General features: G+C 33.9%; 1 pseudogene across 1 annotated transcript; it reads left to right on the top strand.

Annotated features, from left to right (window-relative positions):
• The first annotated feature begins 14,895 nt into the window (after nucleotides 1–14,895).
• On the top strand, nucleotides 14,896–65,356 carry LOC309963288 (3-ketoacyl-CoA thiolase, mitochondrial-like; annotated as a pseudogene). Its single transcript has 2 exons — nucleotides 14,896–15,056; nucleotides 64,346–65,356. The product of its transcript is annotated as a 3-ketoacyl-CoA thiolase, mitochondrial-like (transcript).
• Nucleotides 65,357–72,089: the final 6,733 nt, after the last annotated feature.

The following is a 72,089-nucleotide window of genomic DNA, read 5'->3' as shown; positions in this document are numbered from 1 at the left end:
AAACTATATTACAAAGATATCATAATTAAAACCATATGGTATAGGCATAAAGACAGGCACATAGATCAATGGAACAGAATAAATAGCCCAGAAATAAACCTACAGTTATATGGTCAATTAATTTATGACAGAGGAGCCAAGAATATACAGTGGAGAAAGGACTCTATAAAACTCTTAGAGGAAAACATAGGAAGAACACTCTTCAGTAAATGGTGTTGGGATAACTGGATATCCACATGGAAAAAAAAAAGTAACTCTACCACCATCTTACACCATACAGAAGAATTAACTCAAAATGAATTAAGACTTGAGTGTAACATCTGAAACTGTAAAACTCCTAGAAGAAAACATAAACAGTAAGCTCCTTGGCATAGGTCTTGGCAATGATTTTTTTTAATCCAACACCAAAAGCCAAAAGCAAAAACAACAAAAGCAAAAAGAAAGAAGAAGGACTACATCATACTAAAAGCTCCTGCACAGCAAAGGAAACCATCAACAAGTGAAAATACAACCTTCTGAATGGGAGAAATATATGCAAATCATAAATCTGATAAGGGACTATCCAAAATATGTAAAAAACTCATACAACTATGAAATAGAACACAAAAACCAAAACTAAAATAATCCAGTTAAAAATGGGCAGCAGATCTGAATAGATGTCTTTCCAAAGAAGATATACAGATGGGCAAAAGTACACTAAAAGATGCTGGTCATCACTAATCATCAAGGAAAAGTAAATCAAAACCACAATAAGATATCATCTCACAACTGTTAGAATATCTATTATCAAAGGGACAAGAAATAAGTGTTGGTGAGAATGTGGAGAAAAAGGAACCCTAGTACACTATTGGTGGAAATTTAAATTGATGCATCCACTATTAAAAACAGTATGGAAATTCCTGAAAAAATTAAAAATAAAACTACCATATAATCCAGAAATTCCAATTCTGGGTATTTACCTATAGAAAACAAAAACACAAAAACAGTAACTAGAAAAGATATATACACTCCTATGTTCGTTGCAGCATTATTTACAATAGCCAAAATATGGAAACAGCTTAAGTGTTGACTGATGAATGTATGGATAAAGAAGCTCTGGTTGTGTGTGTGTGTGTGTGTGTGTGTGTGTGTGTGTGTGTATGTGTGTGTGTGTGTATATATATATATATATATATATATATATACACATAAAGGAATATTATTCATCCATAAAAAATGAAATCTTGTCATTTGTAACAACATAGATGGACCTTGAGGACATTATGCTAAATGAAATAAGTTAGACAGAGAAAGACAAATAGTGTATGATCTCTTTATCTCCCTTATAGATGGAACCTTAAAATAGAAAGAGAAAAAGAAAAAAAAGCTCATCGATACTGAGAGTAGATTGGTGGTTGCCAGAGGCAGGGTTTGTGGGGGTGGGAGAAATGAGTGAAGGGAGTCAAAGGCTAAAAAGAAAAATAAATATGTAAATAATAAAATGTAATTACCATTAGTCTTAAGATGATAACACAATGAAGAATTCACTTTTATGATACTTTCTGTCTTAATCAGTAGGTTAACTCTTCAAGAGGTTTCTTAAATGAAAATAAATAAATAACCAGTTAAGAGTTGGAAAATGTGTAAAACTGAATATAATCATTTATTTATTGCTTAAAAAAATGCTTTTCTCTAAAATTTCTGTTTCTTGCTCTTCTGATTAAGGAGGCTTCCTATAACAAATCTTTAACATCCTTAAGCTATCAACAATGTCTTTTCAAATTAAATCACTTAATTTTCAAAAGGTTTATATATCATTTTCTCTTTTAAAATTACTTAATTCATAACTGTTTTTAATTGCACCATTTCCACCCACTTACTTTTTGCTACATTTTGCTATAAAATATGATTTTAATCATTGTGTAGACAGCTCTATTTAAACCTCTTTTAGAAAGATATAGTAATAACCATCTTTGCAAATATTAGTAGTATTATACCTCAGATTGCATTTATCATACAGCATTCTTAGAAGAATTAAAATTAGCGTGATATAAACTGAATTATTTGTAGGGCTTGATTGAGGTTTTCTCTGTGTTTTTCTGCTAATGGTTGTAAATAACCTTTTTAGATATGCTTTGTAGAGTGAAAAATAGATAAAATAAAAACTCAAAAGTATTTTGTATTAAGCAAAAATTTTATGTTAAACATGATAATATAAAATACTTAAACTATTTAAATACTGTCACAAATACCAATATCTATACTTATGAATTTATAGAACTCAATATTTGATTAGGATTTTAGTTTGTATTGAATATTTAGTGAAAACAATTTTAGAAAAGAAGTACAGATTATAAAAGAAAGACTAGAGAGTTGGGAAATGTTGGAACTTATTTTTATGTCCATTTAGTCAGATACTTCCTTACCATGTCTTTCACAAAGTTCATTTAAAATGTATTATGAGAAGAGAGAGCATCAGAATCCTTGCAAAGCTCTTTAGTAGGCTGAAGATGGTCAAGGAAGATATTGTAATTTAATTGTTATCCCTGTTTCAATTGGAAAAATGGACTTCCTATTTGTGGGCCCAAGAACAAAATGAAAATGTTCAAAAGGCGAGAGAATGCCTTTAACAGTACTAAAATATACAACATTCTCTTTTCTGTCACAATCTGTCTCAGCTTGTCATTGCTATTTAATGTCACTCTAGATTTAAAAAATAAATTATTAGCAAATGGATTTTAATCTTTATCTTTATATGTGCAATGACAGTTTTAAATGAAAGTATGAGAGCATTGAACTCAGAATTACAAAAAGTACACAATTTGTTTTTCATAGCTTGCACATATGTATTTTGTTCTAACCAGAAGTGTGGAAATGCTGTGCAAAACAAATTTAACTGGTTTTATTTCACTTCTTGATACGTGCACATTCTATCAAAACTCTCTACTTTTAGCTTACTGACTAGTAAGGAAGGACTGAAAAAAAAAAAAACAGAACTATAGTTGCCTTTTCTTTCTCCCTCTATGTGATCATTTCCAGCATAAATGGATGGCTAATACATGGATATAACACAAATTAGAAAGAATATGACAGGGTTTCTTGGTCTTTCATGTTTCTTATAGCTCCACTGCTTTCTTTCTGCTTTTGAAGCAAGTTCTGGTTCAATGACGATCATGGCAAGTTGTCAGTGTTCCCACTTGCTCAGTTGTAGACACAGCAAGATGACCTTGAATTTGCTTTGAGTTTCACTGAACTCTCACACATAATAGAGCCACAAGAACTCTGTGCTTATGGGGTATTGCAAATACTGTATGCAAATAAAGAGACAAGAAACAGTGGTGAACATGCATTTTGAACATATTTCCTCTACTCACAGGCATACTCCAATGTCCCATCAGACTTCACATATACAAGTTCAAAGTTAAAATTATTAAGATTTAAAGAAAGCAAAAGCAGAACATTAGGTGTGGAACCCTGCCTTATCATCTTATGCTCCTCGCGCCACTGACCTTTCCTGAGGAAATAGGTTTACTCTACTGGCCAAGGTAGCGAATCCCAGTTGTTGTCGCACAGTAACTACACGGCATTTTCCCCCCAGCTTTATTGAGATATAATTGACATATAACAATGTGTTAGTTTAAGATATACAACATGACAAATTGATATATATTGCAAAATAATTACCACCGTAGGTAACACCTCCATCACCTCACATAATTATCTTTTTCTGTATGTGTATGTTGAGAACATTTAAGATCTATTTTCTTAGCAACTTTCAAGAACATAATACGATGTTGTTAATTATAATCACCACACTGTACATTAGATACCCAGAACTTATTTGTCTTATAACTGGAGGTTTTTACATTTTGACCAACATCTCCCCATTCTCCCCCACCCCACCCCAGCCCCTGGCAATCACCATTCTACTCTTTGTTTCTATGAGTTTGGTTTTATTAGATGCCACATATAAGTGATGTCAAGAATCCAAGGTAGGGCTTCCCTGGTGGCGCAGTGCTTGAGAGTCCGCCTGCCGATGCAGGGGACACAGGTTTGTGCCCCGGTCCGGGAAGATCCCACGTGCCGCGGGGCGGCTGAGCCCATGAGCCATGGCCGCTGGGCCTGCGCGTCCAGAGCCTGTGCTCTGCAACGGGAGAGGCCACAACAGGGAGAGGCCCGTGTACCGCAAAAAAAAAAAAAAAAAAAAAAAGAATCCTATTACCTCTGAGTGTCTGTAATTACTTCCTCCCCTTGTCTGCTCAGCTATAGGGGTAGTAAGTTTTCCAGCTCTTGTTGACCCTTGGCCACACCTTTGAAAATAGTCCCTTCATTAAATTATCAGTTACTTTGAGTGTGGCATGGACTTCATGACAAAATCCCAATTGATTTTCAATATAACTGAATTCAAAGGTAAATAAATATATGATGTTTTGCTTCTTTAAAAAGCAATAATATGAAAAAGTAGGTTACATATAACAACCATTTAAAGCTAGAATATATTTAAATCTTAAAACATTTTTTCTTAAAAAAGAGTGATATTTCTAGCAGAATTCCAAGGATAAAAATTACACACTCTATTATTATTTTATGTCACATACTGAAACTATGATTAAGGTTTGTCTCCTATGTTTTATTCTTTAAAACTATCTTAATAGCATTAAGAACCATGAAATAACTTTTACAATATAGATAATATTTTAGTGAATTTTATTCTATTTCCTCTTTTTAAAAAATTTTTATTTATTTTTATTTTTGGCTGCATTGGGTCTTCATTGCTGCATGTGGGCTTTCTCTAGTTGTGGCGAGCAGGGGCTACTCTTTGTTGTGGTGCGCGGGCTTCTCACTGCGGTGGCTTCTCTTGTTGCGGAGCACAGGCTTCAGTAGTCGTGGCTTGCGGGCTCTAGAGCGCAGCCTCAGTAGCTGTGGCGCACGGGCTTAGTTGCTCCGCGGCATGTGGGATCTTCCCGGACCAGGGCTCAAACCCGTGTCCCCTGCAATGGTAGGCGGATTCTTAACCACTGTGCCACCAGGGAAGCCCTATTTCCTTTTGGTAAATAGACCATATTTAGAATATTTCTTACTCTGAAGAAAATTATAATAACTTGTTTCTCAAACTTTTTTCCTTTCAGTTTCAAATAAAATATATGTATACACAAGAATGTGGCCATTTGAAAAGTAACAAGTTGTTAACCATAAAATTGTACAGTGATTTTCAAAGCATCTATTTTGTAATTATTATTTAAAATTTGAATTCATATTTTTAAAAGCATTTTGATTGTAGAGACACAGCCTGATACCCTTGCTGCTACTTCCTTTTGAGAAATAGTTATAACAATTACCCTGTTACCTTTGTAATGATATACATTGAAAACTCCTGAAGAGCCAGTAGTAGGGTGATCACACACCCTGTTTGCCTGGCACTGACACAGGCCACACATATTCTCCGATGTAATGTTTAATAGTGCACTTTCAAAATGATCAGTTTAGATGATAAATTATACAGTTGCTCAAGGCGGTTCTATTTGCAGCAAGTTTTAGTTGCCAGTCTTTGTTCTCCATCATCCATATTAAAGGGTTTACTTTTTATACCTATTAGCTTATCAATGCTTTCTTTAAAATCTATTTAACATTTAGAGGAAAATCAAATAAAAGTTCTTGCAATCACCAGTGACTCACTGTTTTTCTCTGACTTTCAAGGGAATTAGCCCTTATAATTCTCTGCTTATGAACACCTGAGGAATCAGTATGAAGCGTTAATTGGGTAAAGCTTAATGGTAAACACACCCTGAAAGGAAATATAGAGAAAAACAAGAGGTCATTATTTTTTAGCAGGTTTTCAAAGAATGTGGTCTAAAAAATCCAATTCATATCTGTGTGGACTAGACAAGTACTGAGCTGCAGTACCTTTAAATAATAATAATTAATAAAATAAAGGCATGTGGATGAATTTTTAATAATGTAAAATATGATCTGAAAGAAAATTATACCTTCAGGATATGAAAAAATGACCAAGGAAAATAAAGCAAACTAAGCAATATATCTTTACCCGTATTTTTCTTCCCACATGTATTCTCAAGCATATGTTTAGTACCAATCCAAGTCTGAAATGTGTGTTTACATTTAATTTATCTATGTTTCCCTTTGGGAAGATACATATTTAAATAATTTTCATATATGTATAATATCACTGTATTCAACACTCTCATTATATTCTTTAAATTATAATTTTCTTATCTTTAATTATATTCAATAAGTATTAGACGAATACCTACTATATGACTAATTTCTCAGAACATTGAGAAAATAAATATTAATTTGACCAAATTAAAACACACAGAGGCACCAGACTAGTGCTTATATAAACTCATTTGATATATCATTTTGTAACCAAAATGTCAAAAATAATACTTCAGTTGGTGTCATGAAATGAATAGTGTATCAATTTTCTCTTATGTCAGTGAGACAAACAAGAAGCAATGATGAAAACTTTTGGCTTTCATCAGCTCAGTTCTTTCCTACAACAGAGGGAATACTTTATCTAATGCAAAATTCATTGTTTATCAGCATCTGACTTATCTTTAGTAGTTTCTTATTCCCAACTCTCAATGCTCCTGTTTTTGAAGACTAATCAGTAAAGAGTATGAATTTACTAATCACATTTCATAATTTAGTAGTCAGATTTGTCAATCACAGCCTACAATACTGATGACAGTTTAAATCAGAGACACTTAGTCTTTTAAGACATACCATTATGAATTAGATTCAGTAATTTTTATTGTTCAGTTGCTAGGTAATGTCTTAAAACTTTCAGCAGTGTTAGGTTCATATATGGAAAGTGAACATATTAATAACTTCTAGGCACTAATTACACATGAATATTAATACACATGAATCCTAATTATATATGAATACTATTATAGAATTGTTTATTAAAATGAAGTTTACATTTTTCAGTTAGTAATTATTTAGTTTAATGTAACATTATTGAACCCATGTGCAAAACATGATACATTATGTATCGTAAGACAGAAGGGTTAAAACCATCAAATTTTTAAAAGTGGACACTTTTATTCAGTATACTGCACAATGCAACATTTCATAATGAAAAGTAAAATGTAATAAAAATCTATGTATCTACTTAGGATCTCAAGTATGTTTTACAGTTAAAATATAGCTGAAGGCATTCCAGTATGGAAAAAATCCGAAGTATTCATGGAGAGTCAAAATACACTTTTGAAAACTGTGTGTGTGTGCTTGTGTGTGTGTGTGTGTGTGTGTGTGTGTGAGGGTGTGTGTGTGTGTTGGTTAGAGAGGGAAAGAGTATATTTAAAGCAAATCCCAGTCATCATATAACCTTACGATTTTTGCATATATTTCAAAATGCATCTATGAATCTGATAATGCCTTCAGTAAGTAATAATTACCAGCAGGTCATTCACATCTAACCAGATTAACAAAATTGTCTTATAATCATTCTATATTTAAATTATCCCATTTGTCTCAAAAAATCACTTTACAGTTGGTTTCTTTCAATCCAGATTTAACAAAGTACACACATAGCATTTGATAGTTATTTATGATGTTAGTTTTATTCTATAATGATCCTCCTTCCATTTTATATACAACTGACTTTTTTTTAAAAAGAGAACAGGCCAATTTCCTGTATAATATTGCTCATTCTGGGCTTGACTGATTGCTTTCTTGTTATGCTGTAGACTTGTTCTTCTACTCCAAGTGTTTCCTGTAAACTAATATTTAGATTCAGATGTTTACATAAAGAATCAATTTCAGTATGTGGAAATAATGCATACATGGTACCGTGTATGCCCTATTGTGCTAAGACATGAGGCATGGTTCATGGTTATCCTGTTTTCAGCAATGCTGAAATTGATCAGTTCATTCATTAGATGTCAATCATTGTTTTCTTTTATTAAATTAACATACAGTTTTAGTATTTATTAATGAGTATTGCATAGATATATTATTTCATGAGGGCTTATAGAGTGATGACTTTATCATTCCTTTTGTACCTATTGACTGGACTTATTTTGTAAAGAGCTTTTCTTCTCAACTATTTGATCATATTGGAATTGACAAAGGAAGGGCATGATACTTTTTTCATTCTTTACCTTTATTTTTCAGTTTACTGAAATCTGCCTGTATCCTAACATTGTCAGGAAAGAAAAGAACAAGAATGATTTCAGTGCTTTGGCTTAGTTTCAGACTGGGTCTTTGTCCCTCAAAAAACTAATGCTGCCAGTTATCTAATTAACATTTTTAAGATTAACGTTAAAAACAAAATAACGGTGTTATAGAAAACAGCAAAGTAAGAGAAAGAAAATCTTATAATTTTGTTACTGTAATATAAATTCTATAGATTAGGACCTTTTAAAATTTATTGTTGATATGTTAAAAGCATCTGCCTAGTTTTAGTAATTGCTCAATAAATATTTGCTAAGTAAGCAAGACTTCATATAATTACCCTTAAAATGATCTGATAGTGAAGGCAACCATGGAGTTTTATTTACACACAAAGAAGGCATTTCACCATAATGGACTAAACCCAAGATTAATTGCATGGTCTCCTTCTTACCCCAGAATTACTTAATTGCAAAGAAATATGTGGATAATATAATGTCTTATATGTTAAGATAGGCTCATTACCTGGATATTCAGAAACATCACAATGATTTAATGAATTTTCATTTCTCTTTCAGTAGTTGGCATTATTCTAACAAATGTTATATTGAGATTATTGTTTTCCTTTAATTGCAGAAGAAACTTAAAAAATTTTATTCATGCCCAATTTTAAATGACATTTAGTTCATAATGTGTACTGTCAATTTGCTGACCTTTGATATTTAGTAGGAAATCCCTAAGCTTAAAAATGCATGTACCTAACATTAACATTCTCTAACCATTGATTCTCAATTTCACATTTCTGAAGTAGTTAAATGTTTTACATTTCTTTATGTAGGAAAGATGGCTACATTTAGGAGGTATAGATTTATCCTGCATATGTAGAGATATGGCATTCTTTTTATTTTTTATATAGCATAGGTTTTACTATTATTTTTATTGTTGGTGAAGTTCTTGTATGTTTTGTTTTGTTTAAACCAAAGACAACATTTTACTCTTAGAGAAAACATCCAGTGAATTAAAAAACTGAGGAGAAAATCTTTGGCAAACCCTAGCATATATTTATTTAGGGTTTATTACTAGAATTAAAAATGTATAGGCACAAATATATGTGTTTTAAGACTTCTTTAGCAAAGCACACTCATGACATAAATATGACAAACTATGCTTCTAATGTGTATATTTGGAGATTCTCTGAATGCTTAAGTTAGTAAATGCTCCACACATTTACACAGGTCAGTTACAGTGCAGGTATTCAGTAATAGAGAATGCATTAAATGCTGTTCCACATATTGGCATTGAGATGGCCAGATTTATATTTCAAAAAAAGCATTTTTAAATACTATGAGCAAAATAATTATTGTCTTAGAAGTTCCCTAAGGAGTTTAATAGTAACAATACTTATTGTACACTAATGTGCTGAGCATTTTATCAGCACTCCATATATGTTGTTTGTGTCAATCCTCAAAACAATTGTATTAAATAGTAGCTTTTATCCCCATTTTACAGGTCAAATGTCTAAGGCTAAGTGAAATTAAATTATATTCTTAATATCCTAGAGATTTTAAGATTCAAAGTGGTAAAACTGGGCTCTGCACTTCTGTAAGCACTGTGGATTTCTCAACAGTGATCTTTTTATTTTATTTTTATTATTTTGGCCACTCTGCACAGCCTTATGGGATCTTAGTTCCGCGAACAGAGATTGAACCCGGGCCACGGCAGTGAAGGTGCTGAGCCTTAACCACTGGATCGCCAGGGAATTCCCTCAACAGTGATTTTTGTATGTTTGAAAAACTATTCATCAGAACCATGATGAGGTATATACAGGTGTATACCTCACACCTGTCAGGATGGCTAATATCAAAAAAACAGCTGACAAGTGTTGGTGAGGATGGAGAGAAATTGAAACCTTTGCACACTGTTTATGGGAATTTGAAATGGTGTAGCCACTATGGAAAACAGTATAGAGGTTCCCCCCCAAAATTAAAAATGGAACTACAATATAATCCAGTAATCTCATTTCTGGGTATTTATCAAAAAGAATTGGAATCATGATCACAAAGAGGTATTAGCACTGCTATGTTCATTGAAACAGTATTCACTAAAACTAAAATGTGGAAACAACTGAAATATTCATCATTAGATGAATGGATAAAGAAAATGTGCTATATACATATCATGGAATACTACTCAGCCTAAAAGAGAAAGAAATTCTGCAATATGTGACAACGTGGATGAACCTGGAGGACATTATGCCAAGTGAAAAAAGCCAGTCACAAAGACAAATACTGCAGGATTTCCCTTGTATAAGGTATCCCAAGCAGTCAGATTCATAGAATCAAAAAGTAGAGCGGTGGTTGCCAGGGGCTAGGGGGAGGAGGAGAGGGGAGCTAGTAATCCCTGGGTATAAAGTTTCAGTTAAGCAAGATGAATAAATTCTAGCAATTTTTATACAACATTGTACTATAGTCAACAATAATGAACTGCACACTTAAAAATTTAAGAGAGTACATCTCATGTTCTTATCACACAAAAATAGACTATTTAGAGATTCACTTTTTTCAGTATTAAGTTGTAAATTATTAAAATTATAGCAAAAACATTTTAAGCCTTTAAGTTAAGCATACAGATTTTATTTTGTTTATACGTTTAGAAAGTATTAATAATTACTTTTTGTAAGCTTTGAGCAATGTCTCATCCCATTTACAAACTTAATTAAATATCTTCAATTTTTTTTTTTAAAGAAGATGCTGGGGGTAGGAATTTATTAATAATTTATTTATTTTTGCTGTGTTGGGTCTTCGTTTCTGTGTGAGGGCTTTCTCTAGTTGTGGCAAGCGGGGGCCACTCTTCATCGCGGTGCGTGGGCCTCTCACTATTGCAGCCTCTCTTGTTGTGGAGCACAGGCTCCAGATGCGCAGGGTCAGTAGTTGTGTCTCACGGGACTAGTTGCTCCGTGGCATGTGGGATCCTCCCAGACCAGGGCTCGAACCCGTGTCCCCTGCATTAGCATGCAGATTCTCAACCACTGCACCACCAGGGAAGCCCCAAATATTTTAACTGCATTTTAAAATGGAATATATTTGATTCCCTTCATAAGTACTTCAATTGTCTCACTTATCAAACAAAAGTTTTCTGAATAATAAAGTCTTTAATGTTTTATAACTTAAATATGTAAATATGAGAGAATTAAAATTCTCAAATGCTCTAATACTGTACAAACTTTGTAGTATTTCAATTTGAAATTAAAAGCATGAATTGCTTGATTACACTCTTTAAACTGAAGCTATAAGGTTGTCACTCCAATAGACAAAATTCATTGCACACACATAAAAAACCACTAATTGCTTCTTAAGTAAAATATTAATGTTATGTTATTGATTTTTTAAAACTAAACTCTACACTGAATTATGAATTTTCCTCAGTGAAAAAATGTTTAGTTTACCATCTTTATTATCTAAGGTTCCTGAAGACTAGATATTTTGGGCCTTGCATGAAACTTGAACCTGCAGACATCCAGAGCAACTTCTCTTACTGTCAATCAAGAAAGCTGTTATACCTGCCTGAGTAATTATGGGAGTGACTTTTTCAGTATGCTTGAAGTTAATACAGACCAGGGATGTTGACTGGGATGCTTACCAGAATTGTGTTGGTGACATCATTTTATTTTATAAATAAAATCTTATTTATAGAGTTCCTTGTTAATTAATCCATAGCACAGAAGAGAGATTCACGTAGTTTAACTCCTGATATTCAGAATATACACATTACTTGATCCTTTTTTACCTGTAGAATCAGCTACTCCTACCAAATTTGATTATTAAACTGGAATTTGAAATTCTCTGGCTAAGATATATACATACTTTTTCTTTTTTGCCTTCATATTCAAAAAGCATTTGAACTGGATGGTATCTTAATAAATGTAAGAATATTTTCTGTCCAATGATAAAGACTTTGAAATTTATATATTCTTGCATTCTTTCCTGTTCATTAGATACAACTATTACAGATATTTAAAAAGTAATCAGTTTGAGTTTTGGCTATCTTACATAGCTTTGTCAAACAGTGGTTCAATTTATAAAGATAATGCTACTAACACATGAGGCATTATTTCTACAGATTATGAGAAAATTTTAAGTTTCCATTGAATCTCAGAATATTGTTTGTTGTGAAAACATTGTCCTTGTATTTTGTATTTGAGCAGTGCCTATCTCTAGGCAATATTTTCAACAGTTTACTTTGAGGTCAAATGCATTCTCTTAAGTTTGTAACAATAACTTACACTTTGGGATATTTTTTTGCGTTGCACTGATTTGATGCCAAATATGTGCTCCTCAATTGAATTTTTGTACTACAGTAATTCTCTAACTGCAAGAACTTTTGTATAAAATATCTTGAGATAAATCATGGAAACTTAGAATGAGAAGAAAGGGCTAGAGGAGAAAAGCGGAAAGTTGAAGGAATAGATATTTTTAAATAATATCTCCTGTATGGCATGCACTAAACTAGATTCTTAGTAAATTTATCTCATTTAATTTTCATAGCAGTGCTTCATGGAGGTTATGATGATATGGATGATTCACATGAAAAAAACAAACAAACAACTTTAGCTAAGTTTGTCTCCAAGGAAAAGTGCTCCCCTACTGGAGCCAAACTTTTGCAGCACCACTTTAGAGATGATCTATAGTCCCAACTCTTTTTTTTTTAATAGAGAATTGAACTTAGTCCCACAGAAGTAAACTGTCTTGTGCAGATTCATTTTCTATCAGGAGCACACCCCAGTGTTCTGGGAATCATGTGACACTTTTTGCTTTCTATCACATTGGCCCTTTCACCCCCTCAGTAAGTTTTTTTGGGTTTTTTTTAGTATTAAATTTAAAAAAGATTCACATAATGGGAGTCCCTGCCTTGATACATAGTTCAGCAAGTATTTAAACCTTTTCTTAAACAAGAACTCACTAAGCAAGAAAACCTGTAATTGAACAATAGTAGCTTCTCCCACAATCTGAAACAAATAACTCCTAAAATTGTTTTAATTTGGAGTAGGGATAGGTATACTTACTAGATTAAATATCAGCTATCCTTAATGAATATCCCAGGGAACTGAAGGGGAGTTAAAAACCTCTGATAACAGAGTCCTCTACAGTAAATAAACTCTGCAATGAGGACAGTGAATGAAGGTTTATCTTAGCATTCTTTTAGGTGTGATATCTTGGCATTTATGTTGTTGTTGTTTTCTGTAAAAAACATGGAGCAGAAATGTTATCACTTGATTGTTTTAAAAGTCATCTATATTTTATTAAATACTTCTTAGTGAAGTTTGCCCAAAAGTTTGAGCTGCCATTAAACAAAATTAAATGTATTTAAAATTAGTAACTTTTAATAAAATGAACATAGTGTTAAACTATGGTTTAGTCTGGTCAGTACTTTAGAATTCTGAGCATTTGAATTTTTAATAGTACATTTAATGAAATTGTGGTTGCTCATATAACATTCTTAAAAATTAGAAGTACCGTAGTTCCTGAAACTCGGGAGGGAGCGTAAATTTTTTGAAGCTGGCTTTGGGTAAATATTAAGTCATTAGACATCATCTATTAGAAACCCCTGAAATGGAGCACCATGGCATGCTGTTTCATAGCATACTGATAAATTTTATTAGCATCACACTAAAAACAACCCCCAGAAAAGCATTTCCTTAAGTCTCTAAGATAGTTATTTGCCTTTGACTTTTTTGTTTGTTTTGATATGAGAAAGGTTCAGCAACCATAATATTACAGATCACATTCTTAGGATTAACTTTTTTTTAGGAGGGTAATTTGTTTTGAGCATTTTACATAGTTGTGAAAAAAATACTGCTGTTCTCTGCATTCAAAACTCCAGCTGATGACAATGAAACTACTCATGTACATTGAGGACAGTATGTTGGATTGAGTATCTAAATTCTTTATATCCCTTATAAATTTGTTTTACTTATGAGTAACTGAAAAGTTACTGGAAAACCATTCACCATTGCTGAGCTGTCACTTGATTATCCTGAACTTAGTAATATTGTAAAAGAAGCATAAAATAGCAAGATGGGAGGGGGAAAGAGGTTAAAAAAAGAACAGTAGTAAAAACTGCAGTTCAGGGTATTAATCGTGTTGAATTGTGTGTTTCTGACAGCTAATAAACCAATAATAAATGTGCTCTCTAAAATTGCATGTGTATCATGATCTGAACCCTCAGTCTAATTCAGGGTCATTGGATTTTACAATCTCATAAGCTTCCAGGACTTTGCCTAGCACATCAAAACAATTGCTTAATGTGTAATATATTCTACAGCTAGCCATCTGCTTACCCTCTTGACCTTTCAAATTTTATAAAAATCCAAGCCCATAATTTCTCACTTCGTGAACCACCAGATTTTTGGAATATGTTATATTCCAGGGTTACTTTATCTTTTTATGAAGCCAAAGAGACTTAATATATTGGATAATATTTGGCAGCAACATGCCTTTTCCATTGAAATGGTTATGAGAGCAATCACTAGAGTTAATAAGATTTAGGCTATTTCTATGCACTATGTAGTGAGAGATGCTCATTTAAACAAGGGTCCTAACTGCAGGATTCTTAAACTAAACAGTAGTACAGACTACAGTAATGATGCTAAAAATAGTTGAGAAACAAGAAAAAATGATTCCAAAATATTTATTTGCATTGATAATATGACTTTATATTTACATGAAGAGAATATTATTTTTATATTTGTGGTTTAGTCCGTGAACAATTTACTTAATCATGTGGTCCTCGTCGCCCCGCACCGCCGCACAGCAGGAGGTGAGCAGCAGCGAGCAGTTTCATCTGCCGCTCCCCATGCCCCCGTCGCTGGCATTACCACCTGAACCATCCCCCACCACCCCTGTCCGTGGAGAAATTATCTTCCAGGAAACCAGTCCCTGGTGCCAGAAAGGTTGGGGACCGTTGATTTAACTCACTTACATGAGTGACAGAGCTGGGGGAGATCCCAGAGCTTCTAATTCCTTGTTCAAAACTCCTAGTGTGTACTGACCATGACCTAGCTCTTAGTCTTGAGAAGACAGTGGGGAGGGGGCAGACAAATGTCTAATTAACAGAAATCTAGGTGTTAAGGGATCTTTAATCTTTAGTGATTTCCCCAAGAATCCTCTTTCATCACTTATGACAGTCATATATTTTGATAGAAGATTTGGGGGTCCAAGAAGGATCAAGAAATAACGAGGACTTGCTCACTTCCCTGCCCAGCTTCTTTCTCTCCTCTCTCTCATCTTCTTTTCCCAGAAGAGCCATGGCACTTCTCCCATTACATTAAACAATGTAGTTCTCTCACATTCTGGTCCCCTCCAAATTTAATTTTTTCTTTATGTAAGCTTATAAGGAATTTCTTCTGACCAAATATAATATTTAGCTTCAAGGAAATGCCAGGAAGTGATCAAATCTGAGGGATCTGAAATCAGATAGCTTAGGTTCAAATCCCAGTTTCACCACTTGCTTGCTGTGTAATAAAAGAATACCTATATGGTAGCTTGCCCCTGCCCTCTGTGAAATACTGATAATAGTAGTATATAACCTTATATTATAAATCTTAAAATTTCATATTTTCCTGCTACCTCAACATCCCCACAAACAAGTTGTGAGCGCCCCACCCAGGTGACAGGTACACCAGAATGATAAGGCTGGCCCCTGTCACAAGTTACCCTTCTTGCCCTCATCTGACTGTGACCTAGTGTCATTCAAATGCACCAATGAAATCTCCTCACATCTTTTGCTTGTGTTCTCCAACCTGACCTCTATTAAGGAACTTGCCCACAGGTTCTGAAGCCCACTCTTTGGTGTTCCCAGGGGGTCATGGGTGACTCTGTCTCTCTAGAATCTGTGAGCATAATAAACATTGTTTCCCTATGCTTCTCATGTGGCCCTTCTTGTGGCCACACTTAGCTGATCATTTCATGAAAGAATACTGAACACACTTCATAGGGACTTTGCAAAGATTATCTCTCTCTCTCTCTCTCTTACTCTCTCTCCATATATATATATATATATATATATATATATGGTGTAAAAACTGTCTTTACTTCATTATGAAACTGGTGACTTAACTCAAAGAATGTCAGATAAATAAAATGGATAGAAACCATTTATTGAATGACTACTAAGTATTTTATATGATAGTTTATGTGAATTATTTCACAACTGTTAAAATATTGTTCTTCTGACATTTTCCAAGTATGGATGCATTGTCACCAATGAATTATATATATCAAAGAATAGGTCAACTTATGTAACATCTGTATATTATTTTATTATCTGGCTTTGGAAATCAAATATAGAGACTGAGGTTGATAATTAGAGAGAGACTTCAAATTGGTCTAGGTTGATGCATGAAGGGCAGGTAAGACATATCCCATCAATTTTCCACTTATTACTCTATGATCTATCTGTATTCTGGATTGAAAAGTCTCCACTGAGATTTGCAAAGACATGATCATGACTCTGCCCATTCCAAAATTGAGAATTATAAGATGTGGTCTTCTTTACTTCCTTTCTTCCTTCCTCTTTCATTCTCTCCTTTACTCTTTCCCTCTTTACATTAATCCAAATTGCTTTTCTCAAGAAAAGCATTGAACAAATTTTGGGAGGTTGAGAAATAACATAAAATTCTTTCTCAAGCAATTCCAATTCTGTCAACCATTACACTATTTCAATCATTTAAAAGAAAATTCTTTAAACACTTAGTAAGCATAAAAGTGAACAACCTCCAGGGAACTTCAAATATTCAATCTGTTATCATGATAGTCTCATAGAATTATAAGATCTGATACCTATTCTGAATTGACATGGTGTATTATTTATCCTTTTTTAAAAAAGTGTCTTCTTTACAAAGCTATCTGTCAATTGCAGTTGGCTCTGGCCTCTAAAGTATGAAAAATTCTATAATTGCAAAGCACTTACAAAGATTTAGAATGATTTCTCACAGCAAAGGGAAGCAGCATTTAATTGAAGCAGTGGAGCAAAACTGAGAAAATCATTCATATTTCAGCAACTGAAAAACAGGATTAAAATAGTGCTTATTACCATTTCTAACTAGCATTTTCTAACTCACACATATACACACACATGCGCGCACACACTCATACAGGGAATACGTGGAGACATGTAGACCTAGCACTGCTTTCTGTTTTTGTTAAACTCATATTCCAAAGAATAAAGAACTGGATATTACTTGTCAATGTGCTTGGAGGAATACTGTACATCATATTACTGCTCTCCTGTTTTAGTATTTTTTTTCATTTGTTTAAAGATTCCCACTACTTCCATGTATTGTATTGATACAAGGCTAAGAGAACTACAAACCCAATTATTCTTGACAGGATTTGTAGTGACCAGGAAATACATCCACTGTGTACTTGCCAGATGTCAAGTTGCAACTCAGAAAATACAACATCTTCTGAGAAAAGGGAGTCCTGAGCTGAGGTACAGCATCCAGTTGTGTTCAGAGAGATGCATAAGCCATCACTGAAAATAGCCTTCCTTCATCCTCATGTAAATGAACATGTTCTACTTCTGATTACCTTAATATTCCACAATTACAGTGAAGCCATGGAGAGAAGGCACAGCATTGATCTTCAGCCAGGCATAAAATTATTCATTTTCTAATCAAGCTATACAAGACAGGAAAGTAAAAGGAGATAAACACATATTCTTCTATTGTTTTTTTTGTGTATCAGTGAGGAATAAAATATAAGATAAACCCATTTTCAAATAAATAACCCACATTTACTCATAACATCTCTCAAATGCCATAATGAAACCTAAACATCATAAAGAGGAATTACTTTCCTCTAATATGCCATCATATAAATAAGCCTTACATGATGTCACCAGATGGTAAAACAGTAAGATTTATAAATAATTCCCCTTTGCAAGACAAACGTATCCAAATGTTTGAACGCAATACTATATATAGTGTATTAGAATTCGGTGCACTACACTTTCATTTTGCCATTTTACATCTTTCTAAATCATGCTTTTAAAAAGTATATATTTGCTTTTTGCCTTCCTAATGCCAGAAATATTTGAGGGAGTTGATGCCTGTTAGTTTCATTCATTCATCTATTCATTCATTTAAATTTCCACATTATGCGCAAGGAAGAGCAAGAACTATTTCAAACAATTTCAATGTAATTATACATTATTTTTGTCTTTCTATTGTTTTGAATAGCCTCATCGGAGCTCTTCTAAAATCCCTAATAATCATAGTCTAGTAGTTTTCCTCAACTTTAAAGTTTAAATGAGAATATAATGAACAAAGCGAAGAAAAGAAAATGTTTTACGTGGAACACTATGCTATGTGTTTTAATATGTCATTTCATATAAACATGCCAACAAACTCACTAATTAAGAGTTTTTATTTTTAAATAAAAAAACTGAACCACCAAAAAATAAAGTAATTTGCACAAATTTACTATTACTATTTCAGGTACTGTTGTTTGTCCACCACTAAGTTCCAAAATGTAGTGGTTCAGGAGGGTTTTTGGACATACTGTTCCTTCAGATTAGAACAGTCTTTCTCCAGATCGTCCTAAGGTTGATGCTCTCATTTCTTTTTTAAAAAATTTTATTAAAATATAGTTGATATACAATGTTGTATTGGTTTCAAGTTTACAGCAGAATGATTCAGTTATACATATACATATATATATATTCTTTTTTAGATTCTGTTCCATTATAGGTTATTACAGGATGTTGAGTATAGTTCTCTGTGCTATATAGTAGGTCCTTGTTTTTTATCTATTTTATATACAGTAGTGTATATATTTTAATCCAAAATTCCTAATTTTTCCCTCCCCACCTTTCCCATTTGGTTACCATAAGTTTGTTTTCTATGTCTGTGAGTCAATTTCTGTTTTGTAAATAAGTTCATTTGTATCATTTTTTTCTAGATTCCACATATAAGCCATACCATATGAGATTTATTTTTCTCTGTCTGACTTACTTCACTTAGTGCGATAATCTCCAGGTCTATCCATGTTGCTGCAAATGGCATTATTTCATTCTTTTTTATGGCTGAGTAATATTCCATTGTGTACATATACCACATCTTCTTTCTCCATTCATCTGTTGATGGGCACTTAGGTTGCTTCCATGCCTTGGCATAATAGTGCTGCTATGAACATTGGGGTGCATGTATCTTTTTTTTTTTTTTTCTTTTTGCGGTATGCAGGCCTCTCACTGTTGTGGTCTCTCCTGTTGTGGAGCACAGGCTCCAGACGCGCAGACTCAGCGGCCATGGCTCACGGGCCCAGCTGCTCTGTGGCATGTGGGATCTTCCCGGACCGGGGCACGAACCCGTGTCTCCTGCATTGGCAGGCGGACTCTCAACCACTGCGCCACCAGGGAAGCCCTACATGTATCTTTTTGAATTAGAGTTTTCTCCAGATATATGCCCAGGAGTGGGATCCCTGGATCATACGGTAACTCTGATTTTAGTTTTTTAAGGAACCTTTGTACTATTCTCCATAATGGCTGCACCAATTTACATTCCCACCAACAGTGTAGGAGGGTTCCCTTTTCTTCACATTCTCTCAAGCATTTATTATTTGTAGACTTTTTGATGATGGCCATTCTGACCAGTGTGAGGTAATACCTCACTGTAGTTTTGATTTGCATTTCTCTAATAATTAGCCATGTTGAGCACCTTTTCATGGACTTCTTGGCTATCTGTATGTCTTCTTTGGAGAAGTGTCTATTTAGATCTTCTTCCCATTTTTGTATTGGGTTGTTTGTGTTTTTAACATTGAGCTGTATGAGCTGTTTGTATATTTTGGAAATTAATCCGCTGTCAGTTGCATCCTTTGCAAATATTTTCTCCCAGTCTGTAGGTTTTCTTTACATTTTATTTATGGCTTCCTTTGCTGTGCAAAAGCTTTTAAGTTTAATTAGATCCCATTTGTTTAGTTTTGCTTTTATTTCTGTTACTCTAGGGGATGGATCCTAAAAGATATTGCTGCAATTTATGTCAAAATGTGTTCTGCCTAAGTTTTCTTCTAGGAGTTTTATAGTATCGCATCTTACATTTAAGTCTTTAATCCATTTTGAGTTTATTTTTGTGTATATTGTTGAGAATGTTGTAATTTCATTCTTTTACATGTAGCTGTCCAGTTTTACCAGTACCACTTGTTGAAGAGACTGTCTTTTCTCCATTTTATATTCTTGCCTCCTTTGTCATAGATTAATTGACCATCAGTGTGTGGTTTTATTTCTGGGCTTTCTATCCTGTTACATTGATCTATATTTCTGTTTTTGTGCCAGTACCATATTGTTTTCATTATTGTAGTTTTGTAGTATAGTCTGAAGTCAGGGACTCTGATTCCTCCAGCTCAATTTTTCTTTTTCAAGATTGCTTTGGCTCTTCAGAGTCATTTGTGTCTCCATACAAATTAAAAAAATTTTTTGTTCTAGTTCTGTGAAAAATGCCATTGGTAATTTGAAGGGTATTGCATTGAATCTGTAGATTGTCTTGGATAGTATAAGTCATTTTGAGAATATTGATTCTTCCAATCCAAGAATATTGTATATTTTCCAACTGTTTGTGTCATCTTCAATTTCTTTCATCAGCATCTTATAGTTTTCAGAGTACAGGTCTTTTGCCTCCTTAGGTAGGTTTATTCTGAAATATTTTATTATTTTTGATGCTATGGTAAATGGGATTGTTTCTCTAATTTCTCTTTCTGCTATTTCATTGTTAGTGTATAGAAATGCAACAGATCTCTGTATATTAATTTTTTTTTTTTTTTTTTTTTGGTGGTACACGGGCCTGTCACTGTTGTGGCCTCTCCCTTTGCGGAGCACAGGCTCTGGACGCGCAGGCTCAGCGGCCATGGCTCATGGGCCCAGCCGCTCCGCGGCGTGTGGGATCTTCCCGGACCGGGGCACGAACCCGTGTCCCCTGCATCGGCAGGCGGACTCCCAACCAGTGCGCCACCAGGGAAGCCCCTGTATATTAATTTTTTATACTGCAACTTTACCAAATTCATTGATGAGGTCTAGTCATTTTTTGGTGGCCTCTTTAGGATTTTCTATGTATAGTATCATGTCATCTGCAAAAAGTGACAGTTTTACTACTTCTTTTTCAAATTGGATTCCTTTTATTTCTTTTTTTCTTCTCTGATTGCTGTGGCTAGGGACTTCCAAAACTATGTTGAATAAAAGTGGCGAGAGTTGGCATCCTTGTCTTGTATCTGATCTTAGAGGAAATCCTTTCAGCTTTTCACTGTTGAGTATGATGCTAGCTGTGGGTTTGTCATTTATGGCCTTTATTATGTTGAGGTGTATTCCCTCTATGCCCACTTTCTGGAGAGTTTTTATCATAAATGGATGTTGAATTTTATCAAAAGCTTTTTTTGCATCTGTTGAAATGACCATGTGGTTTTTATTCTTCTGTTTGTTAATGTGGTGTATCACATTGATTGATTTATGGATATTGGAAAGTCCTCACATCCCTGGGATAAATCCCTCTTGATCATGGTGTATGATTGTTTTAATGTATTGTTGGATTGGGTTTGATAGTATTTTTTGAGGATTTTTGCATCTATGTTCATCAGTGATGTTGGCCTGTTGTTTTCTTTTTTTGTGATTTTTGTTTAGTTTTGGTATCAGGTTGATGGTGACCTCATAGAATGAATTTGGGAGCATTCCTTCATCTGAAATTTTTTGGAATAGTTTCAGAAGGATAGGTGTTAACTCTTCTCTAAATGTTTGGTAGAATTCACCTGTGGAGCAATCTGGTCCTGGACTTTTGTTTGTTGGGAGTTTTTAAATTACTGATTCAATTTCAGTACTGGTAACTGGTATGTTCATATTCTCTGTTTCTTCCTGGTTCAGTCTTGGGAGATTGTACTTTTCTAAGAATTTGTCCATTTCTTCTAAGTTGTCCATTTTACTGGCATATAGTTGTTCGTAGCAATCTCTCATAATCCTTTGTATTTCTGTGGTGTCAGTTGTAACTTCTCCTTTTTCATTTCTGCTGTTATTGATTTGGGCCCCCTCATTTTTTTCTTGGTGAGTCTGGTTACTGAGGCTTGCTTTGTGGCCCAGCATGTGATCTATCCTGGAGAATAGGAAAAAAAAAATCAATGAAAGTAAAAGTTGGTAGAAAATTAATGTGAATTTTTGATGTACAAAATTTACATCAATTTTTTACCAACTTTTACTTTCATTGATTTCTTTTCTTTTTTTTTAGTCTCTATTTCATTTATTTCTGCACTGATCTTTATGATTTCTTTCCTTTTACTAACTTTGAGTTTTGTTTGTTCTTCTTTCTCTAGTTGCTTTAGGTGTAAAGTTAGGTTGTTTATCTGAGATTTTTCTTGTTTCCTGATGTAAGCTTCTATCACTATAAGCTTCACCGTTAGAACTGCTCTTTACTGCTTCCCATAAGTTTTGGGTCGTCATGTTTTTGTTTTCATTTGTCTCTAGGTATTTTTTTATTTCCTGTTTGATTTCTTCAGTGATCCATTGGTTGTTTAGTAGCATATTGTTTAGCCTCCAGGTGTTTGTGTTTTTGCAGTTTTTTTCTTGTAGTTGATTTCTAATCTCATAGTGTTGTGGTTGGAAAACATACTTGATATGATTTCAATTTTCTTAAAGTTACTGAGGCTTGCTTTGTGGCCCAGCATGTGATCTATCCTGGAGAATAGAAAAGAATGTGTATTCTGCTGCTTTCAAATGGAATTCTCTAAAATTTCAGTTAAATCCATCTGCTCTAATGTGTCATTTAAGACCTCTATTTCTTTATTAATGTTCTGTCTGGATGATCTGAACATTGGTGTAAGTAGGGTGTTAAGGTCCCCCACTATTATTTTGTTACTGTCAGTTTCTCCTTTTATGTCTGTTAACATTTGCCTTATATATTGAGGTGCTCCTATGTTGGGTGCATATATATTTACAATTTCTTATTCTCATTTCTTATTTCATTTAAGTCTGAGAAAATGTCATCTCTTTTCTGAACATCCTATCTGGACTAGCATGTCAGCTCAACTTCCTCACTTTCTGTATTATTATTTTGATCTTTTTCTTCATAGGACTTATAACTACATTAACTTATAGCATATGCTTGTTTTCTTATTACTATCAGTCTTTCTTGCTAGAACACAAGTTAAAGAAGAGTAGAACTATGTGACTTTTTCTGAAGGCTCTTCAGTGCATTGAATAGGATGGAGCATATCAAAGTGCAAAATTCATATTAAATATTTGTTGAATAAATGAACAAATCGATAAAGCAATGTTTAGATTAAATAATAATACCAAAAATGTGGGGAGAAGATAATTATTTGGAAATATACATAGAGAAAAGTTAAATAATCCAGATTTAGGAAATAAAAACTAGACAGCAAATGCACAGACCCCTTTCTCCAGCCCTCCTCTTTCTGAGGCCACAAGATGGCTTCTTTCTCCCTACTTGAGATTTCAAATTCCTATTAGAGAGAAACTGATTGGCTCAACCTTAGATCAGGTAACTATACCTGGATGAGACCACTCTAGCCAGCATGGCACAGTCACACAATATGGGCAATGTCACTGATAATACAGTTTCATATACTGTTGCTATTCCCAGGGATGAGAAAGTTTTGAGCTCAGCAGATAGCTAAGGAGACAACTACCACTTAATGCTAATCATAAGAAATAAACGGACTTTTAAAATTCCTGTATTTACAGTAGTTTTCATGTTCTAGTGATGAAATACTTTATCTTTCAGTTTGATATGATTTTAACAATTTCTCTATTAATATATATTTATTCTGGAAGATTTGAAGATCAGTCATTTATTGCTTAGTCACGATTTATTTGGATTAATTGAGATTGTCTTATTACATCAAAAATTTGAGGGAAGTGAATATTGTTAAAAAAAGAATTGATTGTATATTTTAGTATACCTTGTTGTTGTAAAGACAAAGAGAGAAAGCAGCTTTAGATAATAGAGGGTAATATGAGAAGTTCAACATCAAATGTATTTCATAAGTTAGAAGAACTATGTGAAGGTTTTTTTGTTTTTAAGTTTATTCAACTGAAATAGTTCACACACTCTTGACACCAATGTTTGAGAGTATTAGTTTCTCCATATCCTTCCCAGCATAGCTACATAAAGTTTAGTGTACAATAGAGGAAAAACTACTTACTTTAAATTTTGCAATAGCTCAACCAGTTTAGTTTTACTGTATGGCTCAACCTCTAGTTTTACTGTAAAATTGTAGAAAGTACAAAAAGACTGTGGAAATATTGATGAAAATTCACAAAGGCAAGGCACAATGTTATGTTGAAATGGTAGTTGAACGGGATAGAAATTGGACAGAAATGGGTTTTAATCTCTGACCTATCCATATGAGACTGAGCTTGGAAAATACTTATAAGTCTTGAAATACTTATGTGTAAAGTGAGAATAATTAGTCCACAGTGATATTTAAAATCATATGAGGTAATATATTAAAAATACCACAATTTTTTTTTTGTAAAAGACAGTTTAAATAAATGACAAAATTAGCTTTGGAAAAATACATGAGAAATTGATGTTGCTGGATGCCTCTGGGGAGAAGAACTGAATGAATTTTCCAAGAATGAGAAAAAGAATTTTTTGTATACCTTTGTATACTCTTTTGGTTATGAACCATGGGAATGTATAGCCAATACAAAGACGAATAAATGATGTTGAAAGCCAAATAAAATGTCCCCTTCTCTATCCTTCCTGATTCTTTAGAGAGACCACAAGTAAAAGAAATTTGACACATAGGTAAAATGTCTTAGCAGGTAAGACATTATGTTTTAAATATGTAAGCATTGAATAAAGTTAAATCATTTAGATTATAAAAATATTTTTTCATCTCCTCTATTTAGTCCCTTTTATTTGGGTTTAGGCTTAAAGTATTAAGACTGATTGTTAGTAAAAGCCATAGTCAACTGAAAATTGCCTATTTTTCACTTTTAATATATGTTAGACTACCTGAAAAGCATAAAAATACTAGGCAAAAGTATTTTTACTATATAAAATGTGCTTATTATATAAAATAGTAACTACCTGCTTTGTTCTTTATGTTTAATGAGTCTTGTGTTTAACCTATTTTTGTCTAATCTTTAGCACAAATATTCATTCAGCATTCAACGTTTTTCTAACAGTTTAGAAAATTAAGAAAAACAAATATTAAACATGTTCATGTTTATTCAGCAGCAGACACCCAGTGCTCTATTCCTGTTAAATGGCTTATCCGTGTAGTAATCAGATTGCTTTTGAAAGGTAAAAGTGCCAAATACTCAGGTTAGTCTTCGTATGTTAAATAATGTGTTCTAGCCTGCAAACTATTTCTTCCTATGCCAAATAACTCAAAAACAATTATTCACAATGATTATGCAGGGAAATTATTTTAGGATATTGTTAACTGAAGCTCAATAATACTTTTAATTATAAAATAACCTCTCATACCTGTGCAGTGCTTTACACTTTCACATGTTATCATCTGATTTGATTTATCTTTAAATGGCATATGGCTCTTTAACAAAGACAATAGTGATTCAGTTTCTTCCCAGGGCTGAACATGGCATAAGATAAAAATAAAATTTGACGTGAACAAAGCATGTAATCCAGCAGGATATGGAGTTTAAAACAGATCTTTTTTTTCCCATTGAAAATCAAATTTGCCACAGACATCGTAATGCCCAAAGGATAATGCTAGAAATGCTATGCAGAGTTAAAAATTATGTCTGTGTTTTGCTGGCACTTATGTTCAAGTATAGTTGTCTCATCACATTTTAAAACGGGCAAAATTCCATTTTGACAGATGGACAAAAGCAGTAAATGCCAACTTTCAGTGTGTCAGAATCATGTACAAAAGGCTTGCTTAGAAGGCCAAGAGAATGAAAATGTTCTAAAATTCATCTATTCTGCTATTAAAAATAAAACACTGCTACTTCAGTTAAGTCTTGTGGCATTTAGGATTACCAGTTAATCACACCTTCAACATTATGGCAATTATGAATAACCACAATAACAAAAATTGCATTGATTTGATAAATCCAGGGATGGCGTAAGATGCTTCAGAAAGTAGAGAGCATTACAAAGGAAAGTCTAGAAACAAATTGAAAGGGATGCTGAGAAAGGGATAAAAGCATTAAAGGTATTGTTAGAGACCTTGGCCTTTAAAGACTTATTCAGTCTTGAGATTCAGAGACTATATTACTTTTTTCTCCTGTGCAGTTTTGTAGACACTAAGTAGAGCAAAATGATACTACATACAATCCCTAAAATTATTTTGTATTGTAAAAATGCAAATGGCAATTTCAATTTATTTTAGGCTTTTATTCAAAAAATAGGCATCAGCTGATTTTTATATTAAGAATATATATTCCTTGGGGAGATTTTTAAAATGGATAAATTAATGCATAAAAAAGTCAAAAGTTGGGTTAATGTTAGGTTGTAGCATTTTTGACTAAATTTTTTTTGACTAAATTGCAAGCTATTTGATTAAGAATAGTAAATCAAGCATTTCACCATCCCAGGTGTGTTAGTTTTTGTTTTTGCTTTTCTCCCTATGGCTGAAGTAACAAGTCACTACAAACAAGGGTTGAAAATAACAGAAATTTATTGTCTTACAGTTCTGAAGGTTAGATGTTGCACACAGATCTCACTGGGCTAAAATCAAAATACTGGCGGAGTTGCGTTCTTTCCTGGGAGCGCTAGGAAAGAATCAATTTCCTTGTTTTTTCCAGCTTCTAGAGATTGCTCCAATTAGTTAAATCGTGCCCCCTAACTCCATCTTCAAAGCCAGCAACTTTACATCTCTCTTATTGTTCTTCTATAGTCACATCTGCCTCTGACTCTCTTTTTCTGCTTCCCTCTTATAGTTTTAAGTATCCTGTGATTACATTGGACCTTCCTAGATAATCCAAGAAAATGTCTCTAATTTAAAGCCAGCTGATTAGCAACCTTATGTCCGTCTTCAATCTTAATTCCTCTTTACTGTGTAATTTAGCATATTCATATGTTCCATGGATTAGTATGTGAACATTTTTTGTAAAGGTAGTTACTATTGTACCTATCACAGTGTGCCCTCTAGGCTGCAAAAATGCATGTCTATCCTACATGAAAAATACATTCACCTCTCATCAAGATCTCCAAAAAGTCTCAACCCATTAGAGCATCAACTCAAAGTGCAAAATCTCAATTTAATCACAGCAGTTAAAAAAGTCCCAAATTTTATCAGCTAAATCATCTGAATTAGATAGATTTGGATGAGGCTTTGTGTGTAATTCATTCTGGAGCAAAATTCTTTTCCATCTGTGGACCTGGGAAACAAGAAAATAAGCTATCTATTCCTAGAATACAATAGTAAGAAAGAAATAGGAGTAATGGTAGATATTTCTGTTCAAAAAAAGGTGAAAATGGGGCTTCCCTGGTGGCTCAGTTGTTGAGAGTCCGCCTGCCGATGCAGGGGACGTTGGTTCGTGCCCCGGTCCAGGGGGACCCCACATGCCGTGGAGCGGCTGGGCCCGTGAGCCATGGCTGCTGAGCCTGCGCATCCGGGGTCTGTGCTCCGCAAGGGGAGAGACCGCAACAGTGAGAGGCCTGCGTACCGCAAAAAATAATAATAATAATAATTTAAAAAGGTGAAAATGGAAGGAAAAAAGGAAACATTAGTGCCAAGCATTATCAAAATCAAGCTGGGTAAACTCCATTAGGTTTTAAGGCCTGTGAATAGGTGGTGCCACTCTGCACTCCAGGCCCATGACTCCACTCACTGAGTCATCCTTTTATTTTCATTAAAAATCACATGTTTGCAGCTGAGTAGTTTTATCAGACTTGCCTTTAGACATCTGAAAGTACAACAGCCTTTTTTTCTTTTTTTAATAAATGTATTTATTTATTTATTGTTGGCTGAGTTGGGTCTTCATTGCTGTGCATAGGCTTTATCTAGTTGTGGTGAGTGGGGGCTCCTCTTTGTTGTGGTGCGCGGGCTTCTCGTTGCGGTGGCTTCTCTTGTTGCGGAGCACAGGCTCTAGGCGCATGGGCTTCAGTAGTTGCATCACGCAGGCTCAGTAGTTGTGGCTTGCAGGCTCTCGAGTGCAGGCTCAGTAGTTGTGGCACACGGGCTTAGTTGCCTCGCAGCATGTGTGATCTTCCCAGACCAGGGATTGAACCCGTGTCCCCTGCATTGGCAGGTGGATTCTTAACCACTGTGCCACCAGGGAAGTCCTCAACAGCCTTTTTTTATTTCACATACTCTCTCTGTCCTTTCAGGTCCAAAATGCAGTGTTTCTTCTAGTTTAAAATTCTCAAGAATTTTGTGGGTCTCCTGTGTATGTCAGAGAAATTCACTCCATTGGGGAAGAGATCCCTCCACAGATTTTTCTTAAATAACCTCATATCTATTTTTGTCTTCTGCTGAGATGGCTCAGGGGATCTATTCATAACATACTTAATATCTTCTGATTGCTTTTTCTGCAACTAAATACTCTGACCTTTTGTTCTTTCTGAAGTGCTAAATTTGAAAAAGATTGTGAGGAATTTGGCTACAAGCCGAAAACCTATTGGGATCTTTTGGGTCCAACTATAGACAATTGCAGGGCAGCCTTCATGAGAATAATCTGTTCCCCACACACCAGATTTGGTACACATCCAAGGCCTTGCCGTTTTCTAGACTTTCATTCAAAGGCTCAGCACCGCTCGCTTCCATAGATCAGCCATGTTCATATGCATAGCTGCATTCCTAACCCAGGGGCCTCTATTCTGACACCTTTTAATCAGAGGCCTCAGTTGAGAAAATTCCCAGGCTCCTACACTAAAACCTCATTATTGGAGGCTATGGCTATCTCCCTACTTCCTAGCTCAAGGTTTCATAAATAGACAGAAGCCTATATTTATCAGGGCTCTTTGACAGTGACGTGATTCTCTTTGTCTGCCCTGTATCCACTTGACTTTCCTGGTGCCCTTCCATGGGGAAAAATGGAACATAAGTGAGCGAGTGCTTCTTTTTGCCCCTTGAGTTCACTGTTGCTGTAAGTAAGTGAAGGCTTAGTTGCTACTTTCCGTTTAGCTTGTTGTTCTAATTGACTACCTCAACTCCTGAGTCCTTAGCATTTTCTCTAGGAAGAGTGAATCTCTTAACTGTAGAGTCCTTTGCTATCTAGGAAGGCTGAAAAATTTCTGAATCATCAAGTTCCACTTTCATTTTTGTTTAATAGTTCTTCCATTAATCCATCTCTTTCCGCTCTCATTTTACTGTGTGCAGTAAGAAGAAACCAGGTCATACCTTTAACACTATGCTTGAAATTCTTTCAGGTAAATGTCCATTTTCTCCATTTACAAGTTCTGCTTTCCATATAATAGTGGGACCTCATTCCACTAAGCTTTCTTTCACTGTACAGCAAGGAGCCTCTTTCCCAGACTTCCAATAGCACTTCCCCATTTCCTTCTGAACTTTTACCAGCAGTGCCTTTAGTGTTCATATTTCTATAGTCTATTCAGAACAGTAGGTATTCTCTAAGGCAATACATGTTTTTTCTACCATGCTCCTGACTTTGTTTTTGTTTTTTTAATTTTTAAATTTAATTTAATTTTTATTTTTAGCTGTGTTGGGTCTTCATTGCTGTGCACAGGCTTTCTCTAGTTGCAGCGAGTGGGGGCTACTCTTTGTTGTGGTGCACAGGACTTCTCACCGTGGTGGCTTCTCTTGTTGCGGAGCACGGGCTCTAGGCGTGCAGGCTCAATAGTTGTGGCTCATGGGCTTAGTTGCTCCGCAGCATGTGGGATCTTCCCGGACCAGGGCTCGAACCCTTGTCCCCTGAATTGGCAGGGGGATTCTTAACCACTGCACCACCAGGGAAGCCCCTGACTTTGTTTTGAGCCCTCCCTAGCACAGCTGTTAACATCCATATTACTACTAACAGTTTATTCAAGGAAATCTAGATGTTTTCTATCAAAACCCTTGAAATTCTTTGATCTATAATATTTTTCTATAGCCTTGTAACAATTTACCAAAATTTAGTGGCTTAAACCAACACGAATTTATCATCTTACATTTCTGTAGGTCAGAAGTCTGATTTGGTTCTCACTGGATTAAATTCAAGGTGTTGACAGGACTTCATTGCCTTTTGAAGACTCTGGTTAGGTAAGGGAAGGGAATCCATTTCCTTATCTTGTCAAGCTTCTACAATCCACCTGCATTTATTGGATCATGACCCCCTTCCTCCATCTTCAAAGTGTGCAATATTGTATTTCTCTGACCATTCTTGCACAATCACATCTCCCTCTGATTCTCTTCTTCTACCTTCCACATATACTTTTAAGGACTTTTGTGATTACATTGGATCCACCTAGATAATTGAGGATAACACCCTCATTTTAAGGTCACTTGATTAGCAACCATAACTTCATCTGCAACCTTAATTCCCCTTTGCTGTATAATCTAACATATGCACAGGTTTCAGGAATAGCCTTTCTGTGAAAGGCTATTATTCTCCCTACCACATTAAGTTTAAGGTAGACATTATAGTTGAAGGTATATTGACTACAGAAAGTAGCAAATCCACTTACTAAATATCTCATGGCATTTCTGCAAAATGGTATCACATGTAGAAATTTTTTCAAATGCCAACACAGAGATTCCCATTCTGTAACTGTAGGGCAGGGCAAGTAAATTGGTATTAAAAATATATATTTCAGCCAAGTTTGCAATAAAAAAATTAACAAGGTCTCAATTGTTCTGAGATATATTGTGATGTATCCTTCCATAGAACTTGTAACAGTTGCAAGAAAAAGTGTGCAAAGATAATCTGAGCATTACTCATTATACCTATGTTTCAGGTTGTTTTCTGCCATCAGAGGTCTATATAGGACCTTGATTTCTCTAACATAAATTTTACTTTCTGGGATGTGGAGAATCTTTGGAAATATGATGAGACAACTATATTGGAAGTGTTTTGTTAACTTAAGTGTGCTAAGTTTTTATTATTATATTTTCCTATCTTTAAGCAACCGAAGTTCAAAATTTAACAGCATGGACTTTTTTTTCAAAAATGATTGCCATGGTGTTTATTTAGATCTTCCAACATGTCCACAAAGATGCTGAGATAGTTTTAAGTCTAACTTTTATAAACTAGACACTGCTTCATTGTCCTTATTAACTTTTTTGGCATTTTGGTAAAGATATTTAAACTATGCTTTAAATATCCCCTTTTCTCAGCTATAACAATACCTCAACTTAATTATGGTGTCAATATCTTAGATCTAAGGGCATTCAATTTCAGGACAATACATTGAAATTCATTACTTTAAAGCTTTCTTGCATTAAATGAGTAATAAGGGAAAGTTTGTTTGTTCACTTGCTTATTTTTGATTCAGTGTCCATGTACTTGCTTAAAACTTGTCACAGTATCACCAATTGCTATTTTCTGTTATTAAAACCTATGATCAAATATATTATATACAGATGTAAAAAATGTTTTTTCTACCCCAAATACATTTTCATCAAAAGGAAAAAAGAAATCCTGAGTAGCAATAAGTTAAACTACAAAACTAGTACAAGTTTTTTGGTAGCATTAACCTAATCAGGTGATTACATATTTAGATATTTACCAGGAGTTACAGAGACAAAAATGTCACCGAATAAGTAAGAAAGCCAACAAACTCACTTTACCTACAGATTCTCTGATCAGCATATCTTGTATTTCACTGTGGGTGCTAAAGGCTTGCACTATCCGTCTCCCTTCCTCGATTAATATTTGAACTGATGCTTGTCCTAGAAGAAAGAAATGTCAAGAAGCGAGACACCTTCAAATTCAGTCTTCATAATTATTGTAGCCAAATTAGGAGGGGGTAAGATTTCTTTCAGTATCTTCCCAGGGCCAAATATGGTGTGAAACTTAAAATGCCAATACTATAATACAATTACTACACTATTTACTTCTGGATTTATATTACAGACATTGAAACACGTTTTGAAAAGAGGTGTGAATATTAATGTGTTTATGTTGTTATTCCCCAGTATCAGTGAAAAGATCATGTGCAAAGAGATTAGATGACTTCCAAGATCCCAGAGTGACACTGCAGTGAAAATAGCTCAGTCAGTTCAAAACTATGTTTATTAAAGATCTCCAATACTTGCCTTAAAAAAAAATTAATCAAATAGTCAAATCTTATAATAAGACACACAAAAAACCCTTAAAATTTGTGAAATGAGTTCAGGAATTGTAAGAAAAGTAATTGGTATCTTCAAAACTTCCTTTCAAGCATCACAGGACTAAAACATAATAAGAGAGAATGAACTGTGTTTGAACTCTGCAGACTAACACTTTTCATCATTGTTAATATGTTTCACTTACATTAACAGTTCTCTGTGAGTTCCCTCTTGTGGCTAATCTAAAATATAAAAAGACATTTTCTTCATTTACCTACTGCATTAGGGAGATAACACACTATAACTGCCAGCTGTATGAGAGATCTGTGTTTCAAATTCTTTTCTGGAGTAGTTTCTTAAATCTGTTGGTGATTAACATACGTATTTTATGCCACTGTTATAGAAAGAAATATATTTTGCCAATTATTTTTCCAAGTTATTTCCAAACATATCAAAAGAATTGTAAACTAAATTATAACTCAAATATTGTCCTAGGAAATAGTAAAAGGTTTTCTATTTACGTATAATATAGAAGCATATGAAGCACTTTTTTTTTTTTTTTTTTTTTTGCCTCAGAGGAGAAATACTGTTACAACTGTTTTGGAATATTTTGGGGACTTAAGACAATCTATATTTTATGCTTTAGAGCTGTGCTACTATGTGTCCTCATCCTACAGCCATTTTATCTCTACCATTCATATCGCATGATTTCCTGTATTAGGATACAATCATTTAGGTTCATATATAGTTTATCTTCTTAATAAATTATAATCATCGTGCAAGATTCATATGGGATTGAACTCTACACATTCCCCAAACTCTTGGTTCAGTGCCCTAATATATGGTCAGTAAATAATATGAATTCAATTATGAATTCTCATAATCATGAAATTTTATTGGATATATATTATATTTAGATAAATATGAATAATGCAAAATATTTAATTTCAATAAAAAGATGGTCTATCTATATTTAAAAAATAATATGATAAAATATTTTTGTTTACTTTTCATTCACAGTTGTAATTGGTGATTTGTTATCATATGCATAGAAACTTCATGGTAAATTATCTGCACTCAACTAACTACTGGGCTTTCTTACAATAAAACCAATTATGTATCATGACTTCTAAGAATGACAATCAAATAGGATATTAGCAAAGGCTATATTGATTAGACATTAGTGTAGATTGAGTTGTAAATGCACAAAAGAGATTAATTAATAAACATATTATCAATTAACACAAGAGATTAATTAATAAACATATTCTCAATTAACACAACAAAAGAGCGCATAGAACTTACAGAGTGAAGAGTGGCTCCAAAGGAGGCAATAGGGGCAGTGTACTCATCTCTGACTGAACACAATGATTGCCTGGAGAGCCCCCCTGCTCAGAGATCCTATTTAAGTGACCTGGGGGGTGGCCCTGACATCAATAGTTTTTAAAAGCGTCTGTTCTATACAAACAAAGCTGAAGGCCGCTGGTGTAGATTTCAGCATGATGCAGATGATGCAGTGACTTGAGGATTTGAAATTCATCCTCAGGCAATGGAAAGTTACTACGGGGTTTTAAGCAGGGCAGCCATAAATTCTCATTTGGTTATTGTAGGGAGAGTAAATTATACAGAAGAAAAGACAGAAATGGAAAAACTAGTTAGAGATCTGGTCCAAAAGAGGGAAAACAGTGGTCTAGAGTAGTATGATGGCAAAGAACAAAAAGAGAAGTATAAGTAATTGACACAGTGGTTAAAGGTACAGACTTGAGTAATTCTTTCTCCATCCTTCTTAGCAGTGTGACCTCAAGTGGTTACCTTCCTCTTTAGCCTCTGTTTTCACTATCTAGAAAATAAGAATGATAATGTTAAATTAAATGTGTAGCTATAAGGATTATATGAGCTAACTTAGTAAGATGTTTTGCAATATAGAGTAAACACTTATTATATATCAGCTATATAATTTTGTTTAAGTGGATTGGCTTAAAAGATAATTTGAATAACAATGATTCATTGAGATATTCATTCATCTATTAAGAAGAATATTGCATGTACAAAAGAGAATAGATATAAAGCTTTCTCCTTTCTAAGAGGAAGTATATTGGAGGTCTTATTTTGCTGGTCAGTATTGATAATGAAAAGTGGGAGAAGCAAAGTTAGGAAAAGATACCAAAATAGTAATTTGAGAAAGACCCCTCATGTAACAACCATTAAGGATTTTGGAATTCAATAATGTAAAATCCCATTACATTACAGATTTATTCCTGACTTGATATTTCTTTCACTTTGACTTATATAACTTGAATCTATTTTTAAAAGAACACATCAAAATAATTTATTATAAGATTAAAGAGGTATTTTATTTCTAGAGCATATTATTGTGTGTGATCTATTTTCAAAAGATTTTAAGAAATAATTCAAATTATTTCTTATAATAATGGTTACTTTGAGATCAGCAAGAAATGCTAAAGAATGATAGGAGGGAGTGGGCAATCAGTTAAGAGAGAAATTACAAACATTAAAAGGCAGGAAATCTGGAGTGATATCCTTAAATAGGTAAGAGGAGGAAAAGATCTACTACAGAATAGAGGGACTGGCTTTCTCCAGAACCCTGGACACCTTGTGCACAGGAACAAGTACAAAGCAGAGGACATGCCACAGATGCAAGTAGTTAAGATGTGTGTGTGGACAGGGGAGAGGAAGCTAGTTGTATAAGTTTACTTCTGATTACTTCCATTTTTATCAATGCAGTATACACATAAGACCATCAGTAAAGATGGGGGAAGAGGTGTTGGAAGTTTGAAGTTTAAAGAAGGCATAGAAACAAATATATGTCTGAATTCTCATTTTCAAAGCAAACTTATTTTAACTACATTTTATATACACTTTATTTTTGATGATTTTTTCTTATTACACAAATGTTGAGCATATTTAAGTGCAATATATATTTTAAGAAGTTTTTAATTAAGTAAAATGATTTTATTACTGAAAATATATGTTTATAAAATAAAAAGTACTAGATATTTAGATCTTAGCTTCTTTGACTTTTCCTCAGCTTTCCAGAAAAATCTAAATTGACATTTCTGTGATGTCCTATTAACCTTTTGTGTTTTGAAGAATATATTTGTAGTCCAGAGATTTAAAAACTGCACTGATGTAGCACTAGGTAATGGTCATCAACAGGAAAATCATATAATGTCCCTTAGTATCCATGAGAGATTGGTTCCAGGAGCTCCCATGAGTATCAAAATCTAGGGATGCTCGGGTCCCTCATATGAAATGGTATAGGAGAGTCAGCCTTCCTTATCCGTGAATGCTCTGCATATACTGAGGGCTGACTGCACTATATTCTCCAAATCAGGAAATATTTGAGTGAAAGGAGGCACTGGTAATAATTGAACTGGAGCAACAGGTATAAATTTGGGCTGTCCTAGGCTAACCAGAATCTACATTCAAGAGCAAGTTGTAAAAGGTATGGGGTTAGAGATGATCTCTGATACTTAGTTATGAAGCTTTATGGAGAGAAAAACAATGTTTTGATTTGGTAAGACTCATTAGTACTGCACTGTACCATGAAGAAGGCTATATTTTTTCAAGATTTTTATAAATTCTCACAGCGACATATACTACAGTAAAGAACTAGGCTTCCTTTAGGCAGTAACAAAAAGGGAGGCAATATATCTAAATCAACAAATTCTCTCCAGCCTATAATAAAATGGATATCCCAGAATAGCATTCTCTTACGATGGCAAAAACTAAGCTGTGGCAAAATTATGTTTTCAGAGTCCTTTTCTGTTTTCTTTATGTTATCTTAGTGTAAAAAATTAATTTATTAAATGTTCAAAGTGGAATTGTACTCTTCTTCTTCTTTTTTGATTATAAAGATTTATATTCTGATGTCTTAGCTAGTTAACCCCACTATTGAAAGGATTCTATTAATTGCCCAGAGTAATCACATTCTCTGTACGCTGCAAGGGCCTTTTAGAAAAACTGTAATACAAGTTTAGCATCAATAAATTATTATAGAAATAGCTTTTTTTCATGTTATGAGTGCATGTCCTAAATCAATGATAGATCAATATTAGTTCCAGTGGTTAATAATACAATTAGCATATTATCATCATCAATCATCATCACGTAACATAGAAAGTAATTTTTGATAAGTGTGTATAGAAGCTTAACACTGGTGCTTTTACATGCTGTTATTATTGTATGCAGTATGTCACCTAAAGTTACCACTATCTCCTCACTGGTGCTTAACTCCTTTATGTCTCTTCAACCTCATACCTAGCCAGTTAGCAAGATTGTTTAATTGGCCAACAAACCTTTCTATAATCCACCTAATGATCTTTCCGTTGGCCCTAACTCTAGATCACTGCCATCCCTTTTCTATATTAGAGACCATTAAATTTCCTCCCTGGCTTCTGTCTTATTCACAGCTGCTTCTAAGGGAAATTGTCCCGCTCTTTGGCTTTATTCATGTTGCAAATATGTGTCCATAAATGTTTACCCTCTAGATAGTTATAGTTTATCTAATAGGAATAACCATTGATTTGAAAGCAATTAAGCTATAATTTTTGTTGTCATTAAAAGGCAAGTTAGATTTAGCAATCTCTCTTTCTCAACGTCTGTTTATCTTTCTCTCTCTCTCTCTGTGGACTCTAATCTGGGAAATACTTAGATCAGTTAATTCTGGGACCTGAAACTGAAATATGCATAAATAGAAGGAAGCTATAAGATACACTAGGAGACACAAAAAGATCCCGATTAAAGCAATGGCGTAAAATCAGAAGCTACGTGCAAAAAGAAATGATAGTATAGAAAAGACATAGGGTATTAAAACAATCATCCAGCAAATTAAAAAGGAAACAAGAGGGTAAAGAAAATTAGTGTACTGGGGAAGATCTGTATTCTCTTTCTACTGAGCTTTTTAGAGTTACCCATCTTCTGCAGCCTCCATAAGACCTTCCTTCATTACTGTTCTCATTTAGGGTTACTCATGAGACTTTCTCCCTTTACGGCTGGATATTTAGCTTTGCAGGTACCAAGATAACTCCCTTCCCTTGCTTGAGTTAGTCTAAGGGACTTTCTATTCCTTGCAAACAAGAAAACCTAGCTAGAACACCATAATCCATACTGCAGCCAGAGCCACCATCTTTTAATACCGATCTCATCATGCGTGTTACGATAATACGATTTATAAACGCTTCATGATACGACACAGATTACATATCAAACCTCACTCTTTATACTAGAGTCACACTATATTTCCTCACCCCCCTCTTTTATCTGCTATACTCTCATTCATTTTTCAGGTATCAAATTATGTGATATCATCTCTGGGAATTTCTACTCGATTCATGACAAAAATCTGCGTGTGTGCTTCTGTTATGCATTCATGTAGGTTCCAGTGGTTTCCCCCTTAAAATTTATCACTTTTTTATTGCAGTCTACTGTTGACATGCCTGTGTAAGGATTTACAGAGTTTTGCATGAGAATTCTAGTAAGGCTGTTCATCAGACTCAGGCAAAACCTATAATCAGAACTGACATTATACTACGCTGTCCTCAAGGTTATGTGAGCTGACAGCTCCGCATCTCAGGATGGGACTTTTGGAAAGGAATAATGAGTGAATAGAGCAGGAGAAGGAAGAATTAGAGGCAGCATGGCATTCAGGGGTCTATGTGCAGATAAATGGGAAAGGTTTGAGCAGCTGCTAAAACACGCATTTTATTAGTAAATAATTGTGATTATTTAATGACATAATTTTGTTTTATATTCTGTGTTCAATTTTTCTCAAATGACTACTAAGTTGTTAGAACATAAATCCTGATGAAGTTGTTTGTACTTAACTATTTAATAATGCAACATGGATACTGTGTATTTCTTTTGTTTTAGGAACATAAGGAAAAAAAAATCTTACCCAGACACTAAGGATAACATGAAATAAGAAAGTTTAAAAACTGTTTTTATCTGCTTATGAAGGATCCAGGGATTCAGCTTATTTTTACTTCCTTATGTCTTGGCTTCCTCCTTTCCATTTCCTTTTCTTTTCTTTTCTTTTTTCTTTTTTTTGCGGTACGCGGGCCTCTCACTGCTGTGGCCTCTCCCGTTGCGGAGCACAGGCTCTGGACGCACAGGCTCAGCGTCCATGGCTCACGGGCCCAGCCGCTCCGCGGCATGTGGGATCTTCCCGGACCGGGGCACGAACCCGTGTCCCCTGCATAGGCAGGCGGACTCTCAACCACTGCGCCACCAGGGAAACGCCCTCCTTTCCATTTCCTTATCTCTATTTCACCTAATTTTACTTATATACAACTATTTATTTCTTCTTTTGGTTGGCAAGGTACGGGACATTTGACAAGCCTGAGCCTCCATGTTTTGAGAGATCTTTGTCACTTGTCTCACATGCTTTATTATTCAAATCTGTTCTGACATGGTCTCACTGAAACTTTGGACTTGTTACAATAAAATGTATCAGAGAGGAAAATCCACTCAACACAAAGCTCTATTAAATGCAACATAAAGAACCATGATTGTATCCTAGTATCCTATGTTTAGCCATACTGGCTTTCATTTTGAGTTCTGCTGCTACAAGATTTTTTTTTCCTATCAAAAAAAAAAAAAAAGAGTAAGAAGGAAATGCATCAGTCTAGACTATTTATGTAGAAAAGGCTTGAATTATTAACAAATTACAACTGATTTTCTGAACAGCACTTATTTGAAAAGCATGCACACTTTATTGAACTATTATAATGAGTCCACTTAAGCACACTCTCCCTCTTTGTTCCTTTATTTTATGATCTATATCACACCACACACTGTGGAACACATTTTCTGAACTAATTTACATTGCCAAGAAATTGGAGACAGCAGTTTATAGGAAGCAAAGCATATTCTGTCAGATGCTTTTTTATTAAAGTACATTGTCTTCTAATACTGTTACTCTTGCTTGATATTCTGTGTCATAGAATCTCAATCTGTGTATTTTATTGAGGGTGGTTCATGCTGTAATTGCCTGACTTTTTGGTAAACTATGATTTCACATGCAAAAATTAAATATAAATTTATTTACAATTATTAAACCATAAATAACATTACTGCTACTTCTTGGAAACAGGCCTGAATTAAAAAGGTCTTTTAATGCATTTCTTCTCTATAACATTAATCTGTTTTAAAGCAATATGCTGACAATGTTGTCATAATAATGAAAGCATCTCCATTTGTGTTCAAATAATAAGGATTCCTAAGAATATCTTTAGACTCACCAAAATATGACTCATTCCTGAGGTCTAAAATGCCAAATATTAACTAGTCATGTGTTAATCTACTATTTCTATAAAAAAGATGTAATTTCTTTGATGACAATTTTTTGTTTAAATATATTGAAGTTAAATAATTTAAAGAGAAATACATGAAAAAATATTTATCCATGTAATTCACAGAAAATCAATTCTGTTTAACAGTCTCCTTTCAGTTAAAGTTAGACTTTATACTTAATTCCATGTGTGTTACTAAATTTGGGTGTCTACCTTTTAAAAAACTATCAGTTGTAAAATATTTACATTCTCATTCATTTTGACTTGAGAGATTCTAAAGCAGCTTACTACAAAATTTAATAACCATTTAAAGAAATAATTGTCCTTTCTAAAATAGCATGATTAGCATATTTGGAAAATGTGTTAAAGGAAGCACAACTTTGAAGTAGAAACCGTTTCTCATCACTGGGCATCTGGAGAAAAACCCTCACCTATCTCAATGAGGAACATCATGCCAGGACTACAACTAAAACAGGCCCTGCTGAAGCCAGACATGATATTGTACTTCCATTGCAAATTCATTTATCCACATGCAGAGTTCACTTTTTCTCACTCTTCTCCTTTCTCTTCAAACCCCAAATAAAACATCCTCAGTCTTCACTGTTTCAAATAATAACCTGGGTTTCTACTTCACTGAGAAAATTGAAGCAATGATGAAAGGTAGATGTATTATTTATTCAGTACAATACTGAATGGTAGTAGTGAAACCAGGTGTCATCACTTGTCCCCTAAACTCAGGGGGAAATAATTCAGTCCTTCACTATATAGTGTATTATTAGCCCTGGGATTTTCACAGATGCCCTTTACCAGATTGAGGAGGTTTCCTACTATTATTATTATACTGACAATTTTTTATCTTTAATAGGTGTTAAATGTTTTTAAAAGTTTTCAAATCCTTTCTCTGCACCTACTGAAATGATAATACAATCCCTTCTCTATCCTGTTAATATAGTGAATTCTATTGGTTGTTTTTAAATGTTAATCCAATCTTGCAGTACTGGATAAATCCCCCTTGGCCTTGGCTTGCACTTTTAAATATTATTGGATTTAATGTGTTAATATTATAATTAGGATTATGGTATCTATATTCATAAGGGAAATTGGTCTAGAATTTTTTTTGTAATGTCTTTACTAGATTTTTCTTAATTATAATAGCTTCACAATACAAGTTAGACAATGCTCTCTCTTCCTCTATACACTGTAATAGTTTATGCAAATTGGGTCTATTTGTTCTTTCAGGTTTGACAGAATTCACCAAACCATTTGGACCTGGGGTTTTCTTTTGGTGGGATCGATGACAAATTAAATTTCTTTATTTGGTATATGCTGTCTTCTATTTTTTCTTCTGTCAGTTTTGATCAGTTGCATTTTTTATGAAATTCACCCATTTTATTTAAATAATTAAATTTGTTGTTTTTGTTATTAATTTCTTTTTTTATTTTTTAAGTTTCATTGCCTTGTGATAAAATTATTGTTTGCATTATTTCTTTGCTGAATTTATTGATGCTTTCTTTATGTTCTAATGTGTGATCAATTTGTGTGAGTCCTATGTTTACCTGAGATGAAATTATATTCTCTAATATGGGGTTTTAAGTGCTGGTATATCTTTATAAGAACTACGATCTTTTTATAATACTGTTTAGGTATTTTATATTTTTGCCTACTCTTTTGCCACTTAACATTTCTTGAGCTGATAATGGTGTGTTAAGTTCTTCTTCTATGAATAAATTTCTTTCTGTTTTTTGGCTCTCATATAATATTTTATTTATAAAGTTGATTGTGCTCATTTCTTGCGTCCGTGGTCATAACTGTTATATATTTACTATGAGTGTGGCTCTTAGAATTTAAAGTTGTTCTTTATTGATTATATATAATATTTGGGGTCTGAATTCTGCCTTCTCTAGTATCAGAATAGCAATACTTGATTTCTTTGTTTACTTTCTCTTGGATGGTATAGTTTTCTCATCCTTTAAATTTTAGTCTTTAGAGTCACTTTGCTTTGGGTATGCCTCTTGAATACAGTATTAAAATTAGTTTCACTTTATGAACCAATTAAATTTTTTTATATATTTAATCAGTGTCAATTGCATTCACATTTGTTTGATATAACAAATATGCTTGGCTTTGATTCTATCATGATATTTTTTGTTTATGTTATACATACTGTATTCCATTCCTCTATGCATTTTTTTTTCTTTGTCCAGTATTATTGCTCTGGCATTTATGAAGCTCATGTTTTTATTCTAATGGCTATGATTATACTAATAACATATGTAGTACTCTTATCCTTTTTTTCCCTGCTTAAACTTTTAATATGTGTGTTGTAGCTACCAAAAAATCTTTGGACTCTGCTATGGACTAAATTTCATCCTCCCCAAACTCATATACTAAAACCCTAAACCGCCGTGTAATGGTATTTGGAGATGAAGCTTTTGGGAAATAATTAGGTTTGGATGAGGTCATGACGGTGGTGTCTTCACGATAGGATTAGTACTCTTATAAGAAGAGACATCAGAGAGCTCTCTCTCTCTCTCTCTCCCCTGTGAGGACGTGCAAGAAGCAAGTATCTGCAAGCTAGGAAGAGAACTCTCACTAGAATCTGACTATGATGGCACTCTGATCTCATATTTCCAGACTCTGGAACCGTGAGAAAATGAATTTCTGTTACTTAAGCCACCCTGTCTATAGTATTTTGTTATGGCAGCCCAAGCTGACAGAAACAGATTCTCATATGACTATATAAAAATCTATGAGTTTAATTCTAACTTTTGCCGTCCCTCTCTTCTCCTTCCACATTTTTAGTTGTATTATTTATATCTTGTCAATATGTTTCTCAGTTCTATATTGGTTATAGCCTTTGTTCCAAACTTCTACTCTTTGATCTATAATTAAATATTTTCAATGCATACATTTTATTAAAATGTTTATTATCATTTCTTGGTTGGAAGAAGCTCATTTTCTAGTAGATTTCTCAGGAGGATTCTAAGTGCTCCTTGTGTTTTTGCATGTTCAGTAGCTTCCTATAGACTTGATTCTTGAATGGCAACTTGGCTAGATGAAAAATCTTTGGATCATTTTTCTTTTCTGAATTCTTTGTTGACTTACATTCCCTGTTCTGTCAAAAATCAAGAAGTCTGACACCAATCTGTTTATTTGTCCTTTATTAGTAAACTTGGTCTTTTTGCCTGAAGGCCCTAAACATTTCTTCTTTTATCTTTATTGCCTGACAATTTTGATAGGACCCGTCTTGAAGTTTCTAGGTCAATGTTCACTGATACACAAGCCCTTTCAATATACAGATTCAGGTATACTTTTAGTTTTAGTATGTCTTCTTAGATTATAGTGTACATGCTTTTCTGTTCCACTGTTTTATTTTATTTTATTTCTCACAGATGCCAAAATATACATAAATGTCTGTCTGTATATAGGGGTGTGTGTACATGTATATGTGTGTGTGTAGAGAGAGAGAGAGAAAGAACCAAAAGAACAAAAAATTTTAAAAAGAGAAGAAAAAATAATCCAAGAGAAAATGTTACATAAAAAAAGATACTCAGTCGTTTGTATCATATTTGGAAATTTTTGCATAGGATACTATACTAATAAATACTAAATTTGTATTTTAGTATTTAAAATAAATACTAAGTCTTATTTTCATTTTGGAAGGTTATTTTTGCTTTGTGGTTGCTTTTTTTTGGGGGGGGGAGAATGGATTTTTATCATCTGATTTTTTTTAAATTATGTGTTCTACAATTCCAATCCAACATTCCAAGTTTCATTCCATCTTTCCTTATTTGTAACTTCTTTTCCCAATCTTGAAAATACTGGTTTTCATTATTTGCAATATATTTACTAATTGGTTCAACCTTAGTATACATATTAATCATGTATTAGAAATACCAAACACTGAATGCAGAAACTAGGCTGGTATTTTCAGGAGGTAGAGAGAAGCAAATAGGCCAGAGCAGGATGAGCAGGTCAGAGAGAGGTGAGAGTTTAGCTTGGAAAATTAGTCTAGGGTTTAGATTCAATTATGAGCAATAAGCTGGGCACAGAAATATTTTAAAGATATCAGCCATGCTTTGCTTACCAGGATTGGAGCAGTTATGAACAAAAGCATGTATAATAAGAATTTGATTCTATGTTTACTTTCAAATATTATCTAGCTTGATTGTGATCCATTTCCTCTTAGGAAAAAGAAGACCCAAAGTGTGTTTGGGCTTTGTTCCTGGGAGTTAAAATTTGCATTCACTTCCTTTACATGTTCACATATGGCAGAGTTTCCTAAAATCATTTTCAGAGAACGTACTTTTTTTGGTTAGCTTTATTTTGTATTGTTTTTGAAAATTCTTTATGCGAGTAAATAAATGTGATTAAGAAAACATTTAACTTCTCTTCAGCTCTACTTTTCTGCAATTTATTTGACCATCATTTTTCTTTATGTAAATCCTTTTAATGCTTCAGATCAGTTCCATGAAGTACACTTAGGGAAACAATTAGGCAAATTCCAAGTCAATAAGAAATTGCAGACATATTGTAACCCCTTTTCAAGGGATAAGAAATATAAAAGGCTTGTTGAGGAGAACAATACTGTTAGCACCAGGTTTGAATAGGAAAAAAACCTTCCTAAGTGGGCTTAGCATAGATGCATTCCCCAGTAAAATGTTTCCTCTTTAATGAGGAAACATAGACTCAGAATTTGAAGAAATTAATCACTCTCATACCTAAAAGCCAACTTTTTAAAAGGGTATTCATTTTCATGACTGTGGTATAATGTTTCCAAAGATGGAATTTATCGAGAATAATATAAGGTCTGAGTCTCTCCAACGAATCAAAGTTATCAAAGCAACTGCATTCAGCAACTTGATTATAGAGGATAGAGTAGATGTGAAACACATCATTAGATTGCTTTGCTTCCAACAGAATTTTAAAACCAAAATAAAAGGTAGCATTATGAAGTCTGTAAAACTTCCTTTGAGATAAAACAAGAGTCATGATTTTAGAAAGAATATCAAATACATTATCAAAAGAAAATGGAAATTCCAATTTGGTCAGACCACTCTTTGTGCCCACTGCTCTACAGATTTCAGAGTCTTAATTCTGACTCTAAAATGCTTTAGTAAGTATTCATTTGCAGAATTATGTGTTAATGCAGTGAATTGTTATATAGAAGATGCACTCTTCAAAGTTGCCTTATTTTGTATGCAAATATTAAATGACTTTCTGTGACTTAATTTATTTATCAAATGAATGTCAGTAACATATGTCCTTATATATAAATTTAGACTTACATAGATGCAAATGAGTTATGGAAGTAAATTATACATGTTCCATTGATTTTATAGAAAAAAACAGATATATAAATATATACCCAAAATGGTGGCTTAGTAATTGTCACATAAATTGGGTATTTGACAGAAACAGAACTAGGAGAGAGTTTCATATGCCAAGGCACTGCACAGCACTGTTATGCTTGAGAAACACCAAAGCAACTTAATTCTAGCCACATACCACTGCATCATACATCTTAATCATTTAAAAACTCCTGTTTACCCTTATATAGTAAATATTCAAAGCCTGATGTAAACATAAGTAAGAATCAATGAAGTTTCATTATTTACTTCTTGTTTGCTTTCAGTGAGTCCACATGATTAAATGAGTGGAAAGGCAAATAACTAATACAAATATATAATAACTGTAGTAATATTACTAGAGCCTTCCTCTGTCTACGTAAAATTCCAATCTTAAGATGTGTGTGTGTGTGTCTGTGTGAGTTTGAACATGCATGTATACAGATATTAAGTTTTGCAGGGAGAGAGACCTGGAGTTTGAATCCTTTCTCTCCCATTCTAGCTGCATGCACTTGGTAAATTCAACATACTGAAAACCACAATTTCCACATCTTTAAAAAAGGATGATGATCGTTACTTCAAAGCATTGCAGAATATCCTCCCAACAAACATATTTTGTACTGGAACCAGCTCACACTGGCATGCAAAAGCCACACATATGCATCTTCTTTCAACTCCTGTTCAGTGACATCACATTGACAGCTTGAAAGCAGACTTGGTGGTAGTATTCACACCATGAAAACCACCAAGACATATCACCTCCCTCTGCCTAGAAGCAGTTTTCATGGCACACAACTGAATGGCATATTATATGTACACAATGAATAGTAGTTCTGTAATCATTATTAAACCATTTAATTCTGGGTTAATTTATAAATTATAAATATATATGAACATCTAAGAGACTTTGAGGGAAAGTAGCCCTAATTTAAGGTTTGAAGACCAGTAATATATAGCAATAATGATAACAACAAAAATTTAGAAATCCTAAATTTCTAAGTTAAATAACCTTCAGTGGCTCTCTCAACATACAGACATATTTATGTAGAATTAGACAATTTTCCTAGAACTTTGTGATTAATATAATTTATTGCATTGTTGCCACTGGTTTACTGTATCTATCTATGCTTTCTTTTGGAATTCAGAGAGCTGTTTGTGCTTTCGTCTTTCATGTATAGTTTGTTAGGTGTATGCATCTGCCCTTGGAGTCCACGACTTATGCTACCCTAAAAATAAAATTCTCTAAGTTCTTAAAACGCAAAATAAAGTGTAATTTAATGTCACATTAGACTGATTTTTCTTCTGGACAAGAATGCAAAGTGAATCAATTTCTGTTGTTGACATTGACAGGGCAATACCCTAGATTCCCATTAAGTCCAATCCTATAATGGTGGTAACAAATTTTTTTAGCTTTGCTTTTTATCATGCTGTGAATTTCAATAGAAATACTGATTCAAAATTTCCTTAATGGATTTTTTTCCTACAGTATGTGCTTTTACTTATGAGTGGGTAACTCTATATACTAGCTTGCAAAAATGGATAAAATATTGTAGATTGTTGTTATTATTTCCATGAAGAATTGTATGAATTGTTCTTGGAGGTAGAATCAGAAGTGCAGTGAAAGTGCACAAAAGAACAGATAAATCAAGGAGAATATATAGGACTGTGGAAAGTAACATCCATTCTTATGAAAAGAAATGCATACCTTTCTCTGGTGATTCTTCTCTGTTGTTAAAAAGTAAGTTGCTGATATCCATGCATGCTTACCATAAGATGTCTTTCTTATACATACTCTTTCCTTGGGCACTTTTGTTGTTTTTCTATATTCTCCACAATGTGGGAATCAGTTGTTAGCTTTAAATGAAAAGTTTAAAATGGTAACGTTAATTTGTGTGTCTATATATGTAAGAGCTTGGATCTGCAATAAAAATTGCTGTTATGGCAAATAGGTGGTACAATATAAGGGAACATTTTAATCTAAAAAATTAATTACAAAGCATTTTGGAAAAATTTTAAATTATATTTTGATAACCACATTTGACCTCTGATCATAAAACTTCAGAGTAGGAGAGTACCTCTATCTCAGTGAAAACTATTGAAATAAATGTCAAGCTGAATTCAGGCTTTGAGACCATTTCATTTGCTGTGAGTTAATTAATCTAGTTAATTGTCAAGTAAAGGAGTTATTATATGTTTCACTGTTTGATCTTGAAGTAAAAATCATATAAACATTTCTGCTTCCATACTGGTAGAGAAACTAACACTGGATTAGCCCTTCCACCATAAACAACTAAAAAATGGACAAAATATACAAAAAGTACTAATTTTATACATTGCCTAAAAGGGAGCACAGGTTTGAAATTTTAATGTGTAATATGGAAAGCAGATCACTGTTTGCCAATAGCTAGAGGAGAGGGAGAGGATTGGCTTCATAGGGTTACAAGAGAATTTTGTAGGGAGATGAACATGTTCTGTGTCACTTTGTTGGTTGTTGTACAACTGTTTACATTAGCTACAACTGAATGAATTATACACACAAAACTGGTGAATTTTATTTCATGTAAATTACACCTTGACAAAATAATTAAAAGAATTGATCATAGACCTAAAAATAAAAAGTCAAACCTATATCATATCTAGAATAATTTTTTTGAATATATCATACTGGTTCTTCAATAACAGAGTTTTGTTAGATATCACAAATAGACACAAATGCACTCTAGGTAAAAAGAAAAAAATAAGTAGAATCTCATCACAATAGTGGAAATATTTTCCACTGTTCCAAATATATATATTTTTTTATTTTTCTACTTTTACTTTTTTGTTGTTTTTGTGGTTTTTTTCTTGTTTTTGTTCTTTGTTTTTTATTTATTTTTTGATTATTTTTATGTGTATATTTTAAGCATGTGATAAAAAGAATATTGCAACAAAATACATCATAATTTAATTTCTTAAATTATTTAGAGAAAATCTTAAAAAACAGCTAAAGTAAATTAAACATTTCACAGAGAAAAGCAAAGAACAATTACAGAAGACTTTTCATCAAAAACTGCAAAAGACAGTTACAAATTTAAATTACAAAAAGGAAAAACAAACAGAGAGGGACAGCCTTATCACTGTTAAATTCTATAGCTAGCAAAAATACCTTTAAAAAGTGATGGAAAAATAGACTTTTTTCAGACATATATAAAGCAAAACAATTAATCACCAGAAGACCTGAACTACAAGAGATGTTAAAGAAAGTCCTCAGTAGAAAGAAAAACTCACTCAGATGGAAGCCTGAATCTACATAAAGGAGTAAAACTCACTGAGAAAAGGTAAATATGTGGACAAGTATAAATGACTTGTCATTTTGAACATTATCTTCAGGGACTTCCCTGACAGTCTAGTGGTTAAGACTCCATGCTTCCACTGCAGTGAGCGTGGGTTCAATCCCTGGTTGGGGAACTAAGGTCCCAAATGCTGCATGGTGCAGCCAAAACAAAAATAAATAAAAAAGACAACAATCTTCAAAGTCAACAATTAAAAAACAAATATTAACAATATATTGGGAGGTTTACAACATATGTAGAAGTAAAACATCTGACAACAATAGCAAAAAAGCTACTAGGGCAAAATAAATGTCCTATAAGAACAGAACATAAGGTTCTTACAGCATATGTAATATATTAGTTGAAAACAGAGTGTGATAAGTTAAAGTCATATAAATGTCAACTCTAAAACAACTATTGTTTTCAATAATTAAAAACCAACAAAGGAAGATGACAGAAATATATGGAAAAGAGAAAAACAACAGATGGAATAAGAGAAAACAAATAATAAATGATAAATTTAAGCTCAATTATATATTATATATGAGATATATAAAATTACATAATTCTATTAAATGTAAATTATCTAAACACCCCAATTAAATGGCAAAGATTTTCAGATTATACATAAAAAAGCGAGACTCCATGATACACTGCCTATACATAATCCACTTTAAACATAAATATACAAATAAGATACATACATAAGGATAAATATGATACAGCATTCTAACACTAAACAAAATGCTAAAATGAATATATTAATATTAGACAAAAAGCCAAAACACATTAGCTGGGATAAAAATGGAAATTTTATGCTGATAAAATGTCAATTCTTTATGGTGACCTAACAATCCTAAATGTTTTTACACCAAATTAAAGAAATCCACAATACATGAAACAAAAACTGATAGAACTACAAGAAGAAATAGACTCATTCACAACTTTAGTCAGAGGTTTCAACATTCCTCTCTGTTTCTATTTTTATCGCATGTGCATTAATTTTTTTTTTTTTTTTCTTTTTGTGGTACGCGGGCCTCTCACTGTTGTGGCCTCTCCCGTGCAGAGCACAGGCTCCGGACGCGCAGGCTCAGCAGCCATGGCTCACGGGCCTAGCCGCTCCGCGGCATGTGGGATCCTCCCGGATCGGGGCATGAACCCGTGTCCCCTGCATCGGCAGGCGGACTCTCAACCACTGCGCCACCAGGGAAGCCCGTGTATTAATTTTTAAAACTATTTCATGGGCAAAAGAGAAATAAGGTTACCTGTTAGAAATTATCTGTTATGTTATAGATAATATCTATAAAATTTGATGTTTATATTATTTAACTTATCTATATTTTCTTTATTGTTGTCTTTTCTGCCGAATTTGGAAGAAGAATATTAAAATTTAGACATATAATTATAGTTAATTTTAGCAAATTCTATTAAGCTCATTCTAAATTATTAGAATCTTCATGTTTGCAATATTATGAAACAGTTGAGAAATAAGTGACAAGCCACATGAAGCTAGTACATATAATACACTGCTTTTATTACTGTTGAAGGGCTAAGGTAAGAGTAGATCTTGGTGAGAAAGCCAAATTGGACTGTTTACAGAGCTCCACAGAACAGCAGTGTCAGGCTAGAGAAGATGTCCCTCTACCAAAAAACAAATCTGCTCCTGGAGGGAAGAGAGCAAAATGTGGGTTTTCTGTGAGTAGATAGTCTCCACGAGGCATAAGAATAGAGCTGAGTGAGCAGGCTTGTTCTTCTATTGCCAAATTTGCAAGCCAGACAAGTCATAACACCTTTCCTAAAACAGAATTAAGAAAAGGGGCAGAAAGAGGTTGGAAGTGTTACACTAATTAGCTTCATCAGCCTGAAGGTAAACATCAACAATAAGTGTGATGTACTTTCTATTTGAATGGATTTTTCAAAATGTCTACCATTAAAATATCACTCAAAATTGGAGCACTTTTCCATTATCAAAATATTTTAAAATATGATAATTAGTATTAGGAGTTAGCTAAGTAACCCAAATCAGGTTGCCATACTCAATTTGTGTTTATACAATAAAATATTCCTCAAAAATTTCTGAATATATCTAATTCAAATAAACTGCTAGAAACACCATCTAGAAATACAGATGTCAATCACAGATGTTTTAGTTTTCCATAAAATATTCAAAAAAAGGTACACGTGTTGAGTCAGTAAAATGTCTTTCAAACAAATATCTACTGGGAGTTTTTGTAACAGTCTTTCTATAAACAGAGCATGCTTTGGAAAGTAATCATTTTAGTATATTAATCAGTAAAGTGTCTGTGACATTTTGACGAGATTTAATTTGGAGTGTAATATGCATAATATCAGCAAGATTCCCCCAGACACACAGAAAAATATAGTAAATCAAATTTCCCTTTTAACCAAATGTATTGGAAAATAGTAGAGCATCAATATGTAACCTCCCTTGAAACCCAAGGTGAATACTTAAAAAACTAAAAGGGAAACATGAGGAAAACCATTGTGAAGACAGAAGCATCTTAGCATGATCATTCTATGAAAAACTGAACTAAAGACAAAACATAGGTTCCAAAGATTCCTATGAAATCCTGGAGGGTTGCCTTTTACATACTATCAGTCATTGGCATTTGCCCTCTCATCATTGTCTGGTCTGTATTCCACAATGGAGCAGTGGCCATTCTTTGAAACACTCAAACCCACCAAAATAACCCAATGCCTTATGTTTTTACTGTGTTACCATCAGTTTTCAAAGATGATATTTAACTATGTTAAGGGTCAAACTAAGCAGACAAAAAACGCCTGGCAGTTTTGTTGAAAATAATTGGAATGGAAAAAGATAGAGATGGAAATGAACCAAGTATTCAAAACTGATAAGGCTAAATGGGAAACACAATAAAAATCATAGAGAACAAAAAAAGTAAATGCGCTCTTTTAATATGTGAGACATAAAAAGGTTGCTTGTTGAGAAGGTTAAAACATGACAAACCTGATATACAGGGAACATAATCACCGACTTTTTATTCAATTGAGAAAAATAAAGAATTCTGTGATTAACTTTTCTTTTTGTCATAAGACTATACACCCACACCCACACCCACATACACACACATATACATACATATTATATGTATGTGTGTGTATATATATATAGTATATGTGTGTACACACATTCATCGTTGCCCAAATTTTATTAACCATTGATTTTACTTGAAAGAGCAGAATTCTTTATATATCCTGGCAATTTAATAAACTATTGAATTTTTTAAATCTACAGTGATATCAAAATATTTTGGTAATGTAATTCCTTTTAAAATGGAAACCTCACTCCTCCTCAGCTGGAACTTGAACCCAGCCACACCTCAGATTGGACTTGAACCCACAATCCCTGACTTAGGAAGGGACTTGAACCCACTGTCTTTTAATTAAAACTGCTCACCTGGTGTCAGGACTTACTGAAGCTCAAGTTCTTTTGTCTCAGCACAAAAAGAATTCAGTGTGAGACAAAGTGATAAGCAAAGAGTGAATTTATTAGCATAGGAAGCTTGTAAGAGATACAAGCAGGCAGACAAGGGAGCAAAGCCCTGAGAACAAAGAGAGCTGCATTTTTATAATTAAAGAGAAAGTGGGGAAGGGAGAAGACCACCTTCTTCCTCCCTCTTAGGTAGACGTCAAGGCTTACATCATTAGTTCCTCCTTTAACTCTATATAGTCGAATAGGGACTGTTATGGCACTATTTAAATCATATGTGTATTAGTAAAAGGTGGTAGCATATACTAAAATATGGTAATTCATCTGAAGTTTCAGCATAATGGACCCTTTCACCTAGTTTCTTTCCCCTTTTACCTATTATCCTGTTTTGGCTACATGCAAGAATGCAATTTTTCTTAGGGTCTGTTATCTTATAGACCTGCCAAGGCCAAATGCAGTTCTTGTATCTATTTTTCTGCAGTAGTAGGCTAAGTAAGTGTGTTTAGTTTCAGAGTATTCTGATTGTTGCTTAGCTGCCAGATGTTCTGGGCATTTTCTGGTTGGTGTCTAGCTTATGGTCATCTCCTAAAGTCCCTCTACATCTATCTCCCCCTCGTGGGGTTTCTAGCTGTGTAACTATCTTATTCTATCTCTATCAAAATCATCTTTCTATTAAGAAATTACTATATCAATATAAAAATTGTCCCATTAAAAATATTTTAATGCATTTATTTCCATCAGGATATCAATTGCAGTTAGATAACAGTATTATTGACTGAATAGTATAGATTGAGCAAAAAGTGTTCAATCATTTCTTTTGCCATCACAGGTAACTTTAAACATAATGTTATATTTTGAAGCCAGACAAAAGTGGGTGAGGCAATATTTACTTGATTTCTCACAATTGAAACAATATGAATTCTTGAGCCCAGCACTAGTTTGAATGATACTGGGGGCCACCTTTCAAAGTTTTGATTATAGTTTGAAGGAGCCATCTCCATGCTGGAATTAGGTTCTAGGCAAAGGAACTGCATATTATTCATTATGTATTTATTCTGAGACCTTTAGCTGTACAATAAATAGAACTTTTATTCATTGAAACATAAATTCAGTTTTGCCATTTTGGCCACTATTGCTTAATCGTGGTCCAAATAATCAATCATATACCAATCATTAATAATATTTAATACCTGTTATGGACTGAATTATGTCCCTCCAAAATGTGTATGCAGGAGCCCTAACCCTCAATGTGATTGTATTTGTAAATAGGACCTTTAAAAATTTCAATACAGTTAAATGAAGTCATAGTATGTCCTTAGAAGAAGAGGGAGAAACACTAGGGATGCTCACACATAGAGAAAAGGCTGTGTGAGTACTCAGTGAGAACATGGCATCTTCAAGCTAAGGAGAGAGGCCTTAGGAGAAACCAAATCTGCTGACATCTTGATCTTAAACTTTCAGCCTCCAGAACTGTGAGAAAATTAACTTCTGTTGTTTAAACCTCCTAGTCTGTGGTATTTTGTATGGCAGCCCTAGCAAACTAATGCAATAATACCTACAGGTACATTTATCTTGATTAATTGATTTAATCTTCAGTGCATTCATATTAATGGATGTACTAAAATTAATCACAGATAAAATTATCTATTATATAGATAAGTAAAACAAGACAGAAATGTTAAGTAAATCCCCCCAGTGCATGCTGGTAGTAAACGACTTATGTAGTACAAAGAATGCAAATGCTTGGACTCCAGGACGCTTGAGATTACCATTTCACTATGACTTTTCTCTGGAGCTAGCAATCTATGTATATTTCAATTAATCTAATATCCATTCACTCATCTATCCATTCACCAACCTACCTATTCACCTACATTTTTAATCTGAATATTCAAAACATTCTATATTTCATTTTGGAATTTTTGGGTATTTAAACTGCATGCCATGTATAAATAGGTAAAATTCAATAATGCAGTTTTTGAGAAAGAACTATGACATAAATAAATTCTTTTTTATTTGCATTTTATTTTATTTATTTTTATACAGCAGGTTCTTATTAGTTATCTATTTTATACATATTAGTGTATATATGTCAATCCCAATCTCCCAATTCATCCCACCACCACCACCCCCCTCACTTTCCCCCCTTGGTGTCCATACGTTTGTTCTCTACATCTGTGTCTCTATTTCTGCCTTGCAAACCAGTTCATCTGTACCATTTTTCTAGATTCCACATGTATGCATTAATATATGATATTTGTTTTTCTCTTTCTGACTTACTTCACTCTGTATGACAGTCTCTAGGTCCATCCATGTCTCTACAAATGACCCAATTTCATTCCTTCTTATGGCTGAGTAATATTCCATTGTACATATGTACCACATCTTCTTTATCCATTCGTCTGTCGATGGGCATTTAGGTTGCTTCCATGACCTGGCTATTGTGAATAGTGCTGCAATGAACATTGGGGTGCATGTGTGACATAAATAAATTCTTATTTAAAAAATCAGTTGAAATCTTTTATCCTTATGTGGTGCTTTTGGGTTATGCATAATTATGGCACAATCAGAAATTCATATTTTTGAAGCATATTAATTGAAAAACCCTGCAAGTAGTCATGCAACTAGAAATAGGAACTGTGTTCTCAGTGGTTCAAGGGATGTGAAACCCTGAAAGATAGTTACCCTGATGAATGTTTACATAATCATTCACAGTTACCATCCCTGTGGATTTAACTCCTGATGGATTTTGAAAATTATTTTCAAGTTCTTTTGGATGACCAACGCTCCAAATATTCTGTCATTGCCTACACTTGTGTCATTCTGTATTGAAACTTGATGAAAACCAATTATCTAGACAAGTTGGTACCTGTTCAATAACTTTTCATTGATTCCTTATAACAGATGTCATCTTTTGATCATATTTAAATGTGTCTCTTCAAAAGAACCATTTTAAGATTCAATCTATGTATATTTCCAATATTCAATTAGAATTTTAGGATATCATTAATAGATTGCAAAATAGTTAGTGCAAAGGGAAATTTGTATAAGATCATCTAACCCTTGTCATGGTTCTGAGCATTTTAAAGCATGATTGAATTTAAATAAAACATTAGTAAATTTTGATTTAGATATGTAAATTGACTTAGCTCTAAAACAGTCTATATAATAAAATGCATAGATTCTACATTTTACAAATATTCACACAATATGTAAATTATAACTGGCCTATTTAAGCTTAAGTGAACCACAGAAAATATATTGAAATAGAAATACTTCCATTATTTTCTGTTATAAGAACCAAAAGATCATATTTTGACATATTCTTTTTTTTTTTTTTTTTTTCGGTACGCGGGCCTCTCACTGTTGTGGCCTCTCCCGTGCAGAGCACAGGCTCCGGACGCGCAGGCTCAGTGGCCATGGCTCACGGGCCTAGCCGCTCCGCGGCATGTGGGATCTTCCTGGACCGGGGCACGAACCTGTGTCCCCTGCATTGGCAGGCGGACTCTCAACCACAGCACCACCAGGGAAGCCCTTTATCTATAATTTTAACTGAAGCTCTAAATGCTATAAGAGAGTCGCTGAAGTTCTTTAAGATGTAACAGAAATGAAGGCCATGAAATTAAGTTGGAGTAAATATTTTTTCAAATGTGGTCACATATAGAGTCCATCCAATTAACAGAGGCAGTAATTTAGGTAGATACTCAAGCTCCAAGAGTCAAAGTGAAGACCTATAATCTGGTAATTGAGTCCTGCAAAATCGTTCTGTACCCTAGATCATCAGAAAGATAGTAGATGACTTCGGTTTTCCAAAATTAGAAACAAGCTGAAAATCTGGTAAGCTTGGTGTCAGAAGAAATAAAAGGCCCAAGTAGGTGACAGCAATGAGGGAACAGAAATTCAAGATCTTCTGTCATTAAGACAACACAACAACCATTAGAAATACCAGTGTGAGCCTACTGTGAGTCCAGGACATGTTGACCCTCTGGGCACATGTATACTTTCTGTAACCCCATTTTCTCTAGCCTTTGCCAATTCTATCATTCTATCACGCTTATATTAAAAATATTAAGAAAAATGTCACTAGCTCACGCCCTTGTATGCATAATTCAAGACTTGAGCCCACTGGAAAAACCCTCTTTTTCTCAGCCCACATTTTCAGGTTACATGTATTTTCTAACATGTTCACTTTCTTCTTTGCAAACACCTCTTCACGTTTCTTGCTCTCTGCTCCTGGAAAAATTTCATAAAGGCAATACTTCCCAATTGCATCTGCTGCTGCCCTTTCCTGGTGTACCCATTTCTGCAAATCTTGTAAGCCCAAGTGGTGCTGAAATTCTCCTTTATCCCCCTTGTGTCATAGTTTTTCACTCTTACAAGCTACAACCTATTTCCTTCTTCTCTTAATTCAAGAGTAACACTTTTGTTCTTTCTTCAAGTCTTACTCTCTACCATGTAAGAGGTTATATGAGTACCTTTTAACTTTTTATTTTTTAATTCTAACATCATTTCAGATATACAGAAAGTTGCAAGAATAAATACAAAAATTCTCGTATAGTCTTCACCCAGATTCTTCCCTCATCTCTCTCTCTCTCTCTCTTTCTCATGAGAATAAGTTACTGATATTATGTCCCTTTCTCTGTAAATATTTCATTGAATATAGCACACTTAACAACACTAGGAAATTAACACTGATACAGCATTATTCTCTAATTTGAAGACATTATTCAGATTTTGACAATTTTCCCAATAATGCAATTTATATGACAGAAAATGCCGAAAATCCTGGATCATGCCTTGCATTCAGTTGTCACGTCTCTTGAGTCTCTTTTATTTTGGGAGATTAACTTTTTGTTTTTAATTTTATTTTTTAGAGAACAATAATTTTGCATAAAATGCATCTCTCTTTGGAATTTCTGATATGTCCAGGTTATAGATGTTTTTATTTGTCAGGAACACCACAGAAGCAATATCGTGCTATTCTCAATGTCTTATGTCAGTTAGCATATGTTATTGAAATGTTTCATGATTCATTATGTTAACTTGATCACTTTATGAAGTTGTTCCTGCCAATTTTTTTCACTATCTTGTAAGGAGTTATATTGAGATCGTATAAATATTTTGTGACACCTCAAAATATCACTCACTTCTTTTAGTATCCATTGATGGGTCTTGCCTCAATTAATGTTGATAGTTGTTAAATGGTGACTTTTTGGATCTCTGCATTCCTTTCTTATTTATTACTTGAGTCTCTACTATAAGAAAGGGCTTTCCATATAAATATAGATATATAAACTATTAAATATGGCATAATAGTAAGTTAATTCATTTAAGAAGCTATAATGCTTTACTATCATTATTTAATTCGATGCTGAATTGCATCATATTTAGCCATGGGAGTTCCTCAAGTTGGCTTCTGTGTCCTTTTTGTGTGTCTCAATTTTGAGTACTTGCTTTCAGAAACAAGATCATCCAAGTTCATCTTGTATTGTTCCTGCTCCAGCCTGGAATCAGACATTTCTCCAAATAATTCTAGTTCCTATTAGTGGAGAGAGAGTATTTAGAAACCAGGATCTGGCTCTGGGTTTGTGATTGTTACTTGATTGCCTTGTCTTCTAGCACCTCTCAGACAACAGAACGAGAAGTAAGATCTCATGAACTTCAGCAAATCCAATTATAAATTGGATTTTCTTTGTCACTCTTCCATATCAACCACTTTTCCTTGGGCACCTTTTACTTCTTTACTTTATTTCTATTCTCTTCTTAATATTCCTGCTTTTCTTTTAAGACCCTTTAAAAGTTTCCATTCCAATTTTTTCTTCCTTGACATATTATCTTCATTCCTGATACAGGTAAGATAAAGCAGAGCCTAAATACCCAGGTATATTTGCAAAAGCTTAGAACATGAAGAAATTATATGATTTCTTCATAAATGATAGGGGATGGATTTAAACCCAGGCATGATGACCCACAGTTAAGCATTTTCTCAGTCTGCTTTAAGAAAAACATTTCAAAACCCAGTCACTCCTATGGGTTTAATAACAAAAAGATGTTGGAGTCCTAAATCTCAGTGCTTGTGAATGTGGCCTTATTTATAAATAGGGTCCTTGAAGATGATCAAGTTAAGACGAGTTCAACAGGGGGAGTTCTAATCCTATATGATTGCATCCTGAAAATAAGGAGGGGATTTGGACATGGAGACAGACATACACACACACACAGACACACACACACACACACACACACACACACACACACAACTCCATATGAAGATGAAGGCAGAGGCCAGGTTGATGCACATACAAGCCAGGAAACACCAAAGAGTGCATGCAAATCACCAGAAACAGATTCTCCCTCACAGGCCTCAGTAGGAACTAAACCTGCAGACACCTTGATCTTGGACTTCTACTCTCCAGAACTGTGAAACAATATCTTTCTGTTGTTTAAGCCACACAGTTTTTGATGCTTTGTTACGGCAGCCCAGCAAATTAATAGAATCACAAAAGTAAGGTGTTATTAAATTTCTACATTATGCTATATTTCTATATAGATCATAAATAGTGTTAAATTTTTCTCTTCCTATTTAACTCATTTGTGAAAGTTAAAAAAAAAAAAGTTGTGTAATTCATTATGTACTTAATGGTCCAGACATTTAAAATACCAAACATTAATACCATGTATTAGAATAAAAGCAAAGTACATCATAAACTAAATAAGAGATTAGAACAGTAGGTCATTATGAGAAATCAGAACATGTTGGACTTAGGTAAAAATAACAACCTCTGGGTTGAACAATTTATACTAAGTAAAGAAGAAGGATTTTAATGACATAATGTAAAAGCTTGTCTAATGGGAAAAACTTGGCAAGCAGAGGGTTTAGAGAGAAGTGCACACCTCAGTTATTTTGAAGGTAAGTGTTTCTAAAGTTATTCTAAAATTTAATTTGGTTTAATTAAGTGAAAGGACTCTTTTGGCTCTGTGTGCATACAGGTGGGAATCAGTGAAAGCTGTTTATTCTTTGGTTCTACACATAAAATTTTCATGGTGAGGTTACTTCTATATTTTAAAGACTTTCATGGTGAGGTTACTTCTATATTTTAAAGACTGCCATACTGTATAAAAGGGGAATAAAAATGTTCTTTAATTCCTAAGGGAATTGCTTTCCTATTCTTTTATTTTTTTTCCAGTTTCAATAAAATATAACACTTTTGGCTTCCAGGATTTAAATCAAAGTTTTTTATGTTGAAAATAAGAAATATTTTCTTAAATTCACTTATAAAAACTGACCTTTGTAAATTTATTTCAATCTTAGAAATCCTAGAGTGCCAATGAATTTGCTGAAAATCTACCAAGGAATGGATTCTGAAAAGATGCGATATATTTATTAACTAAAATGCTTCTCAGTATTATTCTTAGTCATTTCACCTTGGTGAAAATAAGTCTTAGAAAGATTTAATATTTTCATGACAAAATTAACCTAAAGTTATTAAGCCATTTTAGACCCCATGATTCCATGTCTTTCATTCCCTTACTCAAGACTAAACTCTTTTTTTTCTTAGTTACTTGCCAAATATATATTATTCCACTGTTATACAGCTCAAATTTCACTTCTTTTTTTAAGCTTTTCTGGTTACTTTTTCTCCCACCTCCCCAAACAGAGTTCAGTACTCAATCTGAGTGCTTATTTTATCCCTGCCAATACCTTATGTTTGTGTCATAACTATCTGCAAATATGTCTTTCTCCATTGATAAACACGTGTTATTTTAGGGTAAGAAATTTTATTCTGGTTATCTTTTTATTCTTATGATGTATCATAGTGCTGCATGATAGTCTACACAACGATGTTTACTAAGTGAATTAATAAAGTCATGTTTTCGTTACATATTAGCCAAAGGTCACAGGTCATTGTACATACCTCACCCATGAGTTTTGTTATTCCCTGTAGCTAGATGATTTGTACATCTTGGGCTTCCCAGGACAGTCCTGTGCTTTTTGTTTTTAATTAAGACATAGTTGATGTATAATATTACATAAGTTACAGGTGTACAACATAGTGATTCACAATTTTTAAAGGTTATACTCCATTTGTATTATTATAAAATATTGGCTATGTTCCCTGTGTTGTACAATACATCCTTGAGGCTTATTTTATACATAATAGTTTGTACCTCCTTAATCCCCTACCCCTGTCTTTTCCCTCACCCCCTTCCCTCTCCCCACTGGTAATCACTAGTTTGTTCTCTATATCTGTATGTTTCCTTTTTGTTATATTCACTAGTTCTACTTTTTTAGAATCTGCATACAAGTGATATCATACAGTATTTGGCTTTCTCTGTCTGACTTATTTCACTTAGCCTAATATCCTCCAAGTCCATTCATGTTGTTGCAAATGGCAAAATTTCATTCTTTTTTATGGCTAAGTAGTATTCATTGTATACATATATACAATATACAATGTATACATATATACAATATTCTAGGTCTTATTTATCCATGTATCTGTTGACACTTAGGTTGCTTCCATACCTTGGTGATTGTAAACAATGCTGCTATGAACACTGGGATGAATGTACCTTTTCAAATTAGTGTTTTTGTATTTTTCAGATATATACCCAGAAGTGGAATTGCTGGGTCATGTGGTAGTTCTATTTTGAGTTTTTTGAGAAACTGCCGTACTGTTTTTCACAGTGGCTATGCCAATTTACATTCCCACCAACAATGTACAAGTGTTTTCTCCACATCCTTTCCAACATTTGTTATTTGTGGTCTTTTTGATGATTGCCATTCTGACAGGTGTGAGGTGATATCTCATTGTGGTTTTAATTTTCATTTCTCTGATTAGTAACAATGTGGAGCATCTTTTCATGTGCCTGTTGGCCATCTGTATGTTTTCTTTGAAAAAATGTCAATTCAGGACTTCTGCCCATTTTTTAATCGAGTTGACTGGGTTTTCTTGATATTGACTTGTATGAGTTGTTCATATATTTTGGATATCAACCCTTCATTGGTCATATCATTAGCAAATATTTTCTCCCATTCAGTAGGTTGTCTTTTTTGTTTTGTTGATAATTTCCTTTGCAGGACAGTGCTGGTTTATACCTATTATCCTGGCATCCTGTCTGGCTTAGGCTTTTTCCAGATTTATCATTTTTAAAGGGATTATTAATAATTACTTTAAAGTAAATTGGATAGATTGGGTGGGCCTTCAGTTTGTCTTTCTGCTTTAAGCCATGGTTTTATCCAGTTTGAGCCACGCATAGTGTGTGAGACATATTGCAGTGAATCGTGTCCTCCTGTTAACCAGTTATTATATCTGAAAGATGAGCAGCAATTACTCATTTCTCTCTTTCCATCTTCTTCTAAAGAAAACAACTGACACTTGCCTTTCAAGAACAACATGCTGATAAAATCTTGTGTACTCTAACAGAGGCAAGTTGGGAGAGCTAACTTTCTCTGCTATGTGGGGAGTAGGAAGTGTTGGGTGCTGTTGCTTCTGCTGGCCACGTAGTTTACAAATATGGTGCAGTTGGCTGTGCTGTGGCTTTCATATCCAGTGCTTGATCCTTTGAAAAGTCCATGGATAGAAGTGACTTCTGATCAAGCTTGATGCAGTGGCTTAAACAATATTCTAGGTCTTGGTTTTTCTCTGATCTTATCTTGACTTTGTTTTCAGTGAGTAGGAACAACTACCCTCAGACTCTGTTTCTGGTAGCAAGATGGCAGTAGCTCCTAAATTTCTAGTTCAGGAGAAAAAAGAACTACCACTTATAAACTCTCCAAATTTTCTGACATTCATTCAATAGACAGGTTCTGAATTTTCACCATTCAATATTTGCCTGATTTGTCTCATGCATGCTCCTCTTCTGAAAGAACCCAAGGGCAAATTCCCATGGAGACTCTAAAACTGACCTCAAATAATATCTAGAAGGAGAATGGATGTAAGATAGCAAATAAAACTATCTGTGACTCTGAGACCCTGGAATGTACTAGGTGTTCTATAATTATTAGTTTTCCTCTTTTTGCCATAAGTAAGGCCAACTGTGTAGGTATGCTCCCCAAAATCTGCTTACAAAATCAGTTTTAATCTTTCTGAGGTCAAATTTTCAAAAGGGTTTAATTCAAGATCTAAATCCAGGCTTATCCTATTCACCAGATCTAGCATCTAGCTGCCCTTCTGGGTTTCCACAGGCATTATAACAATGCACTACTGTTCACATTTGGAAAAAGAATAGTGTGGCTTTCTTACAAGCTCTTTGAACTTTATTAAAAAAAAAAACTTTGGCATATTTCATCATCTATTAAATAAATATTACATTTTTATATGAGAATTTGTTAAAAGATTAGGGATAACTAGTTGGAAAAGAGGAGAAAAGAAAAAGAAAAATACTATATTATAAAGTAATATCTTATTTTACCCAAGAATGGCAGTTAAATACCTGAATAAAAAAAAATGGAAGAAGCTTATTACCTATAGTGTTTTTGCTTTTCTGGAGACAGATTCAATTGAGAATGATAACCTCAGAAGGATGGTCTGCTGACCCCTAAGTCGAGGCCTGACTTCATTTAAAGTTAGAGAAAACAAGAGTTTGCTGGGAAATGATGGGAGAATGCTACTAGTTTTCTTTCCATAGTTTCCTTTTAATATACTTTTCTTTAATCTTTGGAGAGACATTTTACAGTTCTGCTGCCCGTAAAAGTGATGTTTGAATGTATTCTACAAAAGTTGCAAAGCTGGTAACTCATAAAATATTCCTGAGGTTGGCAAGTTTCACAAGATGAAAGGTTCACACAGCTCTAACAAGTAACTAAAAAGGAGACTGGTGTAGTGGGCACCAGCACAGCCGTTTAAAGTCCCATGTTGGATACTGGACTGCAGTTTGAATTCTTGTCATGGGCCCAAGAAGATAAATATTATCCCCAACATGCTTATCCTTCATTGGTGTTTTTAAGCTTAATTGACCTTACTACAAAATAATTGAAAATATGAATAAAACAACCCTGATTTTTGTCCTTTTTTTTTCCTCAAAAGAAGATGAAAATTCTACAATGAAGAGGATTTTCACATTTATATTTAGCTCGTTTTGCTTAAGCTTGAAAAACACGTCTCTAGTTTCTGCCAGCACTTGTAACCAAGGAGAATGATTACCACATGCAGGTGTCACTGATTGGCTGGAATTGAAAGCTACAGATTGTCCTGGAGGCCTGAACTGATCTCTCTATCCCCTAATCTCCATTTACTTCTGCCAAATGCCATTACAGAGCAGTCAGATCTGTTTTGACCGACAGCATAGCTAACAAGTAGGATCGATGTCAACATATAATTGGTGTTTATGGGGGAAATATATATATATATATATATATATATATATATAAAAAATAGATGAACATTGTCTGAAAATTATATTTCTACAAGTATATATTTTAAAAGATTAGTTATAAACATATTTTAACCAACTAAATGGACCTGCTGTTGAGAATTCTGCTTTCTATTCTAAATTTCCCAAAATACTTTGCAGTGGTACCTTAAGTAAGGAAAGGGGACATATATACACATATATATATAAACAAACAACAACAACAGAAACCCACCTAATGAATAGACACTAAGATTTATGACATAAGGCTATAAAATACTTAAAAATAATTATAAGCCCTTGCAGATAATATATAAAAGCCTTATTCATTAAGTGGACTGTATCCAATTTATTTATAGAACATACAGAAACTCTCTTAATATGTCTTCATATAATCTTTGAGATTAATTGAAGGTTTCAATTCCCTTTTGAAAATATACCAACTGAATAACTGTGGCTAATAAGTGCCTCTCTTTTGCTCCACACCCTCTGCCCTTCTTACTTTACCTAATGAAACCATTGCTAGATGTTGTGTGAGGCCTTAGGATGTCTTTTATGCAAAATGTGGAAAATAAATCAGTAAACTAACTTTCAAAGAAAGGCTTTGTCCCTACATCATAAGGTGCATGCGTATGTTTTAACTTGAAATAAAATTTTTAAGGTATGCGTACATTTTTTGTTTGTATATGGTTCCTACTTTAACCTACTTTTCAATTAACTTACCAAATAATTGTTCCAATCGAGTAAGATAAGATGGCTCTTAAACTATATACTATAGAAGTATTATGAATGCAGCATAAGACATAGAACTTTTAAAATATAATATAGTGATGGCACTGAAAATTATAATTTTATATTTTAAACATGTGTCTTCAATTCCTCTCATTCAGGATTCCTTTAACTTAGAAACTAAATATAAAGAAAATCTCAAGTGCAAATACTAGGAGGGCAGGGGAGATTAACCTTATATTTGCCAAATTTTTAGAGGCAGATTAAAACTTCTACCTATAACTCCCATTGCATCAAATGATACTGTCCTCTCCAGAATTTGATTAACAAAAATTCTATTAAAAATGAATTCCATTGTTTTTGCAAATCCTTCTGTTATGAATGAAGAATAAACCCATCAGAGCTTCAAGTTGGTGAACAAATGAAAGTGCTGGGACAGGTGGGTGCCCAGAGGGTGTGGAAGGTCCACACCCACCTCCCCATATCTTGCGCTATGCATCTCTTCTATTTGTCTGTTCTTTAGTTGTATCCTTTATAATAAACTGGCAAATAGCTCTTCAGATGCTGCATACTTGGCAAGGCACGTCAGTTTGATGTGGGAGTTCCGAAAGAGACCTCAGCTCTCACTGTTAATAGACTCTGTGGCTCTGGTTTCCAGTCCATTGTGAATGGATGTCAGGAAATGTGTGTTAAAGATGCTGAAGTTGTCTTGTGTGGAACAGCCAAAAATATGGCTCCTTACTGTGTCAGAAACGTGCGTTTTAGAGCCAAGTTTTGATCAGATTTCAAGCTGGAAGATTCTTTGCGAGCAGCATTAACAGAGCAGCATCTCCAACTCCCCATGGGAATTACTGCAAAGAATCTTGCTGCAAAACATAAAATTAGCAGAGAAAAATGTAACAAATACACCCTGTAGTCAGAGCAGAGATGGAAAGCTGCTAAAGATGCTGGCTACTTTAATAATGAGATGGTACCAGTTGAGGTAAAGACAAGGACAGGAAAACAATGCAAGTCATGAGCCAGTTTGGTCCCAATGAGCCTGGAGCAGTTAAATAAACTTCCTCCAATTTTCAAGGACGAAGGGACCATCAGTGTAAGGAATGTACCAGAAGTATCTGATGCTTTCATAGCTAGTAAAGATGCTGCTAAAAAGCATAACATTACACTGACAAGAATTGTGAGCTATTTTGTATCTAGATGTGATCTCTCTGTCATAGATATTGGTTTTGTCCCTACCTCCAATGGGGCACTAAAGAAAAGAAGACTGAGTCTTAAGGACGTGGATTTGGTAGAGGTAAATGGAGCTCTTCCTCCCCAGTACTTGGCAGTTGAGAAGAGCTTGGATCTCGACCCAGGTATAACCAATTTAAATGGAAGAGCCATTACTTGGGATCAGCCATTGGGAGGATCTGGATCAAGCATTATTGCACACATGGTTCATGAATTAAGATGTGGAGGTGGAAAATGTGCAGGGGCATAAGCGTGCATTGGAGTTGGCCAAGTTATGACACTCATCATGCAGAGCCCAGCCTGAGAAGAGAAAGGAGCCCACCATGGCCCACAGTTACTTTACTTGGCCAGGCCACATTACAACAGGGGACCTTTAGAGAAGCTGCTAAAACTGGCTATGCCCTGCCACTGAAACAGTGATTGAGTGTGATCAAGGGTTGATGAGGTAAAGATATATTTATCATGAGTTAAGAGCTCAGGCCAGAAATAAGTTTTCTCAAATTTGCACTAAATATGATGTATTTCTGAACTGAAGTTTAATTATAGAAGGCCTTAAAAAAATCGTATTCTGGCCAATGACCACCACACATGCTTTAGATCATATGATTGCAAGGAAATTGAATGTGTTGCCTTAATTTCCAAAAATAAATCGATGAATGAATCCATGAATAAATACCTTTATGAGGAATTCTTAAATTTTCTTATGATTTTCTTTTTACATTTTATACTTTACAATGGAATATTCTATTAACATTCTTTAATAGAAACAAGTGAGAAAGAGCAAGCCCCTGACATGCAGGCTGTGGCCTCATAACTCTCAGCCAGGCCTTGGTGTTGCTTCAAGCTGTCCTGGCACTCACAGCTAGGTTTCCGCGTCTCCTGCTGAAAATAAACTTTTTCACAGAACCTCAAATTCAGATAAGACCATTCTTTGATCTTTATGGATAAAGACAAAAACAAGACCATTCCTTAATCATGGCTGAGCATAGACAAAGCACTACCCAACCCACAGCTTCACAAGTATAACCCTTCCCTGGTTAATATGAGCAATGGCTGTTTCTTCAATAATTACAGGATTAGCCTCACTCTGGTGTATCATTGTCATGGATAAGATGTTTTGAGATACCCTATCATAGAATTGCTTCCTGCTCCTGATAGGATACAATCCAGTGCAAGTTACTGCTTCCTTAAACACTCCTCCAAACAACTCAACCAAAGCCTAACTTGTATAATAGGCTTCTTTTTAATACCCACTGTGATGGTATTAATTTTACATGTCAATTTGACTAGGCTAAGGGACGCCCAGTTAGCTGGTAAAACATTCTTCTGGGTGTGTCTGTGAGGGTGTTTCTGGAAGAGATTAGCATTTGAATTGGTGAACTGAATAAAGCAGATGGCCCTCCCCAACGTAGGAGGGCATTATCCAATCTTTTGAGGGCCCTGAACAGAACACAAAGGCAGAGGAAGAATGAATTTGCTCTCTTTCTGCTTGAGCTGGGACATCTCCTGTCCTCAGTCATCAAACCTCCTGGTTCTCAGATTTTGGACTTGGACTGCATTACACCACTGGCTCTGCTGGTTCTCCAGCTTGCAGATGGTAGGTTGTAGGAGGTCTTGGCCTCAAAACTTGCATGAGCCAGTTCCTATAATAAATATCTCCCTTTCTCTCTCCCTCTCTCTCATTCTCTTTCTCTGAAAGTAGAGTGTTCCTATGAAAACGTTTGTAAGTTGAAATGGCCTAAAGCAAAGAAGCAATTTTTTCCTAAAAGTGAAAAACCTCTTTAGATTTCTGTTGGTTAGTGAAAACAGGTACTAATACAGGTCTTTCATAAAAACAAAGTGGCATGAAGCAAACGTTCAAAAAGCGAGGAATACCTGTGTATATATATATAGTCTTTTGGTCCTCTTTTCTCTGGAGAACTCTAATACACCTTCTTACCAAGACACCTCACATTTCACCGTATGTATGCCCTAATGCTGCAAACCAGAATAAACACAGCGGTGTTCCTGGCGGTTTTTGGAGGTAGGGTGCTAACACAAAGAACAGAAAATAGATTGCATGTGTATAAAGACTTAATTAGAATGGGGGATATATTACCTAAATCCTAGAGGAATGCAGTACAGGAGGATGGAAGAAATAGGCAGCAAAGATCAAATTTCTCTGCTCCCAGAATTTTACATAGCACAGCACTAGAGAGTATTGTGACTTATTGATTAAATTATCCAATTCAATAAAAGTATGGTGAATAGATGCAAGAAAGCTGTTTCTGCATTCTCTGTTTAAACTACAATTAAGTTTCCAGCTGGATATCTCCAAAACATAGTGGAAACCTTGTAGTGATGGTATTTGCCTTGTTCTATTTTGGGATTCTTTAGCAACATCACCTTATAGCAATAGCTGTTCAGAGTGCTGGGATTGGTATGAATATTTCTTCTACTGCTGGCAAGTTGAAAGCTGTAAAATATTTTCAGTTCATTTCAGGTTCAGGTGTCCCTAGGAGCAATTGTCTTCACGTAGTAGAAGGGAAGGTACTAAGACTATAAAACAGAGATTCAGAAACTAAATACAAACTGCTGTTGTTGAAAACTCCAACTGGGACTTTATTGCCAAACACCAGACATTAGAAGATCACTAGCTAAATTAGCCAGAGTAAACATCCTGAGGTACAAAACTAGTGCCAGCTCACTGAGCTAAGAATAAGACACATGGGTTGGCAGTAGGGCTGAGGAAAGACCTAAATAAATACGGATAAATGCAGTATCGGTTTCTGTATTGAAGGACACGATTTGAAAAAAAACAAAAAAATCAGAGAAATAAATTCAGCTATAAAGATGTAGAAGGGAATTTTTGGAAGGTTTATGCTCTTGATTAGAAAATAAATAGCTATATTAGGATTATATATTTTATGTGTAATTTGAGTGCTACTATAAGAACCTCATGATAATCATTAAGATAAATTAACCTTAAATTAACAATCATACATGGAAAATTTAGATCTTTCATGGGATTTTTAATTAAAATGAGAATATATTAATATATATTTTCTTTCATCCCTTTTCCCTCCTCTTTATTGTACCTTTTACCCTAAATCTCCAAACAATTGTTAACATTTTTACTATTATTATATAATACCAAAAATTGCAAAAACCATAATTTTACACTTGATGGCTTTTCCCTAACTGAACTGACCTATATAGCCAGCACTCAGATCAAAAGATAGAACATGAAGAACCTAGACACAGGACAGGAATAAAGATGCAGACATAGAGAATGGACTTGAGGACACGGGGAGAGGGAAGGGTAAGCTGGGATGAAGTGAGAGAGTGGCATGGATGTATATACACTACCAACTGTAAAATAGCTAGCTAGTGGGAAGCAGCAGCATAGCACAGGGAGATCAGCTCTGTGCTTTGTGACCACCTAGAGGGGTGGGATAGGGAGGGTGGGAGGGAGACACAAGAGGGAGGAGATATGGGGATATATGTATATGTATAGCTGATTCACTTTGTTATAAAGCAGAAACTAACACACAATTATAAAGCAATTATACTCCAATAAAGCTGTCAAAAAAAAGAAAAGATAGAACATTACTAGTACCACAGTTCCCCATCTGGTGATTTTAATATCTATAATCCAATTACATTTTTTTTACAGAAATGGCACCCTCTACTGAAGCCAAGATGAATAACTATAATAATAATAATAGTTATTATTATTATTTGTAATAGTATGTAACTCTGTTCACTGATCATGTATAAATATAAGGCTTATAAGATAACTAAAATTTCAAGCATCTGAATTTTAATTTTTTAAAAACTGTGTTGACTTTTTTTTATTCAAAAGTATAGGCAATGATAATGAATTGAACCTCATTCCACATGCAATGAGAAGCCACTAAAGAAATTTTTGCAATGGGAGGGCATCAGTACAGTTTTTTAAAGAAAAAACAAGACTTTCTGGAATGTGAATGATGAAATGATGAATTAATAAGAATCAAGTAGGAATCAGAAAAGAAATTTAGAAAATAAGGAATTAATCTACTAGATAAACTATAAAATTTTGAATTATTATTTTAACAATAAATGAAAAGAAGAAAAATCATGTCCAAGTGGTTGATTTAATGAGGAGATTCTGAGAGACAAAAGAGTTAGTCTCCAGTTCTGGCTTGTTGGATGGTCATTATCATTAATGACAAAGAATATAGAAGTAATAGCTAATTGTATATATGTATATTTCATTGCAGAAGAAAATTTCTCCTTCATTCTTTCATGCTTTATTTATTTATTTATATTTATTTAAATATATAAAACTAACATGACGGGCACATTGCAAAATCCTTCACAACTGAAGTATCTTATCAGGAAAATGTGCTTGAGACCCAAATGTGGACTCTGAGTCATTAAATTATTCAAGGATCTGATCTGTTTCTCACAAAACATGCATTTTTTACTTAAAGTTGCTTTACTTTTCAAAACTTTATATATTCTGCTTCCTAATGAGTCATTTAAATTTTCTTAAATGTTAACTATTTCAAACTGTTTTTCTACTGGCTAAAACCAATTATGTTTATACCATACTACAGTAACTCACTTAATTGTTTCCTGGATATCTAGGACTCAGTATTTCTAGATGACTTTTATTTTCCTCACCATAATTGCCTGTATTTCATTTTCTTTTATTGTCTCTCATTTTCTTCCATTATGTTCACATATTTGCTTCTTTTTCTTCTACTGTTTCCAGCCATTAGTGGCCATAGAAGAGCACTTTTTAACTTGTCTTATTAAATTATTTCCCTTAAAAGTTCATTTCATTTGCTTCAAAATTAGCACCATTTTCATATACTTGATAATATTCAGGACTATTTCTTTCTTTTTGATTGGAATAAATTCCATTGCCAATCATCTCTATCAAAGTTATAGGAGCTGGTATGGCATTTTCTTGTCATGTCTCTTCTGTAACCTGGCACATTTCTTCAGCCTTTGTCTTTCCTGACTTGAATTTTTCTTTTTTTTTTTTTAGAAATAAAGATCAGTTATTTTGCAGAATATTCCTCAATATGAGTTTCTCTGATACGATTTTTTTTCATAATCAAATTCACTGTATACATTTGTGGCAGAATACTCTGAGTGATTTTTTTTGTCTTTTATTCTCAATAAATGAAATCAAGAGGAAAATGATTCTGGTTTGTCTCAGTATTGGTGATATTAAATTTGGTCACATGGTTAAGGTGATGTCTACTAGGTTTCTTCACTATAAATTTACTATATTTTCCTATGTGATCAATTTAGGAATAGTAAGAAGATATTTTGAAACTATTTAAAAATCTTGATGCTCATCAAATTTTCAGTCACCAGTATTATCAACCATTGATGATTTTATAATTATATATGTATATATTTTTATAATACATACATTCATTATATATTATTATGTATATTATTTATATATATAATTATAACTACACATTATATATACAATACAATATATGATACTATATTATAATATATATACATATATGAACTAGCTTCCTATTGTAAGGAGAGCTCTCTCTTTATGCGTTTGTTTATATCAGTATGGTTTCATAAATTATTATTTTATTCAGTGGGTTAAAATGATTACTCCATTTATTTTACATTCAACTTGTCCATTTAATGTATCTGTCTACCCACAGTGATATATCTATCCAGGCCCAGTATCCCCTGGGAACAGAAGCCTAAATATTTTGCATTTAAGAAAGGTAATAAATTGCACATGTTATATCCATTGAGGAATCTGGTTGAGCACATATTTTGGCAGCAAAATATATGAATATTCAAACTAAGTGTGATTAATAAAGACTGTGTATACAGCATCAGAATCCATTCATATCAGATTTTGCCATAAGTTAGAAAACATTTTGATTTTCAGTGATTTGGGAATTGCAGAATCTGAAATTCAGGCTAGTTGTAAAATCTAAAATTTGAATATTATTAGGAGATTTTCTTAGGATTTAGAGAAATTAGATTAATCTGGTTTATATATTAATATAAAATGCACATAGAGTTAAGTATTCAGAAAAATCTGTTAATAAGTATAAAGAATAAGATAATATTTATGGAAGCCCAATAATATTATTTTTATATCCATGGCTATTTACTTCATGTATAAAAGTGTTATTCAGATTTATGTTGTCTAATCAGTTTTGCCATGATATATCAATAATACTAATACCATCCTGGGAAATTTCTGTCTTATATAAGAATATATAAACTTGTAAAACGTCACATAGTAATCTACTAAAAATTATCTGAAAGGTGGTACTGGTAGCAATAAAAAGCAAATTTGAGAATTTTAGATTAAAAATTTACTCTAAGAAATTCTTTCTCTGAAGATTTTGTAACAGGAAAAATAATAATAAAAATATACAGGAACATATATTAGGTTATCTGTAACTAATGGCAGGACACTTTAGAGTAGGTTACTCCTTAGTTCAAAGATAACACTTGGTAGTTTCCTCACCATTGCCCTGCTTTTCAGTGAGGTGGTAGAATGTTGAATGAAACCACTGAAATCATAAGATGAATGGAAAATTTTGGTTGCCAAAACTAGGTGTTTTATGGTCCTCATGTAGGTGTCCCATTTATTCCCAAAGCAGCAGTCCCTTGATGCTGGGAAAAAAAAAAAAAAAGATTGGAACTAAAATGCGCTCATATACAATGGGAATATATTTCATATAAGATGCCAGCATCCTAAATCGATCTATTACTATTTTATAGTCTCTAGTAATATGTAGAGTAATTGTTATTAAAAGGAAAAATTAGATCATTTTATCTTTGAGTATATTATTTAACTTTATTGTTGCCCTAAAGGCTTCCATTAATGTCATGTCTTAAATGTAAGAAGTCTAAATTGGTAGAGAACTATGATGATTTCTACCTGTTCTGTTTTTAATGCCTTACTGTGCCAATGCATTACTTATAATAGTTCTTCTACATTACTTTTAATATATTCCCAGGAAAAAAAAGAACACCTACATAGTTTGTCTAAAAGTATTTTT

This window comes from Leucopleurus acutus, assembly GCF_964270905.1.
Source record: "Leucopleurus acutus genome assembly, chromosome: 6".
Taxonomy (NCBI): Eukaryota; Metazoa; Chordata; class Mammalia; order Artiodactyla; family Delphinidae; genus Leucopleurus; species Leucopleurus acutus.
The sequence above is the reverse complement of the archived record's forward strand: the minus strand, read 5'-3'. Positions and strand labels throughout refer to the sequence as shown.